The following is a 72,089-nucleotide window of genomic DNA, read 5'->3' as shown; positions in this document are numbered from 1 at the left end:
TTTCTTTCTCTTTCTTTCTTTCTTTCTTTCTTTCTTTCTTTCTTTCTTTCTTTCTTTCTTTCTTTCTTTCTTTTTCTTTCTTTCTCTTTCTTTCTTCTTTCTTTCTCTCTCTCTCGTTCTTTCTTTCTTCCTCTCTCTTCCTTTCCCTCCCTCCCTTCCTTCCTTCCTCCCTTCCATATAGTTGATTTACAGTATTATATTAGTTAAAGGGGTAATATGAAAAATTTGGAAATGATATATTCAAATTTTCAATATTTTTATAGATTATAGTCCATTTAAATTTATTATAAAATATTGGCTATATTCCTTGTGCTGTACAATATATTCTTGTGTATTATTCACTGTATACATAGTAGTCTGTAGCTCTCAATCCCTTACCCCTATTTTGCCCCTCCCCCCATCCTTCTTCCCACTGGTAACTGCTAAATTGTTCTCTATATCTGGGAGTTTGTTTCTGATTTTTTATACTCATTTTTATTTTTCAGATTCCACATAGAAGTGAAAACATACAGTATTTATCTTTCTCTGACTTATTTCACTAAGCATGACCTCCATCAGATAGACCCATCCATGTTTTTGCAAATGGAACAATTTTATTCTTTTTTATGGCTGAGTAGTATTCCACTGTGTGTGTGTGTGTGTCTCTGTGTGTTTGTGTATGTGTGTACTTCACATCTTCTTTATCCACTCATCTGTTGTGGTACACTTTTGTTGCTTCCATATCTTGGCTATTGTAAATAATGCTACAATGAACATTAGGGTGCATATTTCTTTTGAATTAGTGTTTTCATTTTCTTTGGATACATACTCAGGAGTGGAATTGCTGCATCATATGGTACAATAGTTCTGTGTTTAGTTTTTTCAGGAACCTCCATACTGTTTTCATACTGACTGAACCAATTTACATTTCCACCAACAATGGACTAGGGTTTTCTTTTGTCTACATTCTCATGAACATTTGTTATTTGTGGTCTTTTTGAAGGTAGCCATTCTGACAGATGTGAGGTGATACCTCATTTTGGTTTCTATTTGCATTTCTCTGATGATTAGTGATGTTGAGAATTTTTTCCTGTGCCTGTTTGCCATCTGTATGTCTTCTTTGGAAAAATATATATTCAGGTATTCTGCCCATTTTGTAGTTGGGTTGTTTGTCTGTTTGTTTGTCTTTTTAAATATTGAGTTGTATGAGCTATTTGTATATTTTGGATATTAACCCCTTACCGGACATATCATTTCCAAATATTTTCTCCCATTTGGTAGGTTGCCTTTTCATTTTGCTGATGATTTTCTTTTGCTGTGCAGATGCTTTTAGGTTTAATTAGGTCTTATTTGTTTATTTTTGCTTTTGTTTCCTTTGCTTGAGGAGACAGATCGAAATATTTATTGTCAAGATATATGTTGATCAGTATTCTGCGTATGTTTTGTTATAGGAATTTTATGGTTTCCAGTTTTACATTTAGGTTTTTAATCCATTTTGAGTTTACTTTTGTGTATGGTATGAGAAAATGTTCCAATTTCATTCCCTTACATGCAGCTGTCCAATTTTCCAAGCACCACTTACTGAAGAGACTCTTTTTTTCCCCTTGTAAAATTTTGCCTCCTTTGTCATAGATGAATTGACCATAAATGTGATGGTTTATTTCTGGGCTCTCTGTTCTTTTTCATTAACCTAAGTGTCTGTTTTTATGCCAGTACTACATTGTTTTGATTACTGTTGCTTTGTAGTGTATATATGTTGTGCTTTCAATTTCATTTATTCAAACTATTTTTTTATTTTTCTTGTGGCTTCCTTTTTTAATTGAGGTAAAACTCATAAACATAAAGCTTGCCATTTCATCCATTTAAAACTGTATAAACCATTGGCTCTTAGTTCAGTCACAATGTTGTACAATCATCACAACTATCTAATTGCAGAACATTTTCATTACCCTAGATCAATTAAGCAGTGAGTGCCCATTTCTTCCTCTCCATAGCCCTTGGAAACCATTAATCTGCTTTTTGTTTTCATGGATTTTCTCATTCTGGACATTTTGTATACATAGAATCATACAGTGCATGGCCTTTTATGCTGTCTTTTCTTCCTTAGCATAATGCTTCCAAGGTTCATCCATGCTGAAGTGTGTAATAGTATTTCATTCCTTTCTATGACTGAATAAGATTCTATTGTATGGATATACCACAATTTGGTTACTCATTGATCAGTTGACAAAAATTTGTATTTTTTACCTTTTGGCTACTGTGACTGTTTCTGCTATGAATTTTTTTGTGCAAGTTTGTTTGAACACCTGTTTTTAATTATTTGGGGTATATTTCTAGGAGTGGAATTTCTGGGTCCTATGATAATTCTATATTTAACTTTCTGAGGAACCACCACTGTTTTCTCACAGTTTTAGACCATTACATTTATTTATATCAGAAGTATATGAGGTTTCACATCACCCTATCTTTGCCAACACTTGTTAATTTCCCCTTTTAAAAATTATATGGCCATCTAAGTATGTGCAATGGTACCTCATTGTGATTTTTATATGCATTTCCATAAGGACCAATGATATTGATCATATTTTCATATTCTTGTTAGCCATTTGTGTATCTTGTTTGGAGAAATGTCCATTCAAGTTCTTTGTGTGTTTAAAAATTGGATTGTCTTCTTGTTGTGAGTGATAAGGTTTCTTTCTATATTCTTGACATAAAATGCTTATCAGATACATAGTTTGCAAATATTTTCTCTCATTCTGTGGGTTGATTTTCACTTTCTTGATAGTGTTCTTTGATGAACATAAATTTTTAACTTTGATATATTCTAATTTATCTTTTTCTTTTGTTGCTTGTGGGTTTTTTTTTGCCATAATTAATAAACCATTGCATAATCCAAGGCCACAAAGATTTTTTTCCTATTGTTTCTCTAAGAATTTTATAGTTTTAGATTATACTTTGGTCTTGAATCCATTTTGAGTTAATTTTTGTATATGGTGTGAGGCTGGAGTCTTAAATCATTCTTTCATGTTTGGATATCCAGTTGTCCCAGCACCATTTGCTGAGGATACTATTCATTCTCTAATGAATGGTCTTGACCACCTTGTAGAAGTTCAATTGACAATACATGTATGGGTTTTTTCTTGACTCTCAATTCTATTCCTTTAATCCATATGTATCTCTTTATGCCAATACTACAGTGTTTTACTATATCTTTTAGTAAGTTCAGAGAGTGAAAAGTGTGGTATTGTTTGGCTATTTGAGGTTTCTTTCAATGCCATACAAATTTTAGGACCAGCTTTTCTATATCTGTAAAAAAAGGCATTGGTATCTTGACAATGATTGCATTGAATCTGTGAATCACTTTGAAGAATGAGCTTAACTATATCAAATTTTTCAATCCATGAGCACAGGATGTGTTCATATTCATTTAGGCCTTTAATTTCTTTAAACATGTTTTACATTTTTGAGTGTAAAAGCCTTTCACCTTCTCGGTTAAGTTTATTCTTCAGTATTTTATTCTTTCTGATGCTACTGTAAATGATTTGTTTTCTCAGTTTTGTTTTCAGATAGTTCATCACTAATGCTTAGAAATATTGGGTCGGCCAAAAAGTTTGTTTTGATTTTTCCATAAGATCATACTGAAAAACCGAAATGAACTTTTTGGTCAACCCAATACAACTGGTTTTGTATGTTTATCTTGTATCCTGCAATTGCTGAACTTGTTTGTTAGCTCTAATATTTTCATTTTGGTGCATGAATTCTTTAGGGTTTTCTATATGTAAGATCATTCACCTGCAAATATAGATAGTTTTACTTCTTCCTGTTCAATTTGGATGACTTTTATTTCTTCTTTTAAAGCTAATTTTCAGGGTAAACACCTGTAGTAAAATGTTGAATAGAAATGTTTAGAGTGAACATCCTTGTATTTTTCTTACTTTTTGAGAAAATTCTTCTAGTGGGGGTAATTGTTTGTTGGTCTAGTGACTTTTCTAAACTATTTTTGCAAAGATTGGAGGTTGAGGGAAGTACAATAAAGAAGGAAAAAATGATAGGATTTGAAAAGGAAGAATTAAACTGTGTATTTGCAAAATTTATGATTTTATATGTAGAAAAATCACTACTAAACTCATGGTGAATGTAGCTATATTGTTCTATAAAAGGTCAAACATAAAAATAAATTTATAAAAATTTATAAAAATAAATATATTCTCTTCATCAAGAATAAAAATGTTGAAAAATTAAATTGAAAAACACTATTCACACTAGATAAAAATGAAAATACATAGGAATAAATCTACTAGATTATGTACAAGAGCTCTACCTTGAAATTTTATACTACCTAATTTCAAGACTTAATTTATACACATACAGTATCCAAGAGAGTGTGATATGAACATAAGGTAAGCATATGGAAACATGGAACAGAACACAGAGTCCAGAAATAGGTCAGAACATATATGGTTAATCGATTTTCCCCAAAGCAACTATGGAGAAAGGAAATTCTTTTCAAGGAAAGATGCTGTGATAAGTGGATATTCGTATGGATAGTAACAAACCCGAGATTGTAATTCAAATCACATAAAATTTAATTTGAGGTGAATTATACACCTAAAGATAAGAGGAAAGCACATAAGTCTTCTAGAAGAAACCTGGAGTCTATGTTCGAAGACTTGGGATTGACAAATGTTTCATAGTTAACATCAGTTCATTTTAAAAGTTTAATATCAAAAGCTAAGGGGGAGAACTCGAGGTATGGGAGGGGACGGGGGGTGAAGGGGAAACTGAGACAAAGCGAGAGAGTAGCACAGGCATATATATACTACCAACTGTAAAATAGTCAGTGGGAAGTTGTTGTATAACAAAGGGAGTCCAACTCAAGGATGGAAGATGCCTTAGAGGACTGGGGCGGGGAGGGTGGGGCAGACTCGAGGTGGGGGGAGTCAAGGAAGGGAGGGAATATGGGGATATGTGTATAAAAACAGATGATTGAAACTGGTGTACCCCCCCCCAAAAAAAAAAAAAGCTAAGGGGGGTTGGGGTGGGATGAATTGGGAGATTGGGATTGCCATACATACATTACTAATAAGAAAAAAAATCAAATTGTACCCTTTAAATATATGCAGTTTATTTTATGTCCATTATATCTCAATGAAAGTTCTTAACAAAAAAAAGTGGTTGCCACTTTGAGGTGGAAATTGAATAGCAAGGCATATGAAGAAACTTTCTAGGGTGATGAAAATATTTTATGCCTTGCTTAGGATCTTGGTTACGTTGGTATATACAATATCATAACTCATCAAAATGAGCACATAGGATTTGTGCATTTTATTGAATTTAAATTATACAACCATAAAAACATGGTTTAAAAGTAAATGTTTAAAAATTCTTGTCTTGAAAAAATTTCTAGACTTGATGTTACATTTTTCTTCTAGAGGTCTCAATTCTGCCTAAAGGTAGTACAAATTTCATTATATTGAATCTATGTAAAAGAAAACAGCAACCACCGCAGCAAAACTTTGTTAATTGTTAACACACATGTATCAGTGGTCTTTTTCCCACTCTTTGTTTCTTCTCTCCCTTTTCCAGAACAATTGATTATGATAGCTAGAAGCAAGCAACTTGACCTGTTAGTAAACTGGGAAAAGTTTTTTTTTTTTTTTCATTTTAATATACCACAGACAACCCTGTGGCAAAACATTTTTATTACAATCAATGCTAACACTATTTGGATTTTGAAATAAAATTCCTTTCATCCTTGACAAAAAAAAAAAAAAAAATCAAAAGCCAAACTTCAGGTATTTTAGAAGAAGATGTAGGTGAATAGCTTTGTGACCTTAAGGTATGTGAATTTTTTAAAAGGAAACACAAAAGACTCTTTTCATAAAAAAAAGTATATAAGCACCAATATTTAAATTATGAACTGCTATAACAAGAAGAACCTAAAAATAGTGAAAAGACAAGCCTCAACTAAAAAATATTTGCAAAACATTTAAATGACAAAGAATTATTGGTTAGACTACCTAACAAACTTCTACAAATTGAAAATAAAATGAAAAATGGTCCAAAGACATGAGCAGGCATTTCAGAGAAAAGAAAGCTGTGGCGAATAAACACTTGAGGTGATATCAACTCATAGATATTTATGGAAATGCCAATCAAATACACAATGAGGTAACATTCTATCTTCATGTAATTTGCAAAAATTAAGAAGCTTAAGATTATACCATGTGATGTAGAGGACATGAACAAATAGGTGTCTTTTACATTGCTGCTGGAAGCATATATTGATACAACCTTTGGAAACAAATTTGGCGTTATCTAGTAATCCTAAACATTCACATAATCTCCATTCTTAGGTTCACCCCCCAGATATATATACCCAAGAAATAGTTGGCACCTGTACACCTGGAACTGTGTGCTAGTCCTTACAGTAGACTGTGCAGTAATATAAAGTGTGAAACTGCCCAGAAATCTGTGAACCAACATCAGCTCTGAAGCACCATCAGGAGCATTGCCTGAGACCCCAAATGCCCCGCAAGATACAGCAGCTGCAGAATTCAACACTGGTGATTTGGGCTTTCTCAGCTATCTTTCTGTAACTGATTTCTAGTTTAATTCCATTGTAGTCCGAGAGCGGACGTTATATAATTTCTACTGCTTAAAATTTGTTAAGGTGTGTATTATGGCCCAGAATGTGGTCTATCTTGGTGAATGTTCCATGTGAGCTTGGAAGAGTGTGTATTCTGCTGTTGCTGGATGAAGTAGTCTATAGATGTCAATTATATCCAGTTGATTGATGCTGTTGTTGAGTTTAGCTATGTCCTAACTGATTTTTATGCCTGCTGGATTTGTCCATTTCTAATAGTGGGTTTTTGAAGTCTCTAACTATAATTACCTTACTAAGTTGTTCCATTTTTTTTTATTGTCTGATTTGATTATGAGAGTATAATGTGAATGCAAGCAGAGCTATTTTTCTGTTTTATTAACTATTATATCCATAGCTTACAGCATAGAACCTGGCACAAAATATATGCTCAATTTAAAAAAAATGAATGAAACAGACATGTGGACACAGGAGAGGAAAGGAAGGTTGGGACAAATTGGGATATTGGAGTTGACATACATACACTGGCGTGTATAGAACAGATAACCAGTGAGAACATGCTGTAAAGCACAGGATGCTCAGCTCAATGCTCTGTGAAGACCTAGATGGGTAGGATGGGGGTGGGTGGGAGGAAAGTTCAAGAGGGAGGTGATATAGGTACACATATAGCTGATTCAGTTCATTGTACAGCAAAAACTAACACAACATTTTAAGGCAATTATACTCCAATTAAAAAAAAAAAAGACCGTCCCTCTGCATTTCCCTCCTCTGACACATGCTTTAAAATGGCAATGAAGCAATGATACGTTAAGAAAATGTTAACAGTTGCCTAACTTATTTTTTGTTTGGACAGAAGAAGAGGATGAATAAGAAAATGAAAATTAAAAAAAATAACGAATGATTGGATAAATAGTTATGACAACTACATTGGAAATAAAATTTTCATGTATTCAACCGCACACTTACAGAGAAAAAAGTTGAGTATTAGGTAAAAGGAAAAAAAGTCTTGCTATGGCAAAGTGGAGAAAGTGGCAAACTCATTTTCACTGAAATAAAATGACAGGGTTTATATTTTATTTTCAGCTGGCAATATTTCCATAATGGGTCTGTGGCTGCGTTTTTCTTCTTGTTACAGCTTCCTTGCCCTAGTTATGGGATGTGATTGGTTTAACACTTTTTTTTTTTAAAACATAATAGATGTCCTTTTAAAATTTGGCAGAAAACCCCATTGAATTTAATTAGGCAACAATCAGTTTTGGACCCATTCCAGTTGCAGGGCTCCATGATTAACATCTTGAGAAGGTATAAAATCTTCGTGATCTTTGCTTGTATTAAGTAGAAGATGCTGCCCTCTTAAGAACTAATATAATTGTTTCAGGAGACGCTTTATTAGGCTTAAATCATGCCGTAAAAAAGACACAGGAATGCCATCTCCAAATCTCAAGTAAAATTATTTGGCCATACCAAAACAATAGAATGAGACTGGTTAAACATCTGAATGGTAGTTATTCTTTATTGTTATTACTAGAAAAGAATTCATGAGATAAAAATTTCCCTGGAAAAATGGCTACTTGTTATCTTCATGTGTATACATAGGATGACATAGGATGTATATATATTTTGCATTTCTAACAAATTTTCCTAATGGGAATTTTTTAGTTTTTTTGCTGCCCCATGATTCCTTTGAAATAGAGCTACAATGCAAGTAATAATTTTTTGAAATATTTGGAAGACTCTGTGGAGAAAATGGACATAGTCACATGAAATCAAATATACCCTCAAAGAGTTATGCAGCTTTTTGAGCTCAGTGGGGAAAGAAGATGGAAGAATGATTTCCAGCTCTTTATGAGTGAGATGAAAGTCCTCCTTCAGGTTGTTAGCAAGTTTCCAAAAGGTAAGACTTTAACAGTTGAGAGTGCAACATGCATGGGCATAACATCTGAGCATAACTTTGCATAACAAAGGAAATTATACAAGTTCTTATAATGTTAGTATTTCTTTTCATGAAAATATTTTGATCTATTTTAATGGAAATAATGGAATAAAGATATTTTTCTCACCATGTTTTGCATTTCAGAGGGATATAAACTTGTGATACATGCTGATGTACTTAAATTGAAGATTCTGATATTTTGCCAAAAAAAAAAATGAGGATTGATTATCCATGTTGGCCCAAGAATTGTGTTGCATATGTTCATTTACGTAGCTTACTAGATACAAAAACTCAGCAAGTATCTATGTTATTCTCATTGGACAAATATGCAAATTATGACCCAGAGTGGTGACTTCTACTTATTGAAGGTATTACAGCTAGATTCAGAAAAGAATATTTTACTGGTTTTGAAATATCTTTCACAATAAAAATTGTATATATTTTCTAAAAGAAGGATTTTATAGACATTTGAGTAACATATACTAATAATAAGGTTTATGTAAAACCCAGTTTCATAAGGATTTTGGCTTTCATGTCATATAAACTAAGTCTCTTGAATAGGAAGAGACATTTATAATCAGATGTAATAGTTAATTTGCTAAATGGAAACCTTTTCAAGGGATGTTCAATATCATTGAGAAATAAATGGAACAAGATTAGAAAGTGGCTGGTTAGGACTTATGTGATATTTGTCGTGAATAGATTAAAAAATTAAATGAAGTCAGGACCCATCTTATAACATCAAGAGGTATCCTTATCTGGAAAAGCAGGGGAGTGATGATGAAAGATGCTTCCACAGTCATCTCCACCATTTCTGTTCTCTGATGGTATCACTCCCAGAATAGACCCTAACCCTTAATGAATTAGTATTCACTCTGAGATGGCTGGGAGTCTATGTTATCTGAAAAATGTGATGCAATGTTAAGTATTTGATAAATATTTGTCAATTGAATAAATAAGTAAAGATTAAACTTACAATGTACTGTTCTACAATATTTCCTATTATTTTAGAGGTAAAATGCTTTACATCCTTGAAATTAGCATCTACAAAAAAATGAATGGAACTAAAGAGATGGAAAAGCACATTGCATATTTGAGAGCTAATATAAAGCCTTGAGCAGAGTGAACTTGGAGAATTGTAAGATAAGAGTTTGGAGAGACAGCCAGTTTGCAAGTCATGTAGGGTCTCTCAGGCCAATGTATACCAGGGAATTGCATTTTATTGAGTGTGATAGAAATCTACTGTAGAGGTTTACAACAGGGGATTGATATAATCTGAATAAGATTTAAAGAAGATTACTTGGGCTATGTTATGAAAATAGATTGTTGAAGGCCAGAACAAAACCAGAGAGAACTTGCAGGAAGCTACTGCAATAGACAAGGGAGGTCATGGGGTGGACGGTTAATGACCAAATTTGCAATAAATTTTAAAAGAAGAATCAGTAGGATTTCTTAAAAATTTAAATAAATAATGTGAGAGGGATAAAGAAGTAAAGGATACTGCCAACTATAAATTCTGAACAATAATGTGTAAGGTGGTACCATTTAATTAGATAGGGAATACCTAGGAAGGAATAAGTTTATTCTGGAAAATTAAATATTTAGTTTTATAAATACAAAGTTGATATTTATTTGGAGCTGTCAATTAGATAGTTGGATATACAATTTTGAGAATTAAGGGAGAGACTGGGACTAAAGGCACACAATTCTAGCCTGCTTTAGCATTTATAGTTTACAAAAAAGAAGAAGATCCAAACAAAGACACTAACTAAGAAGGAGGTTTTAGTGTGTAGCTAGGATATCTGGGATAGTGATTGTTATAGGTTCTGTTATATGTCTGATGACACAATTATTGCTCCATTGTGTCCTCTTAAAATTGACATGTTGATGTCCTAATCCCAAAAACTTCAGAATGTGATCTTGTTTGGAGATAGGTTCTTACAAAGCTAACTGAGTTAAAATAAGATCACTAGGGTGAACCTTAGTCCAATATGACTGGTTTTCTTATTAAAAGGGGAAATTAGATACATACATACTTCTATGGAGAACATCACGTGACCTTAAGTCCAGTCTTCTTTAAGCCAAGGTTAAAGGTATGGAACAACTCCTTCTCTCACAGTCTTTAGAAGCAACTAACACTGTCCACACCTTGATTTAGAATTTCTAGCATCCAGAATGGTGTGATGATAAAGTTCCATTGTTTAATCCACCCAATTTGTGCTACTTTGCTATAGAAGCTCTAGTAAACTAATAAAGATTTTGATACTGAGAAATGGGGCTTTGCTGTAATAAATACCAAAAAATGTGCAAGTGGCTTTGGGATTGGGTCATGGGTAGATGTTGAAAGCGTTTTGGGGTTCCTGATAGAAAAAGGCTAGACTGCCTTTAAGAGACTGTTGGTAGAAATATGAGCAATAAAAGGTGATCTTGGTGAGGTCCCAGAAGAGAAGAAGGGCTGTAGAGAAAACATTATCTATCTATCTATCTATCTATCTATCTATCTATCTATCTATCTATCTATCTATCTATCAATCATCTATCTATCTATCTATCTATCATCAATATATCTATCATCTATATATCTATCTACAATCTATCTATCATCTATCTATCTATCTACAATCTATCTATCATCTATCTATCTATCTATCTACAATCTATCTATATATCTATCTACAATCTATCATCTATCTATCTATCTACAATCTATCTATCATCTATCTATCTACAATCTATCTATCTACAATCTATCTATCTATCTATCTATCTATCTATCTATCTAATCTATCATCTATCTATCACCTATATCATCTATCTATCTATTCAGGAAGAGAATGTGTCTAGAACTATGATATTAAGGTTGAGGTCTCAAATGGAATGAGGACATCTTACTGGAAACCAGAATAAAGGCAATTATTGTTCTAAATAAGCACACCTAGCAGCTAATACAGTCAACTTCGGTCTATAGCCTCACATTCACATTTTTTCTACTGACTTTGAATGTGTAGATTATCTTCAGTGAATCCTCACTATTACATTTTTGTGACTTTAAACATAGTGCAGTTTTTCATGTCAGTCTCTTATTAGCCTCTTCTGTTTTCTCACGTCTCCTTAAAATTAGGTAAAGCATTGCTTCCTCTGGGAAGCATTCCCTGATCTCAATTTGATTTAGATGTTCCTTAGCATAAATAATGGTACTTATTAAACTGGTCTTAAATTGTATAATCCCATCAATATATATCAAATCACTGAGCCTCTAGAAACAATCTTATTCAGCATGGTAATCCCAATTTGTATGGCAGGTTGTGTGATACAAATAGTTGCTCCACAGGCATTTCCATTGCATGAATAAAGAAAATATTAAGCTTATAATACTTTGAAATATTTTCCCTTGCTTTATAGGTAAACTATTTCATTTCTAATATCTGAAATCAGTACCTATAAAAGAATAGATGGAATCAAGGAACAATGTGACTTACTTTGTCCTTTTGAGCCTCACTCAGAATCCAAAGGAGCAGAAAGTCCTTTCTGTCATGTTTTTGCTCTTCTACGTGTTGACCCTGGTGGGCAACATGCTCATCGTTGTGACTGTGAGTGTCAGTAAGACCCTGAACTCACCGATGTACTTTTTTCTTGCTAGCTTATCATTTATGGATGCCATTTATTCCTCAGCCATTTCCCCAAAGTTGATTTCAGACATGTTCTTTGGGAAAAATACCATTTCCTTCCAATCCTGTATGACCCAGCTCTTTACAGGGCATTTTTTTGGTGGGTCAGAGGTCTTCCTTCTGTTGGTGATGGCCTATGACCGCTACGTGGCCATCTGCAAGCCCTTGCATTATCTGGTTATCATGAGGCAAAGGGTGTGTGTCGTGCTGCTGCTGGTGTCCTGGGTTGGAGGTTTTCTGCACTCAGTAATTCAACTTAGCACTATTTATGGGCTCCCATTCTGCGGTCCCAACGTCATTGATCACTTTATCTGTGATATGTACCCCCTATTGAAACTCATCTGTACCGATAATTATGTCATTGGCATCTTAGTGCTGGCCAATGGAGGACTAATCTGCTCTATTGTGTTTCTGCTCTTACTCATCTCTTATGTTGTCACCTTGCATTCCCTAGAGAACCTGAGTCAGGAAGGGAGGCGGAAAGCCCTCCAGACCTGTGGTTCCCACATCACTGTGGTCGTCTTCTTCTTTGTTCCGTGTATTTTCATGTATGTTAGACCTGTGAAGACCTTCCCCATTGACAAATCATTGAGTGTGTTTTATACAGTCATAACCCCCATGCTGAACCCATTAATTTACACTCTGAGAAACTCGGAGATGAAGAATGCCATGAAGAACCTCTGGAGAAGAAGCATTGTATCTCATAGTAAATAAGTTTGACATTCACGTTGAAGAGGGTCATATGACTTTAGGGCTCATCTCCTTTGAAACCAAAAGTCTCTTAAAACTTGTTAAACTGTCCCTTTCATTTAAATCATTTATTACAATTAAATAATTAACTGTATGATGGTTAGTAATATATTTCTCTTTGTAATGCCAACTCCATATGTAGTGTCTTATTTATCACTTCACCTAGAAAGGTGTAACACAATATAAAGAGGGAGTTGATAAAAATATAAAATACATTTTTATAGTTTCAATGATTTTTAATCAATGTATGCATTTATCTTTAAATTTTTTTGAGACCTAGTCTTTTTTTCAGTTAGATTCTTGTCATTTTGTATATTCTTTTTATTTTACTACTGAAAATATTTAATTGTATACATAATTTCAGTTGCATTACATGTGAAATATTTAGTGTGTGATACTTCTTTTTAAAATAAAAAGAAAGCCCAATGACAATAAATATAAAAATAGAAACTATATGAAATGGTGTAAATGGAAAATAACTCTCCTTTCAAAATATTTCTAAACAACATAAGAAGAAAAGAAAGATAAATCTGACCACAGTAAGAACCTCTGTTCAACAAAATCACCTGAAAGAAAGCAAAAAGGCAAATTACAAACTGAGTTGATATTCATACGCAGTGTTCATATACAGTTGGGATGATGTGTCCCTTGAAAGCTTAGTAAAACATCCTGTAAATCCAAACCAAAGCAAACCTCGTTTCCATCCCTTTTTAGTGTTCTTCCCCAGAGAAGTCACAAAAGTCACTTCCTTAAGATTCTTCAAGTATTAATATTTGCAAATATAAGTATATTTATATACATGCATATGTATATATGTTTGCATGTAAACGTTAACATTTTACTGTTCAACATCCTGAGAATCTTTCCATACCAGTCTCTACAGATCAAACTCATTCTCAGTTATTCTTATAATGTGTGATATTCCTGAACTAATGTATTCAACACTTAGCATGTCACTTCCAGTCTTTTTCTATGATATACAATTCTGCAATAAATATATACCTTCCTGAGTATGTGTTCTTAGAAATGTTAGTTCCTAGAAGTAGAACTTTGAGTCACAGGGAATATGCATTTAAATGTTGATATCCATAGTCACTGTCAAAATGCCGTTCATAAAGTTGTACCTATACTTCTGCCTACAGGCTTTGAGAATATGTCTCTGTCCACCTCGACAACTAGTGAACAGTTTTTGGTATATGACAATATGAGTCATTAAAGAAGTTATAATTCATTTGTACTTTAATTGAAATTCTCTAAATATAATTGATTTAAGCCTCTTTTCACATGTTTATAGTTGTATGTATTTATCTTTGAACAGTCTATTAATATTTTTTCCTATTTTCTTTATTTCTACTCTTTTACATACTGATTTTTATGAGCAATTATATACTAAGAAAATAGTCTTCTGAAATCATTGTTTATGTACTTAATTTTCTGGCCTTTGATTTGATTTTCACTTTCACTTGCTATACAGAATTCTTTTTTGGCTACGTAGATTTTTTTTATTTACCTAGCCAGGTTTATGAATGTTTTATTTGGTTTTTATATCATCCTTAAAAATTTTACTCATTTCCCCCTAAACATAATAGTTTTCTACATTTTTTTAGAAGTTAATATTTTTAGCACTTTTTTTGTTTCATATTTTATGTGATACTTTTTGATCCATCAGGTATTTATATTGATACATAAGGAGTTAAACAGGGATTGTGTTTTATTATTTTCTAAATGAACTTTTTTTTGGTAGTTGCATAATTGTCTTTCACCACTGATTTGAAATCCTAACTTTACCGTATTCCAAAGTTCCACAGATATTTGGATGCATTTCAGGACTCTGTTCTGTTACACTGAGCTCTTCAGCCATGTACCATTTCATGCAGGATATAACTGCAATTCCTCTGTAACACATTTTGAAATCCAGGTAGCCTAGTACCCCCTCATGACTCTTCCTTTTCAGAAATATGTTTGTTCTTGCAAGCTTATCTTGGCAAATTAAATTCGTAATAAGCCAGGCTAGTCACAAAAACTTCGGTTAGTTTCCATGTATTTTGACTTAGGAAGATTAATTTAGGAAGGGTTTATATCTTTAGAGATCTGAGAATTCTTATCCATGAAGAAGGTAGGTGTTTTCATTTAGTCTTTTCTATGCTTTCATAGTGTTTTACATATTGTTTTGTGTTATTTATCCCTTATAGACAGCTGCTATTCTTCCTCCCTGACCCCTTAAATGTTAGCTGACATGCTTGCTATAAGAAAAACCATCTCTTTTATGAAGTGCATGACTTAAAACTTTGTTAACCATTTTTTGGTGCTGCTGAGATCATTCCTTTGACGGGTATGGCCTATGACCGCTACGTACCCATCTGTACTACCTTACCATCATAAGCTGACACAGGTGTGGCCATCTCTGGGAGTCACCTGGGCTAGAAGATTCATTTGTGCAACACTTTAGATCTTCACAGGCTGGCTGCCATTTTTTGGCCCCAGTGACATAGATGACACCATGTTTGACATGACGTCTGTTGAAAGTCATCTACATGAACACTCATACATTTGGTCTTGTTGTTGCTGCCAACAAATGGTTCTTCTGCCTGTTAAACTTTCTTCTTTTGATGGTCTCCTATATTGTGATCCTATACACTTTGAAATCTCATGGCTTGGATGGTAGGTGCAAAGTCTCTCAATCACTCTGGTTATTTTATTCTTTGTGCCCTGTACATTTGTGTATCTGCCTCAAATTATTACCTTTTTCTGTCAGTTAAGCCGTGACTACATTTTATACGGTGCTAACGCCTATGTTAAATTCTTTATTGTACACACTCAGAAATGCAGAGGTAAAAATTGCTATGAAGAAGTTCTGAGTCAAAGGATGATTCAATGGGGAAATAATGAAAACAACATAAAATAACTGTATCCCTTAAATGGTGAAGAGTTAAAGAAGATAATTTCTATTTTGGGGGGCGAGGGAACACTATTTGTCAAAAGTATATTGATGTTGGCATTAGGCTATCTGAAGAGAGGCCATGATAGGAAATCATCATTATAAAAAATCCCATTTAGATGTATTTATCACCCATTTGTTGGTCAAATGTTGACCAACTATCAGAACAAGTTTGGTTTCTTGTTAAAATGCAGTTGTTTACTACCTATGAAATTGTAAAGCAAAAATAAAGGGTTTTGGGGAAATAGGAATTTTAGGGTGTTTTTTTCTCCAATTTCCTTTTCTATACTTTCTAATATTCTGGCAGATCTTATCAAATTCTCTTTTTTTCTATTTATCCCTCCAAAAGATAAGGTCTATTTTTGCAGTATTGTTTGTATAAAAACATTGTTGTTATAATTCTAACTAGTCATTCATTTTAAGAATCTCATTTTTACAGTTTTGCTTCGTTGTTTGGGATTTTGTGTATCATATATGTCATGTACATTTTTGAGGAATAGGTGATAAGGTTTAGTATACTTTAATGGCAAAGAGCATAGTGTTTGAGGAAGATAATTTTGAGTTCAAATCTTAGCTTTGCCACTTATAATGGAAACTTTGGCAAAAAACGACATCCTTAAATTTTAGTAGATGGGAATGATGGAGATATTTTCAAGATCAAATAAAGAGTCTGTATAAGATTTTAGACAACCAAAAGCTCATAAATGTTAGTTATTGTGAACATTTTATTATTGGAATCTTTTAAATTGTAATAGAACTACTCACCTGCCCTAGAGTGTTTAGCTTTAGAAAGGTGTATGTATAATTTCTTTGTGCCTGCTGAGAGGAAAAACACTCTGAAAGCTAACTGGCCTTGTAAGCATTCTTGGTACTGGAATGGTCTCCTATCTCCTTGGCCTTACATGGAAGTCTCTTCCTTGTCCTTTGCTGTACATTGGCTCTGTATTTCCACAAACTTGGAAGGGATTCAGGTGTGGTTCTGATTCCCCTGACAACATCCATTTGAGGGGTCAAAACTTTATTTACTGTGAACTTGAGGTTAACATGGCATGCAAGCAAAATGAATAAAGCCTTAAAACACAGAAAGTTCTTTGTTAAGAAGTGTATAGGGTGTATGTTTTGTGCAGTATCACGTAACTAGAACCTAGAAGAAAGCTTGGCCCAGAATAAACACTTAATAAATACTTACTGAATGAGTGACCTGCATCTCTACTTAACCCTCTTAAAAGTAATTGATTTTGTAAAAAAAAACAAAAAAATGCACTTGTTAACTGGAATGCTACTGAAATGGAAGACATTCTATCAATGGTGATAAATTGAAATGGAGAATTTTTGGTCTGTTTGGTATAAGTGAAGGTGCTCATCTGAAGACACTGAATCATATCTATCTCATTTAAGTAGAGAGGATTTGGTGTTTGCAATCAAATGGCTGAAAGAAGCTTTGGAACGATTTGAGTCACAGATTCTAATCTGAGGTATGATAAACTCGCAGAAGCACACCTGGATGGAACAGGGATGGATGTTCAAGGAGGTGCTGTCCTGTTGACACCAATCACGCCACCACTGGCTAAACTGCAAAGGTGCCACCACCCTCCTGACCTCAGAACCACTCTGATTCCCAGAATTACTTCACCTCAGATACCTAATATCCACTCGAGGACTTGCACAAATACTCCTGGTTGTCAGAACCCTAATCACATGTTTCCACCCAGTTTGCAGGGGGATGGGGAAATGCAGTTCTTTGAATTTTAGGTCAGGAAGGTGGAGTCACACTTTGGAAACTAACAGCTTATGCAGGTTGCTTTGAAGAGATTCTTGGATGGTCACCCTCTTGATGTGCACTGCAGTTGGGAAGAGAATCTCATAAAATGGGTTTCATTTATCTCGTGGATAGTTGTTCATTCCCAGAAAATTTCAGAATGTCCATATCTCTACCTTAAATACAGGAAGACAAGCAGAAATAAAGGACCTCAAGGAATCTGGAGAGAAAATTTATGGATAGCATAGAGAGCTATTCATATATTTATTTCTACTGAATACATGCTGTGTCATAATTGTGTTTAGTGCTGGCATAGAAACACGATGGATAGAATAGTCCTTCACCTCCTGACACTAGCATAGTGTAGCATAGGATTTGGCAGCACATCTTGGGAGCTCTTCTACCTTACTTTTGAGATATTTGTGAGACGTATGTTCTCTTTAAAGATGTTTTCCTTACTTTACTCACTCTAATCTTAAAAGAAACATTAAGTGAAGTCTAAATTCCCTACCAAGATCTATACTGCTCTGCAGGGTTTGTGTCTTGTCCATCTCTTCAACCTCAGTTTGTTCTATCCTCTCTCTTTCCTATTTCCCTTCAGGTATAATGACCTTTCAGCGTCCTGAATTGCCAAGCTCTTTTCAACGTTGGCGCTTAACACATGTGAGAGTGCTGCACGTGGGAGCTGTGTTTTAATCTGTTGGAGCACAGCTGAAATAGTACCTTTTATAAAGACCTTTTTTGACTACCTTATTATCCACAAGAGACTCCCTCTTTTCCGTCACAGTACCCTGTGTTTTATTAGCATGATCACAGATTATAATTACCTTATTAAGTATTCACTTTTTAAATGACTGCCTCTATTATAAGATCAATGCAGGCAGTACATTCATCCTGATTTTTTTTCTAACTACGGTATTCTCCAGCTCACAGCATAGAGACGGACACAAAGTAGGCCCTCAATAAAATGTTTTAAAAATAGCAAGTTGTATAAATGATGTTATTACATCTAAATTGGGGATATAATTTTAACATACCCAGCCTCACACTTACAGGCGGAAAAAATTGAGTATTAGATAAAAAGATAGAAAATCTTCTGCTGGTTCTTGGGGAAAAAAATACCATATTCTTCCAATCCTGTATGACCCAGGTCTTTACAGAGCACTTTTTGGTGGATCAGAGGTCTTCCTTCTGTTGGTGATGGCCCACGACCGCTACGTGGACCTCTGTAAGCCCTTGTTTATTTGGTTGTCATGAAGCAATGGGTGTGTGTTGCGCTGCTTGATGGTGTCCTGGGTTGGAGGTTTTCTGCACTCAGTTATTCAACTTAGTACTGTTTTGGGGCTCCCATTCTGTGGCCCCAATGTCATTGGTCATTTTTTCTGTGACGTATCCCTTATTGAAACTGGTCTGTACTGACACCTATGTCACTGGCATCTTAGTGGTGGCCAGTGGAGGACTGATCTGCTCTATTGTGTTTCTGCTCTTACTCATCTCCAATGGAGTCATCTTGCACTCTGTGAAGAACCTGAGTCAGGAAGGGAGGCGGAAAGCCCTCCAGACCTGTGGTTCTCACATCACTATGGTAGTCTGCTTCTTTTTCCCCGGTATTTTCATGGGACACCTGCTAAGACCCTCCCCACTGACAAATCATTGAGTGTGTGAAACACGGTCATAAACCCCATGCTGAACCCATTCATCTACGCTCTGAGAAATTCAGAGATGACAAATGCTATGAATTAGCTCTGGGGAAGCAACATCATATCTTGTAGAAAATAAATGCCTCATCCACCATGAAGGGAGTCATTTGACATCGGGGCCACTTCCTTGGAATGCAGAAGCCTCCTTAAATCTGATGCTGGTTCCTTTTTCTTCCAAGAATTTATGATAATTATAATTAAAGAATACAATTGTACAACTGTGCTATTAATAACAGTGTCTCTCCGTGGTAGAATGTTAGCTCTATAATGTCTCATCATGTCAGCGAGAAAGGAGTAATGCTCATATTGAAGGAGTCAATAATATGTAACAGATTAGTGAAGAAATTTTTATGTAGTTACACTGATTTTGATTCCATTTATGTATTTATCTTTGGTACTTTTTTTCAGAGGCAGTATTTATTTTTAGTTAGATTCTTGTCTTTTAAATTAATCTTTCTATTATGCTATTTAAAATATTTAATGCTATATAGAATGTTTATACAATTTCACTTGCATTATAGACAAAATTATTCACATAATTCTAATTTGTGAAATAGATAATAATAAATAGTAAAAATGCAAGCCACACAAAACGGGAAAAGGGTAGAATAAATTTCCTATTTATCTCTCAGTGTATTTTCCAGTCCACTTCTCCAGATGCAGTCACTTAATCTGTTTCTTAAGATCCATGAAGTAATAATCTATGTAAATACAGTTGTATTTAAATATAAGTATTTTTTTTGAATATGTAAACTTTTTTGTTTGTTTTTCGCATGCATCATCTGTAAGGTATTTACATAGCAGGCCATTTAGATCTAATTCTTAGTTTTTCTCATACTATATAATATACCCTTAAAAATATGTACTAAAATGAATGTATTCATTCCTCTTCATGTTGTTCCTAAATTTTTTGTATAACAAGTAATTTTGCAATAAATATATGTTTATGAATATATGCAAGTGTGAGTTCCTAGAAGTGGGAATTTGATATGTGTGTTTGAGTCATTTGTCAGCTAATACATGCATTTAAAATGTTGATGTTGATAGTTACTGCCATCCTTGAAGCTGTGCTAACAGCTGCACTCCTGCCCACAGTCTGCGAGGATGCTTTCATCCACATTATCAACAACCAGTACCCGATACATACTGGTGGCATATGACAATCTGATTAAAATTACATTTATTTTAATTTTGATATGATTTAGATTGGGCATCTTTTTTCTTTTTCTTTTTAAAGCTCTTTATTGGAATATAATTGCTTTACAATGTTGTGCCAGTTTTTTGCTGTACGACAAAATGAATCAGCTGTAGTTATACATACATCCCCATATCCCCTCCCTCCTGCGACTCCCTCCCACCCTCCCTGTCCTGGCCCTCTAAGGCATCACCCATCATCGAGTTGATCTCCTTTTGTTATACAGCAACTTCCCACTAGCTATCTATTTTACAGTTGGTAGTGTATATGTGTCGAAGCTACTCTCTCACTTTGTCCCAGCTTCCCTTCTGCTCCCCCTGCCCCGCCCTGTTCTCAAGTCCCATCTCTGCATCTGCATCTTTATTCTTGCCCTGTCATTGGATTCCTCAGTACCATTTTTTAGATTCCATATATATGAATTAGCATACAGTATTTATTTTTCTCTTTCTGGCTTACTTTGATCTGCATGGCAGACTCTAGGTCCATCCACCTCACTACAAATAACTCAATTTCATTCCTTTTTATGGCTGAGTAATATTCCATTGTATATATGTGCCACATCTTCTTTAACCATTCATTTGATGATGAGCATTTAGGTTGCTTCCATCTCCTGACTACTGTAAATAGTGCTGCAATGAACATTATGGTACATGTTTCTTTTGGGATTATAGTTTTCTCTGGGTATGTGCCCAGGAGTGGGATTCCTGGATCATATGGTAGTTCTATTTGTAGTTTTTTAAGGAACCTCCAAACTGTTTTCCATAGTAGCTGTACCAACTTACATTCCCACCAACAGTGCAGGAGAGTTCCCTTTTCTCCACACCCTCTCCAGCATTTACTGTTTCTAGATTTTTTGATGATGACCATTCTGACTGGTGTGAGGTGATACCTCATTGTGGCTTTGACTTGCATTTCTCTGATGATTAGTGATATTGAGCATCTTTTCATGTGCCTATTGGCCATCTGTATGTCTTCTTTGGAGAACTGTCTATTTAGGTCTTCTGCCCATTTGTGGATTGGGTTATTTGCTTTTTTGGTATTAATCTGCATGAGCTGCTTGTATATTTTGGAGATTAATCCTTTGTTGCTTCCTTGGCGAGTATTTTCTCCCATTCTGAGGGTTGTCTTCTTGTTTATGGTTTCTTTGCTGTGCAAAAGCTTTTAAGTTTCATGAGGTCCCATTTGTTTATTCTTGATTTTATTTCCATTAACCTAGGAGGTGGGTCAAAAAGGATCTTGCTGTGATGTATGTCACAGAGTGTTCTGCCTATGTTTTCCTCTAGGAGTTTTATAGTGTCTGGCCTTACATGTAGGTCTTTAATCCATTTTGAGTTTATTTTTGTGTACAGTGTTAGGAAGTGTTCTTTTTTCTTGTTTGATATGATTTATATCACTTTTTCTGAGAACTGTCTATGAGTGTCTTTTATCCATCTCACTCAGTTGTTGATCTTTTCCATATTGATTTTTAAGAAATAATTATATACTAAAGAAATGAGCCCTTTACAATTGTAGATGTAAACAATATTTTTTCTGGCTTGTTATATGTTTTTAACTTTTTATATAATGTTAAATGTTTTGGTATGTAATTTTTAAAAATTTTATATTTAATGTTTTTTGTTTTTTGTATCTTTCTGGAAAAGAATTTACCCACTTCACTCTTACCACAATATTCTTCAACTGTTTTTTAGCATTTAACTTTTAAAGCAATTTTGCTGTCTTGTATTTTGTATTAAAACTTTTTACTCGTCTAGAATTTATTTTGATATTGGAGTTAAGTAAGAATTGAAGTTTAGTTGTTTTTCTAAATTTTAGCTGTTTTATTATAGTTGCATTATCATCTTTTTGCTATTAGTTTGAAATCTAGGCTATTGACTACTAACGTCTCAGTATATTTGGAACCAATTTAGGTCTCTATTCTGTTTCATTGATCTCCTTATTCATGTGCAGATTGACACACAAGATAATTGTTTTGACATATAGCACATTTTGATATGTTGTGTGGCTAACAGTCCCTCATTAAAATTCTTTTTCAGCATTATATATATTCCTAGTGTTGTATATTTCTATTTCAAAATGATTAAAAATAAAATAAGTTTAAATTTAAATACAATAAATGCTATAAGTTTAACATCAAAATAAATTTACAATTAAGTTGAAATGAGTTTAAAGCAGTCTAGTCACAAAACAATGCGTCCTGGAGCTGGTGTTATTCTGCTGGTTGGCAGGGTCAGGCCAGGGTGTCCTGGGGTGGTGCTGGCTTGTTTGTGGGTGGACTGGGATGAACAGGGCTGGAAGCAGGGCCAAGGTTGTCCAGGGCTGGTGGGGGGGGGGGGTTTGGCCTAGTGAGTCCCAGAGCTGGTGCTTACCCACTAGTGGGTGAGACAAAGACCTGAGACAGTCCTAACCCATTGGTGGTGGAGCCAGGTCCCAGGGTCTGAGGCTGTGGGACCAGGGGCCCCAGAGCTTGTGTTGTCTCATGGATAGGTGGTCCAGGTCCTAGAGAGTTCTGGGCTGGTGCTTTCCCACTGCTGAGTAGGTTGAATCCCGACATGGCTGGCTGTAGAGCCTTGGTGTTTGCATGGCTGGTGTCCACCCACTGGTGTTTGGGGCCATGGCCCAGTGGGTCCTGAGGCTAGGGCTGGCCCACTGCTGGGTAGAGCCATGTCTTAGAGTCTCTGGTTTTGGGGCCTGTGGGTCCTGGAGCTGATGTGTGCACCCAGGTGGGTGGGTCCAAGGATCAAGTAATCCCAGGTTCAGTGGCTACCTTCTGTGGGTGGGGCTGGTCCGAGGATTAATGCTGGCCCACTGGTGAGTGGAATCTGGTCCGAAGGGCAGCTAAGGGCTCAATGGTTCCTACATTAGTTTGCTTGCTGGTGACCTGGGGCTTCCCAGGACTGGTGCTGACTGGCTGGTGGGTGGGGCTGGTGGTTAGTGCTGGGGCCACCACTAAAATGCTAGAGGGAGCATTCCCAAGTGGTGCTTGCTAGCACCAGTGTCCTTTCTTGAGATAAAAATAACTCCCCAAAATGGAGACTGCCAGCATCTACATCCCTAGGGTAAGTCCCAATTGCAACTTACCTCTCCAAGATCAACAAGTGGGTTTGACCCAGGCCTTTTCACATTTCTGCTTCTGACTTGGGTCTCAGAGCATGTGTGATTTTGTGTATGCTCTTTAAGTGAGAAATCTCTATTTCCCACAGCCTTCTGGTCTCCTGAAAGTAAGTCCACTGGCCTTCAAAGCTAAGGTGTTTTGGGGGCTCTTCTTCCCGGTGGAGGAATCCTGGACTGGGGCACTTGATGTGGCACTCGGTCCTCCAGGGCTCCTCAGCAAGAAAATCTCCAATTGTCATTATTCTCCCATTTGTGGGTTGCTTATTTTAGGGGTTGGGATTTAACCATTCCATGTCTCTACCCCTTGTTCCTGTCTTGTTGTGGTTCCTTCTTTATATTTTTAGTTGTAGAGGATGGTCTCTGCTTGTTTTCAGATTGTTCTCTGTGGTTGCTTTGTAACCAGTTGTAATTAGGGTTGCCCATGGGAAGAGGTGAGCTCAGGGTCTTCCTACTCCATCATCTTAGCCACTCCCTCCATAGGTCTGTTTTTATGCCAAGACCACACTGTTTTGATTACCACAGCTTTATAACATTTTAGAATCAGGGAATATAAGACTCCCAACTTTGTTCTTTTTCAAGATTGTTTTGGTTATTTGGAGTCCTCTGAGATTTCATATAAATATTAGGGTGAATTTTTCTTTTTCTGAAAAAATTGGGGGGATTTTAACAGGAATTGCATTGAATCTGCAAGTCACTTTAGGTAGTATTCACATTTCAATAACACTAAATATTCCAGCCAATAAATGTTTTCCATTTATGTGTGTCTTCTGCAATATCTTTCAGCAATGTTTTGTAGTTTTCAGTGTACAAGACTTTCTTTCCTTGGTTAAGTTTATTCTTAAATATTTTATTCTTTCTGATGCTCTTGTAAATGGAACTGTTTTCTTAACTTGATCTTTGGGTCGTTCATTGATGGTATAAAAATTAAACACCATTTCATGATAAAATCTTCTCAGCAAATTGTGTATAGAAGGAAAGTACCTCAACGTAAAAATGACCATGTATGACAGATCCACAGCTCACATCATACTCAACACTGGAAGGTTTAAGCTTTCCCATCAAAATCAGGTACAAGACAAGCATGAACACTCTCACCACTCATTTTAAACAAATTACTACTATAAAAATTCCCATGAAATTTGTTGAGTTTTCTAAGTATAAATCCTATCATCTCTGAAGTGAGATGATTTTACTTAATTGATTTTACTGACTGTAACAGTGCTCCCAACTGCAGCCTCTTCCTATCCTTTCGGTCTCAGCTTGAACATCACCCTTTAGGCAAGGCCTTCTCTGATTATATCCACAGTAGAATTATCCCTGTTATTTTCTGTCACAGTCCCCTATTTGTTGTCTTCTAAGCACTGCCTAAGACTACAACTACTTTATTAAATTGTCTCCTTCTTTATATCTGACTCTAATTACATAAAATTCATGAAGGGAAATTTTATTACATGATTTTCCCCCTGTTTTATTAATTTTTGTGACCTGACATATAGCATAGTTCCTGGCATAAAAAAGATACTCTAAAGTTTAAAAAATAACTGGTAATTAGAAAAATAGTTATTACATTGAAACAGATGATAAATTTTTATATAACTTAGCAAATGTCAAAACAGGATAAAATGAGTATGAGTGAAATGGAAAGAAAAATGTGTTATGGCAAGGGGAGAAATACACAATAAATTAATCTTCACTGGAATGAAATAACTGGGCTATTTTATTCTTGACTGGCAATAGTCTCATAATGGCCCTAAAGTTATTTTTTTCCTCTGTGTTACACCTTTCTGACCATAATTATGTGATTTGGGCCAGTGGTATCTTTACATATGGATATACTTTTTTTTAAGAACTTTTATTGAGATACAGTTAACAGACATAAACAGCATATATTTAGAGTGTACAATTTGGTATCCCAAGCTCCCAATTCATTCACCCCCAACCCTCCCCACTTTCCACACTTGGTGTCCATATGTTTGTTCTCTACACCTGTGTCTCTATTTCTGCCTTGCATTTCCTCTTTCATAGTTGTTAGCATTTGCCTTATGTATTGAGGTGTTCCTATATTGGGTGCATAGATATTTATAATTGTTATCTCCTCTTCTTGGATAGATCCCTTGATCTTTATGTAATGTCCTTTCTTGTCTCTTGTAACATATTTTATCTTAAGGTCTATTTTATCTGATATGAGTATTGCTACTCCAGCTTTCCTTTGATTTCCATTTGCATGGAATATCTTTTTCCATCCCCTCACTTTCAGTCTGTATGTGTCCCTAGGTCTGAAGTGGGTCTCTTGTAGACAGCATATATATGGGTCTTGTTTTTGTATCCATTCAGCCAGTCTGTGTCTTTTGGTTGGTGCATTTAGTCCATTTACATTCACGGTAATTATCGATATGTATGTTCCTATTACCATTTTCTTAATTGTTTTGTTGTTGTTTTTGTAGGTCCTTTTGTTCTCTTATGTTTCTTGCTTAGAGAAGTTCCTTTAGCATTTGTTGTAGGGCTGGTTTGGTGGTGCTGAATTCTCTTAGCTCTTGCTTGTCTGTAAAGGTTTTGATTCCTCTGTTGAATCTGAATGAGATCCTTGCTAAGTAGAGTATCCTTGGTTGTAGGTTCTTCCCTTTCATCACTTGAAATATATAATGCCACTCCCTTCTGGCTTGCAGATTTTCCAGTGAGAAATCAGCTGTTAACCTTATGGGAGTTCCCTTGAATGTTACTTGTCGTTTTTCCCTTGTTGCTTTTAATAACTTTTCTCTGTCTTTAATTTTTGTCAGTTTGACTACTATATGTCTCTGCACTTCCTGGACTTGGGCAGCTATTTCCTTTCCCATGTTAGGGAAGTTTTCAACTATAATCTCTTCCAGTATTTTATCAGGTCCTTTCTCTCTCTCTTCTCCTTCTGGGACCTGTATAATGCGAATGTTGGTGTGTTTAACATTGTCCCAGAGGTCTCTTAGACTGCCTTAAGTTCTTTTCATTCTTTTTTCTTTATTCTTTTCTGCATCAGTGATTATCACCATTTTGTCTTCCAGGTCACTTATTCACCCTTCTGCCTCAGTGACTCTGCTTTTGGTTCCTTCTAGTGTATTTTTCATTTCAGTTATTGTGTTGCATATCTCTGTTTGTTTGTTCTTTAATTCTTCTAGGTCTTTGGTAAACTTTTCTTGCGGCTTTTCGATCTTTGCATCCAGTCTTTTTTCAAAGTCCTGGATCATCTTCACCATCACTATTCTGAATTCTTTTTCTGTAAGGGTGCCTATCTCCTCTTCATTTAGTTGTTTTTCTGGGGTTTTATCCTGTCCCTTCATCTAGTACAAAGTCCTCTGCTTTTTCATTTTCTCTATCTTCCTGTGGCTGTGGTTTTCAGTTCCACAAGATGAAATACTGCTGATACTGCTTGATTCTGCTGTCTGCCGTCTTGTGGAGGAAGCTATCTAGGAGGCTCCTGGGTGTTTCCTGATGGGAGGGACTGATGGTGGGTTGGGCTGGGTGGGCAGAGCTCAGTAAAACTTTTATCTGCTTGTCTGCTAATGGGTGGGGTTGTGTTCACACCTTGTTGGTTGTTTGGCCTGAGGCACTTAGCACTGGAGCTTACAAGCTCTTTGGTGGGGCTAATGGTGGACTCTGGGAGGGTTCATGCAAATGAGCACTTCCCAGGCCCCTGCTGCCAGTGCTCCTGTCTCCTTGGTGGGCCACAGCTGCCCCCCGCCTCTGCAGGCAACCCTCCAACACCAGCAGGTAAGTCTGGTTCAGTCTCCTATGGGGTCACTGCTCCTTCCCCCTGGGTCCTGGTGAGCACACTTTTTTGTGTGCCCTCCAAGAGTGGAGTCTCTGTTTCCCCCAGTCCTGTGGAGGTCCTGCAATCAAATCCTGCTGGCTTTCAAAGTCTGATTCTCTGGGGATTCCTCCTCCCTTTGCTGGACTCCCAGGTTGGGAAGCCTGATGTGGGGCTCAGAACCCTCACTTTAGTGGGTGGACTTCTCCAGTATAACTGTTCTCCAGTTTGTGAGTCACCCGCCCAGAATTTATGGGATTTGATTTTAACATGATTGCACCCCTCCTACCATCTCATTGCAGCTTCTCCTTTGTCTCTGGATGTGGGGTGTCTTTTTTGGTGAGTTCCAGTGTCTTTCTGTTGATGATTGTTCAGCAGTTATTTGTAATTCCAGTGCTCTTGGAAGAGGGAGTGAGCGCACGTCCTACTCTGCCATCTTGATCCAAATGTCTGGATATACTTTAAAAACTTTACATATGGATATACTTTTAAAAATCCAGTGAATTTTATTAAGCAAGAAGAATTTTGTATTATTGCGAATTGTGTGTGTGTGTCTGGGTGTGTGTGTGGGGAGGTGGGTGGGTGTTGTGTATTCTTTAGAGTTTTTTCTATTATACATAAGATCATGGCAGTTGTTAGTATAGATAGTTTTACTTCTTCCTTTCCAATTTGGATGCCTTTTATTACTTTTCTAACCTACTTTTCCTGACATTAACCTTCAGTAAATTATTAAATAGAAGTGGTGAAAGTGAATATGTTCTGATTTTAGGAATCTTGGCTATGGGAGAAACAGTACTATATATTTTAGCCTTCTAGAGTCCCTTGTCCTAGCCTTCCAATGTATTGTCACCAATCTGGTCATGTAACTGTCTGTAAAAGGCTGTCCCACAATTTTATCAAGCCAGGTTTCTATTAAGTTCTTTTGTCTATAATTTGCAAATATTTCTTGAACTCTATCTCTCCATGTTAGATGGGGTTCCCTAGCTGCAGATCCTGAGAAGGGATTTTTATGGAAGTGATTTATAAGGAGAAGGATTAGAATGAAGTGATGATCGTAGGAGAAGAAAGGTTATGATCTAAAATAGATTCTGGCTTCAGCCTATAGCCATGGAAACTCTACAGTATAATGTGTACTACAGAACTTGTTCCACTTTGTGACTAGGAGACTGACCAGTGCTATAATTTTCTCTTCTCTTCTGTGAGTCTTACAATGGATCTTAAGACCTGAGAAGGCAGGACCTGGATCTGTTTTTATTCATCACTAAAGATCCAGCAACTATCAATGTGCCTGATTCATCACTTGGACTCAAAACTATTTATTGATTAATGGATGAAAGATGGAGGAATAATGGAAAACATTTATCCTGAGATTACTTTGTATATAGATGTAGCCACATTAAAAAATTTTTTTAATAATAAAATGTTACCAAAAGGTAAACTGATTAACAGTGAAATATAATGTGAATAGCTCATATATAAGATAAAGAAATCTTGCTGTGACAGGGAAAACATCAAGGTAAACTATTTGCTCATAGGCTGATAATCTAAGTTTTCATTTCTTTCTCATTCTCTCAAAGGATTACAAATAAATTGTGATTTTCCTAAACAGTTCAACTAGAATTCTCCTCAGAATTTGAATCAAATAAGGATAGGAAAAAAACACCCTAGACTAAAGTAATTTTTTTGTCTATATTTTATTGAAATTTTACTTTATACTTTTCTTTATTTATTCAAGATTAATTATTAGCCAGAATTTATGCAACCATGAAGAAACTATTATTATGTAGCAGGCAAGTCCTTTATGGAGTATGACTACATATTGAATAGATAGACATTTCTGATGTCAAGATTTTATTTTATTTGTATCATCACTTTTTTTGATGGTTTTCAGCCTAAGTTGGTGACATGAACAATACTAAGCACTCTACAGCCTATAAGGAAATCTCGAAAATCATGCAATCATCATGCAACTGCTACAGAAGTTCAGTGGACATTTGGCTTTATAACAATAAAATGCTTACATACCATCATGTTGCAGTCAACATATCACCATCAACTATGATATATACATAAAATGCATAGAGTTATTAATGAAAAACTATTGCATGTTGAGTCACAGTAACAAACTTCTGTATACAGTCTGTCCAGCACAGTCCCTGTCTCAATAAAAGGTACCTGGTAATTATCTTACCTTTCTGTCATCATTTCTTGGCAGTGTGTCAGAGCAGTTATTTGTCCTGTGAAATAGCTTTGCTACTACACAGTTTCTTTATGGCATTTTCCATCTGGGCATTTCTCAAAGTATAGATTAAGGGATTTAACATGGGAGTTATCATAGTGTAGAATACGGCAACTGCTTTATCAATAGGTAAAGTAGCTGCTGGTCTCATGTACACAAATATGCAGGGCACAAAGTATAAGACCACCACTGTGATGTGGGAGACACAGGTGGAGAGGGCTTTTCGTCTTGCCTCCAAGCTGTAGGTCCTTAGGGAACGTAAAATGACCACGTAGGAGACCAGCAGGAGAAGGAAGTTTAACAGACAGATGAAGCCACTGTTGGCAGCAATGAAGAGTCCTAGAGTGTGGGTATCAGTGCAGGCGAGATCAAGCAACGGGTTCAGGTCACACATAAAGTGATCTATGACATTAGGACCACAGAAAGGTAAACAGAAGATGAAGAGGATCTGTATGAATCCATGAAGAAATCCTCCTGCCCATGACACTCCCACTAGCAGCCAGCACACCTGCCAGTTCATGATGGTTGTGTAGTGCAAGGGCTTGCAGATGGCCACATAGCGGTCATAGGCCATCACAGTAAGCAGGATGACCTCAGCACCTCCGAAGAAATGTTCCCCAAAGATTTGGGCCATACACCCATTAAATAGAATGGTCTTCTTTTCATGGAGTGAATCTACTATCAGTTTTGGGGTACACACAGAGGAGTAGCAGGCATCAATAAAGGAGAGATAGGCCAGGAAAAAGTACATGGGAGACCCCAGTGATGAGCTGGCCATGATGGTGCCCATGATGAGCACATTTCCCACCACAGTGGTGATGTAGACAACAAGAAACACAGCAAATACGATTATCTGCATCTTTGGGTTCTCTGTGAGCCCCAGGAGAACAAACTCTGTCACGTTGTTCCTCTTCTCCATGTGTTTCATGTAACGGTTTACTTCATTATCTAAAAGAAACCATAATTTTAATTTATGCAACCTTAAATTTATTAAACTTCTCCAATCTAATAAGTAATAAATACCCAGACTCAATTGAGTATGAATTCTTGTGAGTTGGGTTTTTATTTTTTTTCGGATGAATAAAAGATTCTGAGTTCTTTTTTTTTTATTCTATTTATTTATTTATTTATTTTTTATTTTTGGGGGTACACCAAGTTCAATCAACTGTTTTTATACACATATCCCCGTATTCCCTCCCTTCCTTGACTCCCCCTCCCTCGAGTCCCCCCCACTCTCCCCGCCCCAGTCCTCTAAGGCATCTTCCATCCTCGAGTTGGACTCCCTTTGTTATACAGCAGCTCCACACTGACTATCTATTTTACAGTTGGTAGTATATATATGTCTGTGCTACTCTCTCGCTTCGTCTCAGCTTCCCCTTCACCCCCCTGCCCCCTCCCATACCTTGAGTTCTCCAGTCCATTCTCTGTATCTGCGTCCTTGTTCTTGTCACTGAGTTCATCAGTACCATTTTTAGATTCCGTATATGTGAGTTAGCATACAATATTTGTCTTTCTCTTTCTGACTTACTTCACTCTGTATGACAGATTGTAGTTCTATCCACCTCATTACATATAGCTCCATCTCATCCCTTTTTATAGCTGAGTAATATTCCATTGTATATATATGCCACATCTTCTGTATCCATTCATTTGTTGATGGGCATTTAGGTTGCTTCCATGTCCTGGCTATTGTAAATAGTGCTGCAATAAACATGATGGTACAAGTTTCTTTTGGGATTATGGTTTTCTTTGGGTATATGCCCAGGAGTGGGATTACTGGATCATATGGTAGTTCTATGTGTAGTTTTTTAAGGAACCTCCAAATTGTTTTCCATAGTGGCTGTACCAACTTACCGTCTTACCAACAGTGCAGGAGAGTTCCCTTTTCTCCACACCCTCTCCAACATTTGTTGTTTCTAGATTTTGTGATGATGGCCATTCTGACGGGTGTGAGGTGATACCTCATTGTGGCTTTGACTTGCATTTCTCTGATGATGAGTGATGTTGAGCATCTTTTCATGTGTTTGTTGGCCATCTGTATGTCTTCTTTGGAGAAATGTCTATTTAGGTCTTCTGCCCATTTGTGGATTGGGTTATTTGCTTTTTTGGTATTAAGCTTCACGAGCTGTTTGTATATTTTGGAGGTTAATCCTTTGTCCGTTGTTTCATAGGCAATTATTTTTTCCCATTCTGAGGGTTGCCTTTTAGTCTTGTTTATGGTTTCTTTCTCTGTGCAAAAGCTTTTAAGTTTCATGAGGTCCCATTTGTTTATTCTTGATTTTATTTCCATGATTCTAGGAGGTGGGTCAAAAAGGATCTTGCTTTGATGTATGTCATAGAGTGTTCTGCCTATGTGTGATTAGTATTTTATCATATATTTTGTAGATGTGGAAACAATCTCAGAGACTAATGTTAATAGTTGTAATAATAATGCTAGTATTAGCCACAACCGCACACCTAGTGTGCTTTAATTGTCTGTGCAGACATTTGGTATTTAATCCTCAGTACAAACTTACGAGACGGTTACTACCATCATTTCTATACTGATTTTACACATTAGGAAATAGAAGCAGAGAGAACGTAAATTTTCTGTTCAAGACCAAGCAGCTAAAAATTTAGGGCAGCTAATATTAATTCATCTTGTACTTCTTTATTTTTTGCTCCAAATTCTTAAATTATGACCTATATTGTTATATTATAATAAACAATGTTGAACTAGTAATCTCCTTTTGAAATGACCATAATAATTATAATTACTTTAATACTACCTCAGAGGAAGTATATGTTGAGAAATTTCATCAGCTCACACACACACACACACACACATACACACACACACATGTAAGTGCATACACAGTGTCACCTTTGAACTCCCAAATTGTAAATAAATCATGATATTGCATTCATTGAATGGCCCTTTCATCTTGACCTCTTCCTCATACCTAAATTTTCCTTTTTTGCTATCACTCCAAAGAATGGGACCCCAGATTTCTCAGCAAAATGTTGAAAAATATCTTTCGTAGATGTTAAATACATTGATTTGAGAATCAGAAAGACCAGAATAGAATCCTATTTCTTCCAATCGCAGCTTCTTTCATCTGAGGTACATTCTTTGGCATCTCACATTCCTGTTTCTCAGCTGTAAAGTGAGAATGATAATACCCACCTCACAGATCCTTACGGTGATCAGCTGAGGGAATATGCAGTGAACACAAGCACCACACTGCCCTGGGCACAAAAGGACTTTGTTATTTTTCTATGACTGTATATGCACCTGTGGGATGGCAAGAGCTAACAACTGACACAGTAACACAGAGAAATATTTGACCGTGCAATAAGCTCCGGAAGAATCATCACCAGTTCTTTCCTCAAAGAAATAGTGGAGACTCCTCTTGCCCACAGCAGTTTTTCCCAGGAAGGGTCTCCGTGTTTGTGCTTTAATGAAACAGCGGATGATTCATGGCACTAATGTTTGTCATTTCCTCTTTTGTGTGCGTGAAGTGTGTTTACATTTTGTGTGAATCCTCATTATTCGTTTTGGTTTCTTGAGGAGCTGTCTCATGGCAAAGCATGAGGCCTAGTGTCAGAGAACAGGGTCCCACAGCTTACTTCTTCTCTGTGGGCCTCAAAATTTTCAACTGTCAAATTAGGTTAACGATAATTACGAGTATCTTTTGGAAATTGAAATAGGATGAAATAGTTTCTTACTATATTTGAAAAGTGTAGAAAACGAATGAGTTCTAAATATGGAACGTAATCTAAAGTGAGTGTCAGCAGTATTGCAAGACTTACCTCCGCTCTTAGATGACCTTAGTGATGCTTGGGGGTGTCCACAAGCAGTTCCATCTTCAAACTGATGTCTTACAATAAGTAACTTCCAGTACGAAAGATGTCACCCTTGAGAAGAGCTTATTAACTTTCAAATGAACAGAATTTGTTAAAGACTTGTATACATTGAACCTGTACAGCTTTTTTGGTATACCAGTTACATCTCGATAAATCTGTTTAAAAAAGAAAGTGTTCTTACACGTCTGAATCATTCCACCCAGCCTAAAGTTAGATGGTCTTCACAGAAAACCTGTTTGAAATCTGTCTTCTGGTTTTGAATTTAGAATGGGTTCACTTGAAAGACTATGGAGAAATGATTTTAAATACATGTCTCTGGTCCTACAGCACGAGAGGCAGACAGTGTGGAGGAAGCACATTCAAATGGTTCACTCTGCCTGTGATGAAGCTTGCTCTGGAGCAGTGAACAGCAGCACAAATCATGTCCACCTGCCCTGGTGTAGATACTCAAAGAGGCTTTCGTAAGTTTCAAAGACCTTGTCTTATAGCTGCTCTTTTCTCTCCTAGGAATTAATTATCTCCTTTGAAGGAAAGGCTTGATCTAGAAGCAGGCATCCTGGACAGATGTGTGGAGAAACTCATTCTTGAGTGAGGAATAGTATTTTCTACATGTAGAACCTAAACATGTGAGAGTCGCCTTTCTCTAATCCTGGATTCTTAAGAAAACTGAATGTCATGTGAATGATAAGGTGGAGAAATTCTTGTGTGTGGACCTCTGATTCAGTTTCCCTGTTGACTTGTATCACAGAAAATTTTTATTTTCTTACCAATATTAAATCTTTATTGGAAACCATTATTGGTTGCTTGAGATCTAGGTCAGTGAAGACCTAAAAACATGATAGCACCCTTTTGAAGGTTCTTGACTCTAAAAGCTGTTTTTCTTTCTCCCCACCCCCCAGATTTATTGAGATATCATGGACAAATAAAATTCGGTGCATTTAAGGTGTATAACTTGGTATTTTGATGTAAGTATTCTCTGTGAAATAATCGCCACGATCAAGCTATTAACATACTTATCACTCACGTTATTACCACTTTTTTGGGACAATAACACTTAAGATCTACCCTCTTAGCAAATTTCATGCGTACAATGCAGTACTGTTAACTATAATCACATTCCTGTACAATATGCTTCCAGAAATTTTTCATCCTGCATGACTGAAACGTTTTTCTCCCTGATCCACATCTCCCACTTCCTCCCTCCCCCAGTCTCCAGCACCACCATTCTACTCTCTGCTTCCACAGGTCTGACTATTTTAGATTCCACGTGTAAGTAAGATCGTGCAGTATTTCTCTTCTCCATCTGGCTTATTGTACTTAGCATCATATTCTCCAGGTTGATCCCATGTTGTCACAAACGATATTTCCTTTTTTAAAAAAGACTATGTAATATCCCATTATGCATGTGCACCATGTTATCCATCCATCCATCAGTAGACATACGTTTCCACATCCTCGCTATTGTAAATAATGCTGTATGGACACAAGAGCAGAAATCTTTTCAAGATAACTGATTTTAAGTCCTTGTATATATACACTGAAGTGGGAGTGATGACTCAAAAGTAGTTTTTATTTTTAGCTTTTCAAGAAAACTGTATTCTGTTTTCCACCATATCAATTTACATTCCCACCCAGAACGCACAAGGGTTCCCTTTTCTCCACATCCTTACCAATACTTGTTATTTTTTGTCTTTTTGACAGTTATCATACTTGCAGATGTGATATCTCTCACCATGCTTTTGATCTGCATTTTCCTGATGACCAGTGATGTTTAACACATTTTCATATACCTGTTGGCTATTGTAAGTCTTCTTTTGAGAAAAGCCTGTTCAGCTCCTTTGCCATTTTAAAATTAGGTTGTTTGTGTTTTTGCTTTTGAGTTATGTAAGTTCCTTATATATTTTGGATATTAATCTATTATCAAATATATGGTTTCCAAATATATTCTCACATTGATTGGTTGCCTTTTCATTCCTGATCGTTTCCTTTGCTGTGCAGATTCTTTTTTATTTAATGCAATACCACTTGCCTATTTTTGCTTTTGGTGTCATATTTAAAAAAATCATTACCCACACCAAAGTCAAGATTTTCCCCTATGTTTTCTATAAATAGTTTTATGGATCTAATTTTCTTCTTCTGCATGTGAATATCCAGAGTACCCAAGCCACTTGCTGAAGAGACCATCCTTTCCCCACTGTGTGTAATCGGCACCCTTGTGAAGGTTCCATTGCCTGTATACATGTGGGTGGGTTTATGTCTGGGTTCTCCATCCTGTTCCATTGGTCTATATATGTCTGTACTTTTGCTATTACCCAGGGTTTTGATTACAGTAGCTCTGTAATATATTTGGAAATCAGGAATTGGATGGGCTACAATTCTATTCTTCTTGCTCAAGATTGCTTTGGCTATTTGAATTCTTCTGTTCTTCCGTATGAATTTTTATACAAGAGGTGTTTTTCTCTTTTCTCAGAGGGCTGTTTAAGTAGCCAGAAAACTTAGAAGGCTCCAGGTTTGATTTTCTTTTGCACTTGTGAGCTTTTCAGTATGAAATACTAGACGGCATTAAAAACGTGAGGATGTATCTAACACACAAGAGGGGAGCGCCAGTTGCTCCACGTCCTTGTCACTTGGAATTGCCGGTTGTTTTCCTTTGAGTCATTCTGGGAAGTGTGTCACGGCACTTTACTGCGGTTTTAATTTTTGCCTCCTTGCTGCTAATGATGCTGAGCATTTTGTTTTTCATGCTCTTATTGACCGTTTACATATCTTCTTTTGTGATATTGCTGTTCAGGTCCTGTGCACATTTAAAAATAGGGATTTAAAAATTGTATGTCAAAACCAGGCAAAGATGTCACAAAAAAAGAAAATTACAGGCCAATACAACTGATGAATATAGATGCAAAAGTCCTCAACAAAATACTAGCTAAGAGAATCCAACAGCACATTAAAAAGATCATACACCACGATCTAGTGGGGTTTACCCCTGGAATGCAAGGATTCTTCAATATATGCAAATCAATCAATGTGATACATCATATTAACAAATTGAAGGATAAAAACCACATGATCACCTCAATAGACGTAGAAAAAGCTTTTGACAAAATTCAACATCCATTTATGATAAAAACTCTCCAGAAAATGGGCATAGAAGGAAATTACCTCAACATAATAAAAGCCATATATGACAAACCAAAAGCCAACATCGTTCTAAATGGTGAAAAACTGAAAGAATTCCCTCTAAGTCCATCTATATTGCTACAAATGGCATTATTTCATTCTTTCTTATGGCTGAGTAATAGTCCATTGTATATATGTACCACATCTTCCTTATCCATTCATCTGTCAATAGACATTTAGGTTGTTTCCATGTTCGGCTATTTTAAACAGTGCTGCAGTGAACACTGGGGTACCTGTATCTTTTCAAATTATGTAGCATTGACATCTCAATATTCCAAATCATTAATGTTTTTTTATTAATATGTGTCTTCCATAATATCTTGCAGCAACATTTTGCAGTTTTCAACATAGAAGACTTTTGCCTCCTTGCATAAGTTTATTCTTAAGTATTTTATTCTTCAGGATGCTGTTGTAAATGGAATTTTCTTAATTTGATCTTTGGGCTATTAACAAGTAGTATAGCAATTCAATGTTCTTTCAGGAAAAAAAAAACCAACAAACTCTCAACAAATTGAGTATGGAAGAATTGTACCCAGACAAAATAAAGTCTGTATCTGACAGATCCACAGCTCACATCACACTCAACATTAAAAAGTCAAAAACTTTCCCACTAAAATCAGGAATAGGTCAAGACCACACACTCACCACTTTTTTTTTTTTTTTGGGGGGGTACACCAGGTTCAATCAACTGTCTCTATACACATATCCCCATATTCACCACTTTTTTAAAAACATAGTATTACAGAAAAAATTCCTTTGTACTTTTTAGAGTTTTATACTTGTACATAATACCATTTCTGAATTGGGATTTTATCTAATTAATTGAATTTTACTTAATTTTACTTTAACAGTGCTTCCCATGGCAGCCACTTCCTATTCATTGGATCTCAGCTTAAACATGATCTTTTAGAAAAGGCCTTCTCTGATTACATTATCCATGGTAGAATTTTCCTCTTATTTCTGTCACATTACTCTATTGTGTCTTAAAAGCAGTGAATATGACTACACTTTCTTTACTGAATTCTCTCTGTTATTGTTTGACTTTATCATAAGAATGTGAGATCCATGTAGGAAGGAATTTTACATGATGTCTCCCCCTGTTTTATTAATTGCTGAGTCCTCATAGTACAGTTCCTGGCATTAAATAGGTAACTTAAATTTAAAAAAAATAGATAATTAGTTATTACATCTAAATGGTGATAAAATCATTACGTATATATAAAACCAAACTTCAAGACAGAATACATATCGTGTTAAATAAAAGGAAAGAAAAATTGCTGTTGCAAGTTGGGAAATATGTGTCTAATTAGTCTAACTGGAAAAAAATGATGGGGTTGATATTTTATTCTTGAGTTGCAATACCTTAATAATGGTTCTAAAGCTGTTTTCTCCATGTTACAGTATCTGATCCTAATTACGTGATGTGACCTAATGGTATCTTTACATGTACAAGCACTTTTAAAATTTTGTGGAAAATCCCAGTGAATTTAATTAAGCAAAAAGCAGCCTTGGACACATTCCAGTTCTCAGACTCAGTGATAAATGGGGTCAGAAGGGATAAAACGTCCAGTGATCTTTGCCGGTATCAGGAAAAAGGTGGTATCCTTTTAAGAACGGATACAAACTTTTCAGGAGGTCCTTTGCTAGGCTTAAAGCATTGCAAGAAACAAGCACAAGAATGTCTCTCAAAATCTCAAGTCAACTAGTCTGGCAATGCACCATGATAGAATGGGAAGTATTAAACAATTGAATAGTATTTTCTATTTTGAAGATAGTAGGAAAAAAGGTTACTAGAGACAATTTTCCTGGAAATGGCTAGTTTCTATCTTCCTATATAAACATAGGATTTGCTTACCTTTCTGGTAAATGATTCCAACCTGGTAAATTGTGTGTGTGTGTGTGTGTGTGTGTGTGTGTATGTATGTGTTTGTGTGTGTAGGAAGTGTGGAATTTCCTTTAAAAATTTACAGTGCAAATAAAAACAACCTTTTGAATAATCAGAACACTCCATGGACAAAATGGAAAGACCATCGAATGAAATTAAATACATCCTCAAGTAATACAGCAGCCTTTGCCCTGTGTGGTCAAATTGGGTGAAGGGAGAATTTCAGGTCCCGATGAGTGAGTTACAACGTCTTCCTTCAGATTGTGAACAAGCCGCCAGACGGTGAGACTAACAGGAAGTAGTGGGAAGCAGGCGTCACCATTGTGTGAATTTATTATGTGAGAAACTAAATTACTCTGAAATAAATCAAACAGATTCAATTCTAGTTTTATCACCTAGAAATCTGTGACATTGGGAAAATTAATTATATATTCTGACCCTTGGTTTCTTCAACTATGAAATGGGGACTATATTTCTTGTCACCGTAAATTTACACGTGACATATTGAATGTGGGGGCATGATTGGAGTCTGCTGTAGGCGTTTTAAGAAGTGTAGTGATATAGTCAGAACAAGATTTAAAGAGGCTCTTCTGGGCTGCTTCAAAAGAATACGTTTTTGTAGGCCAGAATAAAAGTGGAAAGACACGGGTGGGCTGCTGTTTCAGTGCACCAGGAAGCAACTGTGGGGATGGGGGGGGGGGGGGTTTGGGAATGATCAGATTTGTGATATATTTTGAAAGGAAGAAATCAGGGTTTGTTAAAGGTATCAATACATAGTGTGAGAACAATAAGGGAGTGAAGAACACAGGGAGGTTTTTTGAGCAATCACATGAAAGGTGGGACCATTTAATGAGATGGGGAACACCTTTTGTTTTGTGGAAACTTTAAAATTTATTTTTATGTATACTTAATTGATATCCAATTGTAGATGTCCAAAATTGGAGAGGTTGCCTACACAAGGTTGGAAATAAGTGGGGAGGTTGGTGCTTGAGACACAGAATTAAAATGTTTCAGCATTTACTGGTCAGGAAACAGAGGAGTACCCACCCAAAGACCCTAAGGATTCTGAGTGAGGTTTAAGACAATTCAGGACAGTGACCTTCTATTCATAGGTTTATCTTCTCACACTGAATGTGGAAATTAGCTTCTTCTTCCATTTCAGCTCTTGTTTATAAATTTTCAGAAAAAGCAACTGACATTCATACTTGCAGGAGGGCTTAAGTTCTGACCTTTGTAGATTTTCTGGGTAATATCATGTGGGTATCTGCTCTCTGTGAGGACCCTGGGGCTTAATAAAGCTTCTGCACCAGCTGAAAGATTTTCCACATTTGTCAAATCTGTAGGGTCTCTCTCCAGTATAAATGACCTCATGTCGGTGAGGATTTGCCATAAAACTAAAAGTTTTCCACATTGTGTACATTCCAAGAATTCCTCCTTGTATGGAATCTTTGCTACTGAATGAGATCTACATTCCCACCAAAGGGCTCTCCACAGTCACTGCATTTATGAGTGTTCTGTTTATTGTGAATTGATTGGAGACTCATAAGCTTAAGGCTCAAGTACTGGACCTTTGTGGTGGTGTACCTTAAGTTATTCCCTTCCAACCTTCCTTTGTTCTTTCATTTTTTCCTTTACAACTCAACTGAAGTGTTGCTTCCTCAGGGAAGCCTGCTCTGATTTCAGTTTGATTGACATATTCCTGTATTGTGACTCTTAGCTTGTGTGAATATCTTATAATGGCACTTATTACATGGGTCTGGAATTGTCTGATCTTGTCACATAGCCTATCACTGAGGGAGGGGAACTATGCCTGACTCAACGTGGTGATCACAGTGTCTACGGCATTGGACACAGACAGATGGTCCATATATATTATTTTAATTGAATGGATAAAAAAGATGAAATGCATAATGCAGTTCAAAGCTTCCCCCCTGTTTTGTAGGTAAACTGCTTCTAACGTGAACTCAGCTCCTGCGGAGACGCCATGGAACCAAGGAACAATGAGACTTACTTTGTCCTCCTGGGCCTCACACAGAATCCAAAGGAGCAGGAAGTCCTTTTTGTTATGTTCTTGCTCTGCTACATTTTGACTGTAGTGGGGAACCTGCTTATTGCTGTGGCTGTAATAGGCAGTAAGACCCTGCACTCACCGATGTACTTTTTTCTTGCCAGCCTATCATTTATAGACCTAATGTATTCCTCTTCTGTTTCACCCAGATTGATTTCAGACTTATTCTTTGGGGAAAGTACCATATCTTTTGAATTTTGCATGATCCAGCTCTTTACTGAGCACCTTTTTGGTGGGTCAGAGGTCTTCCTTCTGTTGGTGATGGCCTATGACCGCTACGTGGCCATCTGCAAGCCCTTGCATTATCTGGTTATCATGAGGCAAAGGGTGTGTATCGTGCTGCTGGTGGTGTCCTGGGTTGGAGGTTTTCTGCACTCAGTAATTCAACTTAGCACTATTTATTGGCTCCCATTCTGTGGGCCCAATGTCATTGATCATTTTCTCTGTGAAATGTTCCCCTTATTGGAACTCGTCTGTACTGACACCTATGTCATTGGCATCTTAGTGGTGGCCAATACGGGACTGATCTGCACTATTGTGTTCCTGCTCTTACTCATCTCCTATGTGGTCATCTTGCACTCTCTGAAGAACCTGAGTCAGAAAGGGAGGCGGAAAGCCCTCCAGACCTGTGGTTCCCACGTCACTGTGGTCGTCTGCTTTTTTGTTCCCTGCATTTTCACGTATGTGAGACCTGCTAAGACGTTCCCCACTGACAAACTGTTGAGTGTGTTTTATGCAGTCATAACCCCTATGCTGAACCCACTAATCTACAGTCTAAGAAATTCTGAGTTGACTAATGCTATGAAGAAGCTCTGGAGAAAAAAATGTCATATCAAGTAGTAAATAAGTTCACTATCTATTATGAAGAAAGCAATTTACTATTAGGACCAATCATCTTGAAATGTAAAAGTTTCCATAAATGTGACGCGAACTTTCTTTTTCTCTAATGGATTTATGATAATTACAGTTAAACTGAACTCTATGTTTGTGCTGTTATTAAGTTTCTTTGCTATAATGTAAACTTTATAATGTGTTTTATCACTGCAGCTAGAAAGAGGAAATGCATTTAAACTAGGGAGTCGATAAATAATATGTAATTAATTAGTCAGTGAAATTTTTATAGATTTGCACTAATTTTTACTTAATTTCTATTTTATTTTTAAGTTCTTTATTGAAATATAATTGTTTTACAACGTTGTGCCAGTTTTTGCTGTACAACAAAGTCAATCAGCTGTATCTATACATATATCCCCATATCCCTTCCCTCCCATGACTCCCTCCCACCCTCCCTGTCCAGGCCCTCTAAGGCATCACCCATCCTTGAGTTCATCTTCCTTTGTTATACAGCAATTTCCCACTAGCTAGCTATTTTACAGTTGGTGGTGTATATATGTCTATGCTACTCCCTCACTTCATCCCAGCTTCCCCTTCACCCCCCGCCCCCCCAACCCCATGTCCTCCAGTCCATTCTCTGCAACTAAATCCTTATTCTTGCCCTGTCACTGGGTTCATCAGTATCAATTTTTTTTTTTTTAGATTCCCTATATATGAGTTAGCATACAGTATTTTTTTTTCTCTTTCTGGCTTACTTCACTCTGTATGACAGACTCTAGGTCTATCCACCTCATTACATATAGCTCCATTTCATTCCTTTTTATGGCTGAGTAATATTCCATTGTATGTATGTGTCACATCTTCTTTATCCATTCATCTGTTGATGGACATTTAGGTTGCTTCCATGTCCTGGCTATTGTAAATAGTACTGCAATGAACATTAGGGGACATGTTTCTTTTTGGATTATGGTTTTCTCTGGGTATATGCCCAGGAGTGGGATTACTGGATCATATGGTAGTTCTATTTGTAGTTTTTTAAGGAACCTCCAAACTGTTTTCCATAGTGGTTGTACCAACTTGCATTCCACCAACAGTGCAGGAGGGTTTCCTTTTCTCCACACCCTCTCCAACATTGATTGTTTCTAGATTTTTTTGATGAAGGCCATTCTGACCGGTGTGAGGTGATACCTCATTGTGGCTTTGACTTGCATTTCTCTGATGATGAGTGATGTTGAGCATCTTTCCATGTGTTTGTTGGCCATCTGCATGTCTTCTTTGGAGAAATGTCTATTTAGGTCTTCTGCCCATTTGTGGATTGGGTTATTTGCTTTTTTGGTATTAAGCTGCATGAGCTGCTTGTATATTTTGGATATTAATCCTCTGTCCATTGCTTCATTGGCAAATATTTTCTCCCATTCTGAGGGTTGTCTTCTAGTCTTGTTTATAGTTTCTTTCTCTGTGCAAAAGCTTTTAAGTTTCATTAGGTCCCATTTGTTTATTTTTATTTTATTTCCATTTTCCTAGGAGGTGGGTCAAGAAGGATCTTGCTTTGATGTATGTCATAGGGTGTTCTGCCTATTTTTCCTCTAGGAGTTTTATAGTGTCTGGCCTTGCATTTAGGTCTTTAATCCATTTTGAGTTTATTTTTGTGTCTGGTATTAGGATATCTTCTAATTTAATTCTTTTACATGTAGCTGTCCAGTTTTCCCAGCACCACTTTTAATTCTTAATTGATCTTAATTTTATTCTTTGGTTTTATCTTCACTGATTTTGTTATAAATGTTAAAAGATTTAATGCTATATAGATTATTTTTTGTTCAATTTCACTTGCATTACATGTAACATTTTTAGTGTAACATGTAATTTTTAAAGAAAATATTAAAAGTATAGTGGATAATAATACATATAAAATAGGATTTTTGCAAAATTCAGTGATGTAGAATAAACCTCCTACCCATCCCAAACCAGAGCTTCACAGTTCTTCCAGATGCAGTCACTCTACTCTGTTTGGAAAATTCTTTAACAGTCTTTGCAAAAATAAATATATTTTCATATATGTGTTTGCAACTACGTCTTTATGTAGAAATGTTGCATTTTATTTCCCAACTCTTAAAGATCTTTACATACCAGTCTATATAGACCTGGCTTATCCTGTTTCCTCACACTGCTCAACTGTGATATAAAGATACACTAACATTGGTGTATCCAGTCCTCTTCATCTTTTCTTCAGTATTTTTCTAGGAGAAATAATTCTGCCATGAAATCTTTTTGAAATTTTCGAAGTGTGAGTTCCTGGAAGTGGAATGTTGAGTCAATTGGCATATGTATTTGAAATGTTGATGTTTATAGTTATTGCCAAAATGCCATTTATGACCTTGACCGAACTTACTACTCCCCTCAGTTTGGAAATTACCTTCTTGACCACATTCTGAAGAACAAGCTCTTGGCAAACATTTACGTTATATGAAATTCCGATTCCATTTGCATACCTTAATTACAAATAAATAACTAAGTTGAATTTGGGCATCTGTTTGCATGTGTAAATGATTTGTATTCCTTTTCATGAGTTGCCTGTTAATGAATTTACATTTTATTTGATTGCTTATCTTTATACTGAATTTTTATGACAATTATACGCTAAAGAAATTATCCCTTTTTCCTTGTATGAGTTATTATTTTTCTAGCTTGTGATTTGTTTTTCTTATTTGTATACTCTGTAGAATTTCTTTTTGGCCATGAAGAAATATTTTTGCATTCACATGATTAAATCTATCACTACTTTATGGCTTTTGTGTCTTGCTAAGAAAGAATTTCTCTATTCCAACATTACCAAAACATTCCTCCACATTTTCCCAACATTTAATTTTTTAAGTCTTTTTGTTGTTTTATATTTTATATTTAAAATTTTAAACCATTTACATTTCATATGATGTGAGGAGTTAAGTAGGGACTGTATTTTAATTATTGTGCTTTCGTGCCATTTTTGTAGATGTGTAATTATTTCACCCCACGGCTTTGATGTTCTAACAATGCATTCTAAAATATGGCGTGTTTGGATCCAATTTGGTCTGCTGTTATCCTCCTTCATTCTCTTTATTCATGTGCCATTTAACACAGGATATAATCACATTGATTTAAAATATACTTTGATACCTCATAAGCCTAGGACCTCTTCATTAGTACTCTTTATCACAACTATATTCATTCTTACGTATTTATATTTTAAAATTAAATTTCAATAAGCTAGTCTGGTGAAAACTACATTCAGTTGGTATTTTGAGTAAGAGTTGATTGAGAAAGAATTTGTACCTTCAGAGAACTGAGAAATCTTATCCCCAAACTGGGTAGGTCTTTCCACTTAACAAGTCTTCTTTTATGTTCATAAGGTCTAGTATGTTTCTCGAATGTAACTTTTTTTGATTTTTTTGGTTGCCACTATTTTAAACTGGTGGCATATTCCAAGTATTTGTACTTTCAATATAGGAAATGTTCGGGTTTGCTTTTTTTTTTCTTTTTTCTTCCCCCCCCCCCCTTTTAAATAACATCCAGTCTTCACAGTACATCATTCATTCTTTTTATCTAAGTTCTACAAGTTTTGACAAATACATAAGTTGTGTAGTTACCATCACAATCAATATGCAGAATGTTTCATCACCAAAAGTATTTCCCCGTGTGCCTTCGTAATTACTTCCTGCCTTCAGCTCTAGGTCCTGGAAGATACTGATCAATTTCCATTCTTACCATTTTATCTTTTCCAGAATGTCACATAAATTGAATCACACAGTATGTACTCTTTTCTTCTCAGCTTTATCGGGTCATAATCAACAAATTAAAGTTGCATATATTTCAGATGTAGAATGTGATGATTTTATGTGCATACACACTGTGAAGTGATTGCTACAGTCAAGTTAATTAACACATCCATCACCTCATTCAATGACCTTTTTGTTTTGTAGGACCGTTTGAAATCTACTGTCTTAGCAAAGTTCAAGTGTATAATACAGGGACTTCCCTGGCGGTCCAGTGGTTAAGACTGCCTGCTCTCAATGCAGGGGGCATGGGTTCAATTCCTCATCGGGGGACTAAGATCTCACATGCTGCATGGTGCAGCCAAAAACAAACAAACAAACAACAAACAAACAGCAAAAGCAAAAACAAACCAAGTATACAATACAGTTTTATAAACCATAGCCAACATGCTGTATATTAGACCCTCAGAGCTTATTCATCTTATAAGTGGAAGTTTGTATCCTTTGAGCAGTATCTCCTCATTTATCACATACCCCCAGACCCTGGCAATTTACATTCTACTCTCTGCTGCTATAAGTTTGATTTTTTTCTTTTTTTTAGATTCTACAGGTAAGTGAGATAACATAGTTTTTGTCTCTCCATACCTGGTTTATCTAACTTAATATCCTCCAGGTTCATCCATGTCCAAAAGGCATAATTTCTCTTTTTTATGGCTGAATAATAGTCCATTGCTTACAAATGCACCATTTCTTTGTCCATTCCTGTGTTGACTGAACTTTGATTGTTTTGGTACCTTGGTTATTGTGAGTAATCCTTCAATTAACATCAGAGTGTATATATCTCCTCCAGATACTGATATCATTTCCTTTGGGTAAGTATCCAGAAGTGGAATTGTTGGATCATTTGTTAGTATTATTTTTAATTATTTTAGAAACCCACCATACTGTTTTCCACAGTGGTTGCATCAATTTATTGTATATTCCCCCCAACAGTGTACAAGGGTTCCAAGTTTTCTACATCCTCATCAATATTCCTCTTTTATAAGACATTGATTTTATCCACAAGGGCTCTACCTTCATGATCTAATCACCTCTCTGAGGCTCCACTTCCTAAAACTATCACATTGAACATGAGGCTTTCGACATGAATTTGGGGGAACACAAACATTTAACCATAGAAGGGTCCATTTTCATTCTTTGCATATGGCTATCCAGTTTTCCCAACATAATGTAGAGACTTTTCCTTTCCTCACAGTGTATTTTTGGCTCCCTTTCCAGTGATCAGTTGATCATATACGCACACCTTTATTTCTAATCTCATTATTCGGTTCCATTGGTGTAGGTATCTGTTTTCATACTGGTACCATGCTGTTTTTTTTTTTTTTAATAAATTTACTTTTTTATTTTATTTATTTATTGGCTGCGTTGGGTCTTCGTTGCTGCACATGGGCTTTCTCTAGTTGTGGAGAGTGGGGGCTACTCTTCGTTGTGGTTCGCGGGCTCTTCATTGTGGTGGCTTCTCTTGTTGTGGAGCACGGGCTCCAGGCACGTGGGCTTCAATAGTTGTGGCACATGGGCTCAATAGTTGTGGCTCACTGGCTCTAGAGTGCTGGCTCAGTAGTTGTGGTGCATGGGCTTAGTTGCTCCACAGCATGTGGGATCTTCCCACAGCAGGGCTTGAACCTGTGTCTCCTGCATTGGCAGGCAGATTCTTAACCTTTGCGCCACCTAGGAAGTCCCCATGCTGTTTTGATATCTATTTATTTGTAATATATTTAGAAATCAGGATGGGCAACCTCTCAAGCTTTATTCTTCTTTCTTAAAATTGTTTTGGTTATTTGAGGTCTTATGTGATTCTGTATCAATTTTATGTTTGTTTCTTTCCATTTTTTTGAAAAATACCAATGGAATTTTGATAGGGATTGTTTTAACCTGCAGATTTTTTACATAGTGTAGGCATTTTACCAATATTTATTTTTCCTTTTGTAAACATGGAATATCTTTCCATTTATTTGTCTTTAATTTCTCTCATAAATGTCATATAATTTTCATACTAAAATCCTTCCCCTCTGTGGTTAAACTTATTCCTAAGTATCTTATTCTTTCTGATGCTGTTGTGAATGAGATTATTTACTTAAATTGTTTTGTGGATAGTTTGTTGTTAGCATATACAGATGGAACTGATTTTTTGTATGTTGATTTTGCATCCTGCAACTTTGTTGAATTTATTCTAAAAATTTTGGTGCTTTTTTTCATGTCTTCTATATGTTAGATTATGTCCAATATGTATTCTTTTAAATCTAGCTTCTTGACCTTAGTATCCTGCCTTTGAGATTTATATATACGATTGTATTTATCAATAGTCTATTCATTTTGTTGCTGGGTAGTATTCCATTTTATGGATGTATCACAGTTTGTTTGTCCCTTTCTCCACTAAGTGATATTTTAGTTGTTTCCAGCTATTTGAATTTATGAATAAAACTGCTATAAATATTCATGTATAAATTTTTGTAAAAATAAAAAAACTTGAATATAATATAATTAATTTCAAGACACTAGATGTCAGAAACAATTGACGGTGATCACAGAAAGATGGGAAGCAAACAATTTGGGCTGTAGGATTTTTCTGGTTTATTGTTTTTAAAAAGTTTCCATGTTGTGGTACGGAAAGGCATACCTCAAAAGATCTTGGGAGGGACTTCCTCGGTGGCGCAGTGGTTGGGAGTCCGCCTGCCAATGCAGGGGACACGGGTTCGAGCCCTGCTCCAGGAAGATCCCACATGCCGCGGAGCGACTAAGCCCGTGTGCCGCAACTACTGAAGCCCACGCAACTAGAGCCTGTGCTCCACAATGAGAAGCCACCGCAATGAGGAGCCTGGGCACCACAATGAAGAGTAGCTTCTGCTCACCACAACTAGAGAAAACCCGTGTGCAGCAACAAAGACCCAACATAGCCAATAAAAAATAAGTAAATAAATAAATTAAAAAAAAAAAAGATCTTGGGAGACTCCTGAGTTGAGGAGATGAAGATTAGTTTAGTCCTTCCCAGGTTCTTTTTTTCTCTCCATAAAAATATTCTCATTGCCTTACCCTGCGGGAACAGGTACATGGCTTGCTAAGGTTTCAGTCCTCAGATTACCATTCTCTACTGATTCTGAATAAATTCATCTTTGCTGAAGAATTATCTGGCATTCTATTCATTTCAGGTCAACAGACTTCAGTAGTTTTCTGCCCAGTGGCATTCAGAACCCAGGAATGCATGTTAGCTTGGAACAGTAATCTCCAGCATGATTATTTCTCTTTGCCCAGAGTGCAATAATGCTTTTAAGTTGTCTCACATCCCTCAGAGAAAGGTTAGCATGAACATTTACACTATCTGTGGTGATATCACGAAGGTCTTATTTAAGGATACCTGATGACTCTATCATTCAAAAGGCTCTGCTTTGGAAAATTAGCACATCTGGTCATTGGAATAGGGGCCAGATTTTCCTACATTGAACTCTGGTGATTCCGTTCAAACTGCTGTTCACAAACCTAGATTATAACCTGTCACCATCAACACTGTCATCATAAACATCATATAATCTGGCTTGGCTTCCCATAGAAAATACATCAGAGGATTGTAACTGGGTTCCTTCAACAGAAGATATTTATTTTCTTACAGATCTGGAGGCTGCAAGTCCAAGATCAAGATGACAGCAGGCAGGTTGGTTTCTGGAGGCCTCTCTTGCCAGCTTGCAGATGGCCACCTTCTTACTCTGTCCTCACGTGGACTTTCCTTTGCACACGTGCCAGAGCAAGCTGTGTTGTCCCTTCCACTTCTTATAAGGACCCTGGTTCTATCAGATTGGGGCCCACCCCCATGTTCTTAAGGAGTACCAGCTATTCCTGTCCCTACTGCTCAAGGTTTTCAAGCCCAGGTGCCGGATATTTGAGTGAATAAACTTCTTAGATGATTTTGGCCTCAGCCAATTTCTAACGGCAACCTCATGAGAGATGCAGAGCTGGAAGTACTCATCCGAACTGATCAAACTCCTGACCCCTCTGAAATCGACGGATATAAAGTACATGTTAGTATTTTAAACTGCTAAATTATGCGGTTACTTTTAATACTGCAGTAGTATCTGAAACACTGCAGTAGTTTAGACACTATGGTACTGTCTCATGAATACATATAGTAATTGAACAGAAGAGAAATCTAAGAAATAGAATAGAAAATACATAGATTTTTATATAAGAAAGTAGTGGTGTTGCGTGTTAGTGGGAAACAGAATAATTATTCAAAACGTACTGGGAAAATTTATTTATCCTTATTTCTACTTCACACTGTACCTGAAAATATATATTCTATGTGGGTTAAATATGTAAATTTGCAAATAAATCATTTTAAAATGCTTAAAGATAATTATCTTTATAAACTTGGGGCAGGAGGGACTTTGACAAGTACATTCAGAGATGTTTCATTCTGAATCCAGTTTCCATGTCCCTATGTCATAGCATAAGCAATCAATCCTTGATCCCAACCATGTTCACTGCAGTATCCAGGTGTGAGCTCCTCCCATTCACATAATTTGGAAGTATTAATTCACTATATTAAACTTCTTTCTGATTAGAAGTTCTAGAGTGCTTTTTATTTCTTTCACCAAAGAATAAATGGAACTTTATAGCTGGCATTTTCTCACTATGTGCTAAATATTGGGGGAGTTGGGATTGTTAAATATTTAAGTGAATCCAATTATAAATTCAGAAAATGTTGAAGACGTTTTAGAATTTAGTGTTCATGTTGTGGGTTGAATTCTAACAAGAAGCCTGTAATGCCAGAACCTTAACAAATGCTCTTTGTAACAGAGTTATCGATCCCCAAAACTCCTGCAGAGCAACGGTAAGCAGGGAAACAGCTTTGACGTATCATTTATATCAAGGTGATATAGACTGCAGAAAATCAGAAAGGCATTCATTATGTAAAACAAAATAATCTGTACCCAAAATGTTAAACATTCATCGCACTAAAAAAAAAAAAAAACAAAAAAAAAACTGTAGTCAGTTTAATTTAATGTTGGCCAACTCAGGTCTCTACTGGGATATGTGGGAGGCTTGTATCACTATAAACTGTAGTGCTTTTTACTGTGCATCCCACAGATTTTGGATCATGTTTTCATTTTCATTTCTCTGCAAGCATTTTTAGATTTCCTTTTTGATTTCGTCAGTGACTCATTGCTTTTGTAGTAGTGTTTTGTTTAGCCTCCACATGTTTGCCTTCTTTTTCCTGTAGTTGATTTCTAGTCTCATACACTGTGATCAGATAAGATACTTCATATGATCTCAATCTTCAAAATTGATTGAGGCTTTTTTTTTTCTGTCTCCTGGTGTGTGATCCAACCTGCAGAATATTCCAATAGCCCTTGAAAATAAAGTGTATGCTGCTTATTTTGGGTAGAATCTTCCATATACATCTATTAAATTATCTTATGTGTTCTCTAAGGCCAGCCTTTTTAATTGATTTTCTGTCAGAATCATCTGTCTATTAATGTAAATGGTGTGTTAAAGTCTCCTACTGTATTTATGTTATTGTCGACTTCTTCCTTTGTGTCTGCAAATATTTGCTTCACGTATAGGTGCTCCGTTGTTGGGTGTACATATATATATATATATATTTAAAATTGTTGTATCTTCGAATTGGATTGATCCCTTTATCGTAATGTAATGTCTTTCTTTGTCTCAGGGTACAGTCTTTGTTTTAAAGTCTATTTTGTGTGATGTAAGTATTTCTACCCTGGCTTTTCAACTTGTCATTTGCTTAGAATCCCTCTTTTTCAGCCCTTCATTTTGAGTCTGAATATATCTTTAGATCTGAAGTGTGTCTCTATATGTGAAATGAGGCATCATATATATGTGTTTTGTTTTTGTATGCATTCAGCCGTTCTGTCTTTGATTAGAGCATTTAGTCCATTTATACGTCATTACTTAAAGGTATGTACTCTTCATCATTTTATTAATTATTTTTGGCCGGCTTTGTGGTTCTTTTTCGTTCCTTTCGTCTTTTGCTCTTCCCTTGTGATTTGATTACTATCTTTAGAATTGTGTTTGAATCTTTTCTTTTTATGTGTGTGTATTTCAATAGATTTTTGGTTATCTTTTACTATAAGGTTTATATATGGCAATCAATCAATCAATCAATCAATCTCTATATATATTAAGTTTCACATCTCTTAAGTTGGAATGCATTTTTACAACCCTGAATTCTTACTCCCCCTCTCATACATTTACTGTTTTTTTACATCATATTTTACGTATTTTTGTTTTGTGTATCCCTTCAATACTAATTGTGAATATAGATGATTTTACTACTTTTGTCTGTTAGTCTTCCTAAGAGCTGTACATTGGTTGATTTACTACATTTACTGTATATTTGCGTTACCTAATGAAAATTTTCCTTTTTTCCTTTTGTAGTTTTCATCTTTCCTCTTGTAGCCTTTTCTTGTTTGTTTAAAATTTCCTTTATCATTTCATGAAAAGGTGGTTTCATGGTGCTAAACTCTTTGAGCTTTTGCTTCTCTGTAAAACGTTTGGCCACTCCTTCAACTCTAAATGAAAGCCTTCTTGGGTAATGTATTCTTGTGTGTAGGTTCTTCCCTCTAAATTTATTTTGTCACAAACTTCCAACCAGCTCAGTTTCTGCTAGAAAAAATGGTGATAGTCTTATGAGTGTTCCTTTGTAAGTAACTTATTGCTTTTTCTTTGCTGTCTTTAATATTGTCTCTTTGTTTTTAATTTTTGTCATTTTTTATTACAATGTATCTTCTTGTGGTCTGCTTTGGGTTGATCCTGCTTGGGACTCTCCGTGCGTCTAGGACCAGGTATCTGTTTCCTCTCCCAGGTGAGGTAAGCTTGCAATTACTATGTCTTCACATGTGTTCTCTCTCCTTTATCTCTCGTCCTCTGGGACCCCTGTAATATGAATTATCGTATACTTGATGCTGTCTCAGAGGTCTCTTAAACTGTCCCTGTTTCTTTTTCTTTTTCTTTTTTCTGTTCAGACTCAGTGATCTCCAGTTGTCTCCCGAGCTGTTGATTCCTTCCTTTGTGTCATCTTATCCGTCCCTGATTCCCTTTTGTGAACATTTTATTTCAGTTATTGCTTTCTTCATCCCTGTTTGGTTCTTTTTTATATTTAACTCCTTGTTAAAAACCTCCAGCTTCTCATGCTGCTAATTCAGGCTTCTCCCCAGTTCTCTGAGCATCTTCCTGAGCATGACCTTGCACACTCCACTGGGAAGGTTAGTTACTCCCACGTCATTTAGTTCTTCATCTGGGGTTCTATCTCCTTCCTCTGTACATATTCTTCTGTCGTCTCATTTTGTTAATTTGAGTACTTCTTTTTTAATTTCTGTGTATTTGGTAACTTGGTTACGCTTCCCCATCTTAGAGCGGTGGCCTCACATAGGAAATACCCTGCGGGGCCCCGCAGCCCAGTCCCCTCTGGTCACCAGCACTGCCTGCTCTGGGGCGCCCACCGTGTGAGCTGCATGGACCCTTCTGTTGTGCTGAGCTGACGGCTGCGGACACACTGGTGGACACGGCTGGCCCCGGTCCTGTGGGCGGACGGGCCCTGCCCTGTGCGGAGGGTGTTGGAGGGTGTGGGCGGCTGCGGGTTGGGGCCAGGCCCTGACGTGGATGGCTGTGCGGCCAGGGAGCCTACGTCGTGGCGTTAGGCTGCTGGCGGGTGGGGCGTGTTTACGACGTGGCTGTCTAAGGAGCACGGTGGGGTCCCAGGCCTGGTGCTGGCCCGCGGGTGGGCGGCGTCCAGCCCTGGCTGGCTAGCTGGGGGCCCCCGTGTGTTGCAGAGCTGGGGTCGTTCTGAGGGTGGGTGGAGCGGGGCCCGGGGGACCCGGGGTGCGCCCGACATGCGGGTCGATGGTCCGTGCTTTGGCACAGCTGGCTGCAGGGCCCCGGGGGTCCTGGGGTCGTGTGGACGACGGGGGGGTGGGGCGCAGGCCTCTCCCGTATCCGGGCTGGTAGCTTCCCAGGAATGGGAGAGGCTGGGTGCTGGGGCCGGTGCCTGTCCGCTGGCCACAGTGGCTGTGTCTCCGAGGGTGGCGTCTCGGGGTGCCAGAGCGCGTGCTGGGCTCCTGGTGGGCAGGGCTGGGGCTCCTGGTTTCCTGGGGCTGGTAGCTTCGGCTGGTGAATGGGCGGAGTCCTGACACGGCTGAGTGAAGGGCACTGGTGATCCTGTGGCTGGCGCTGACCAGTTGTGTTCAGGGCCTGGGGCTGGTGCCAGCCCACGGGTGGGTGGAGCTGGGTTCTTGGAGTCGCTGGGGCAGGGCCTGGGTCCTGAATCTGGAGTTGGACTGAATATATGTATGGTTGGGAGCAAAGGAATCCTGGGTCTGTTGCCCACTCCCTGGTGGGTGAGAGTGATCTCAGGTGGCTGGGGTTCCAGGACTTCCTACAGTAGCCAGCCTCCTGGTGGGTGGGTTTGTGTCCTTGCCCACCTAGCCTGATCTGGGGCTTCCTTAGTCTGCCACAGAAAGGCGGGTGGGCCGCGCTGGGCACCACCATGAAAAAATTGGAGGGAGGGTTCCAGAATAGAGCTCGCCAGCACCAGTGTCCTGTTGTAAGACAGCTTCCCAAATGGGTGTTCTCAGCGTCTATGTCCCCAGGATGAGTCCCAAGCACTTCCTGCCTCTCTGGGAGACCCTCTGAGATCAGCAAGTCAATCTGACCCAAGCTCCTTTCAGATGACTTCTTCTACCCTAGGTGTTGGAGCGTGTGTGATTTTGCATGTGCTGTTTCAGGTTGGAGCCTCTACTTCCCACAGCCGTCTTCTGGCTCTCCCAAAAGTAAGCCTCACTGGCCCTCAAAGCAAACATATTTTGGGGTTAATCTTCCAGATTCTGAACTCCTTGGCTTGGGAGCTCAGTGTGGGGCTTGGACCCCTTACTCCTTAGGGAGAAACTCAGCAATTGTAATTACCCTCCAGTTTGTGGGTCACCCCCTTGGGAGTTTGAGTCTCCATCATACTGTGTCTTCACTCTTCGTTCTTCCTACCTGTTCCTTGTGGTCCCTTCATTATCTATTCTGCTGTATAGGATCTTTTCTGCTAGTCTTCAGGTTGCTCTCATGAGTCGTTGCTCTGCAATAGCGGTAATTTGGGTGACCTCGTGGGGGGAGGTGAGCTCAGGGTCCTCTCCCTCTGCCATGTTGGCCACTCCCTCCCGTGTGTGTCTGTCTTTACGCCAGAAGCACGCTGCGGAGATCACCACGGTTTTGTAGTCATTTTAGAGTCAGGAATAGGACACACCCAGATTTGTTCGTTTTCAGAATTGTTTTGGCTATTTGGATTCCCTTGAAATTTCATAAAAATTTTAGCATGGCTTTTTCATTTCTGTAAAAACATTCTTGGGATTTTGATAAGGGATTGCATTGAATGTGTAGATCACTTTAAGTAGTATTGCTATCTCAATATTCCAACTCATGAATTTTTTTAATTAATGTGTGTCTTCTATAACATCTTTCAGCAGCATTTTGCAGTTTTCAGCATACAAGGCTTTTGCCTGCTTGTATAAGTTTATTCTTAAGTATTTTATTTTTCTGGATGCTATTGTAAATGGAATTTTCTTAATTTGATCTTTGGGCTGTTAATTGATAGTATAGCAATTCAATGTTCTTTCAGGATAAAAACCTCTCAACAAGTTGACTGCAGAAGGACTGCACCCAAACAAAATAAAGTCTGTATCTGACAGATCCACAGCTCACATCACACTCAACATGGACAGTTCAAAAACTTTCCCATTAAAATCAGAAACAGGACAAGAGTGCACACACGCACGACTTGTTTTTAGACGTAGTACTACAAAAAATTACTTTGAAATTTTATAGTGTTACACATGCAGATAATACCATCTCAGAACTGAGATTTTTATGTAAGTAATTGAATTTCACTTAATTTTACCATCCGCAATAGTGCTCCTGGTGGTAGCCACTCTCTACTCTTTGGCTCTCAGGTTAAACATCATCTTTTAAGGAAGGACTTCTCTGATTACATTCTTCATAGTAGAATTTTCCCCCTTATTTCTGTCACCTTACTCTATTTGTATCTTAAAAGCAGTGAATACAACCACACTTACTTTATTACATTTTCTCATATTTTTTGACTTTATCATAAGAATATAAGATCCATGCAGGAAGGAACTTCTACATGATTTCTCCTCCTGTTTTATTAATTGCTGTGTCCTCACTCATAGTGCAGTTCCTGGCGTTAAGTAGGTTACTTAAATTTAAAAAAATAATAATTAGATAAATAATTAGTTATTACATCTAAAAGGCGATAAAATCATTATATATATATATAAAACCAAACTTCAAGACAGAATGCATATCGTGTTAAATAAAAGGAAAGAAAAATTGCTGTTGCAAGTTGGGAAATATGTGTCTAATTAGTCTAACTGGAAAAAAATGATGGGGTTGATATTTTATTCTTGAGTTGCAATACCTTAATAATGGTTCTAAAGCTGTTTTCTCCATGTTACAGTATCTGATCCTAATTATGTGATGTGACCTAATGGTATCTTTACATGTACAAGCACTTTTAAACTTTTGTGGAAAATCCCAGTGAATTTAATTAAGCAAAAAGCAGCCTTGGACACATTCCAGTTCTCAGACTCAATGATAAATGGGGTCAGAAGGGATAAAACATCCAGTGATCTTTGCCAGTATCAGGAAAAAGGTGGTATCCTTTTAAGAACTGATACAAACTTTTCAGGAGGTCCTTTGCTAGGCTTAAAGCATTGTATTAAAAAAAAAAAAAAAGCACAAGAATGTCTCCCAAAATCTCAAGTCAACTAGTCTGACCCTGCAAAATGATATAATGAGGCAGACTAAACAATTGAATGGTATTTTCTATTTTGAAGTTTGTAGGAAAAGAAGTTACTAGAGACAATTTTCCTGGAAATGTCTAGTTTCTATCATCTTCCTATGTTAACATAGGTTTTGCTTATCTTTTTGGTAAATGATTCTAACATGGTAAGTTGTGTGTGTGTGTGTGTGTGTGTGTGTGCTTGCACAGCATGGAATTTCTTTTAAAAATTTACAGTGCAAATAAAAACAGTCTTCTGAATAATCAGAAAACTCCATGGAGAAAATGGACAGACAGTCGAATGAAATAAAATATTTCCTCAAGTAATACAGCAGCCTTTGCCCTCTGGTGTCACACTGGATGAAGGGAGAATTTCAGGTCCCGATGAACGAGTTACAACGTCTTCCTTCAGACTGTGAACAAGCCGCCAGACAGTGAGACTAGCAGGAAATAGTGAGAAGCAGGCGTCACCAGTGTGTGAATTTATTTCGTAAGAAATGAAATTACTCTGAAATAAATCAAACGTAGATTCAGTTCTAGTTTTGTCACTTAAAATATGTCACCTTGGGAAACTTGATTAGATGTTCTGACCTTTGGTTTCTTCAACTATGAAACGGGGATTACGTGTCTTGTTACTGTAAGTTTACATGTGACACACAGAATTGTGAGGGCATGATTGGAGTCCACTGTAGGAGTTTTAAGTAAGATTTAAAGAGGATCATATGGGCTACTTCAAAAGAATATGTTTTTGGAGGTCAGAATGAAAGGGGAAAGACATGGGTAGGAGGCTGTTGCAGTGTGCCAGGAAGAAAATGGGGAGGTATAGGGAATGATCAAATTTGTGATATATTTTGAAATTAAGGCAGCAGGATTTGCTAAAGGTATCAATAACTAATATGAAAGCAATATGGGAGTGGAGAACACCGTGAGGTTTTTTTGCCTGAGCAATTACATGAAAGGTGGGACAATGTAATGAGATAGGGAACACCTTTTGTATTGTGGAAATTTTAAAATTTATTTTTATATGTACTAAATTGATATCCAATGGTAGATGTCCACAGTTGGAGAGGCTGCCTACACAAGGTTGGAAACAAGCGGAGAGATAGGTGCTTGAGACACAAAATTAAAGTGCTTCAGCATTAATAGTGCAGGAAACAGAGGAGTACCCACCTAAAGACCTTAAGGATTCTCGATGAGATTTGACACAATTCAGGACAGTGATGTTCTATGAATGGAACTATTCATAGTTTTATCTACTCACAATGAATATGGGAATCATCTTAAATGGATCTTAAGAATTACACCTTTGTGACTTTTTAAATGCTGCACCTTTTTAAGGAATTCTCTTCTCATCTTCTCTTGTTCTTTCCTTTTTCCTTTAAAACTCACCTAAGGCATTGCTTCACTGATTTCACTTTGAGTGATATATTCCTACACTGTGAGTCTTAGCTTGTGTCAGTAGTCTTCTAATGGTACTTATTACCTGGGTCTGGAATTTCCTGATCCCTAGTCATATATCAGTCATATCCCTGAGGGTAGGGAATTATGCCTGATTCAACTTGTTAATCACAATATCTGTGACGCATTGGACACAATCGATACTCCACAATATTCTTTTTATTGAGTGGATGAAAAAGATGATGCTTATAATGCATTTAAGTGTTTTCCCCTTTTTTTGTAGGTAATCTGCTTCTAACATGTGAACTCAGCTCCTGTATAGACTAGATGGAACCAAGGAACAACGTAACTTACTTTGTCCTCCTGGGCCTCACACAGAATCCAAAGGAGCAGAAAGTCCTTTCTGTCATGTTCTTGCTCTTCTACGTGTTGACCCTGGTGGGCAACCTGCTCATTGTTGTGGCTGTAATAGGCAGTAAGACCCTGCACTCACCGATGTACTTTTTCCTTGCTAGCTTATCATTTATAGACCTAATGTATTCCTCTTCTATTTCGCCCAGATTGATTTCAGACTTGTTCTTTGGGGAAAGTACCATATCTTTTGAATTTTGCGTGATCCAGCTCTTTACTGAGCACCTTTTTGGTGGGTCAGAGGTCTTCCTTCTGTTGGTGATGGCCTACGACCGCTACGTGGCCATCTGCAAGCCCTTGCATTATCTGGTTATCATGAGGCAAAGGGTGTGTATCGTGCTGCTGGTGGTGTCCTGGGTTGGAGGTTTTCTGCACTCAGTAATTCAACTTAGCACTATTTATTGGCTCCCATTCTGTGGGCCCAATGTCATTGATCACTTTATGTGTGACATGTTCCCCTTATTGGAACTCGTCTGTACTGACACCTATGTCACTGGCATCTTAGTGGTGGCCAATGGAGGACTGATCTGCACTATTGTGTTTCTGCTCTTACTCATCTCCTATGTGGTCATCCTGCAGTCTCTGAAGAACCTGAGTCAGGAAGGGAGGCGGAAAGCCCTCCAGACCTGTGGCTCCCACATCACTGTGGTCGTCTGCTTCTTTGTTCCCTGTATTTTCGTGTATGCAAACCCTGCTAAGACGTTCTCCACTGACAAATCGTTGAGTGTGTTTTATGCAATCATAACTCCTATGCTGAACCCGCTAATCTACAGTCTAAGAAATTCTGAGTTGACTAATGCTATGAAAAAGTTCTGGATTAAAAAATATGTTAAGTGGTAAATCCAATATGAAGAAAGTAATTTAGTATTATGGCCAATCTTCTTGGAATGTAAAAGTCTTCGTAAACCCGAGGCACGCTTTCTTTTTCTCTAAAGGGTTTATGATGATTATAATTAAAGAATGGACTACATGTTTGTGCTATTAATGTTTCCCTGCTAGAATTTAAACTCTATAATGTCTGGTTTAAAACTGCACCTAGAAAGGTAGCATGCATTTACAATAGGGAGTCAATAAATTGTATGTGATGAATTAGCAAATGAAATTTTTATAGAGTTCCACTAGTTTTTATTCAATTTCTGCATTTACTTTTATTATTTTCTCGTTCTTAGTTTTATTCTTAGTCTTATCTTTTATCTAATTATTTTTATTATACTGGTTAAAATATTTAGTATTATATAGAGCTTATCTTCATTTAATAGCATTTATATTACATATGACATTTCAATGCAATATTTTACATTTTAAAATATGAAACATAAAATATAATTGATAACAGTAAATATTAAAAATAGAATTCATGCAAAATGAAATATGTAGAATCAAGCTGATGCAGTCATTCTGCTCTTAAGATTCTTCAATAATAATCTTTCAGAAGCAAGTATATTTTCAAATATCTATTTGTGATTATGTCTCTGTGAATAAATGTTGCACTTCACTCAGTCTTATGAAGATCTTTACATTCCAGTCTATGCAGACCTAACTCATTCTGTGTCCTCATGCTGCTTAACTTTTATATGAAGATGCATTAAAATTAATGTATCCAGTCCTCTTCATGTTTTCTCAGTCTTTTCTATGATGAGTAATTCTGCTATAAAGTCTATGAAATTTTTTAAGTATGAGTCCAAGAAGTGGAATTGTTGAGTCACTTGGGGTATGTTTTTAAAATGTTGATGTTCGTGCTTGTTGCTAAAATGCCATCCATAACCTTGAACTAAACTCACTACTCCCCTGGTTCTGGAAAATATGTGTTTGACAACGTTGTCTACAAACAGTGCTTGATAAACATTTTTGGTACATGACAGCCTGATTAATGATATTGTGTTTCATTTGTATGCTTTAATTACAAATAAATATTATTGGATTTGGGCATCTAGTCACATTTTTTAAATGATTTGTATTCCTTTTCATGACTTGGCTGTTAATGAATTTTACGTGTTTTATTTGACGGCTGATGTTTTCCATACTGATTTTATGATTTAATTATATGCTAAGGAAGTTATCCCATTTACCATGATGTGGAATTATTAATTTCCAGTGTATGATTTGATTTTTTTCCACACTGTGTTGAACATTTTGGTCATATAGAATTATTTTTACATTTGTATAATTAAATCTGTCAACATTTTATGTCTTTTATGTCTTGCTTAGAAAGAATTTCCCTATTACAATATTACCAAAATATTCTCCCACATTATTTCAACATTTAATTTTTTGTCTTTTTTTTTGCTTTATATTTTATGTTTAAATTTTTGAACCATCTACACTTTGATGTAAGGAGTTAAGTAGGGATTAAATTTTAATCATTTTTGAAAATGGCCATTTTTATAGATGTATAATTATTTTTCCTCATGACTTGATATCCCACCTTTGTATTCTAAAATATGTTATGTGTTTGGATAAAAATCAGACCTCTCTTAACTTCCAATGATCTCTTTATTTATGTACTATTTAACATGTGATGCGATTGTATTTAGTTTGAAATACACTTTGATACCTCATAAGCCTAGGACTGCTGCATTATTGTCCTTATCAGAACTATGTTTATTCTTGCATATTTATATTTTAAAATTAAATTTCAATGAGATAGCCTGGTAAAATCTGCATTTAGTTAGTATTTTCAATAATATTTGAAAGAGAAGGAATTTATATCTTTAGAGAGGTGAGAATTCTTATCCACAAACTGGGTAGGTATTTCCACTCAACAAGTCTTCTTTTATGTTCATATAGATCTAGTATGTTTCTTTGTAGATTTAGTCTTTTTGAGTTTTTTTTTTTTGCTACTAATGTAAATAGGATTTTATCATCTATTACATTTTCCAATTGTCTGTTTCAATGTATGAATTCTTTTTGTTTTCCATTTTTACATAAGATATAGTTGTCACAGTACATCATTTATCTTTTTTATTCAAAGTTCTGCAAGTACTGACAAATACATACAGTTGTGTCACCACCATATTAATCAATATGCAGAATGTTTTAATAAAGTATAATTTAAATCAATTAAAAAATATTTCCATGCCCCTTTGTATCACCCCTTTCCTTCACTCCAGGTCTGGGGAAACACTGATCCATTTTCATTCGTATACTTTTGTCTTTCCTAGAATGTCCTAGATTTTTTTCTCCAGCTTTATCGATATATAACTGAGAAATTATGGCTGTGTATGTGGTGTACAGTGTCACAATTTTATGTACATGTATACTGTGAAATTATTACCACAATCAAGCTAATTTATGCATCCATCACCTCATATGAATACCTAAGTATTTTATTCTTTCTGATGCCATTGTAAATGGGATCATTTACAGAATTAAAATTAAATTGTTTTTTGGATAGTTCATTGTTAGTATATGTAAATGCAACTGATTTTTGTATGTGTTTCTTTTTCCCTGAAACTTTCTTGATTTTTTTTATTAGCTCTAAAAATTTTTGGTGCAATTTTTGGATTTTCTAAATGTAAGGTCACGCTCAGTATCTCATCCTTTAAATTTCACCTCTTGCTCCCGGTATCACGCATTTGAAATTTATACAGATTGCTGTGTGTGTCAGTAGTTCATTTCATTGCTATGTAGTATTCCACACTGTGTTACAGTGTGTTTATCCCTTTCTCCATGAAGAGATTTTAATTGTTTCTAGTTATTTGAGATTATGGATGGAACTGCTATAAATACTCATGTGTGGGTTTTTGTAAAACCAAACAAAAAATAGGAAATAATCACTTTCCAGACACTCGATGTCAGAAACAATTGACAGTGATTACCGAGCAACGGAAAATAAAAAAGTTGAGCTCTAGGATTTTTTCTATTTATTACCTTTAAAATGTTCCCATGTTTGGTACAGCAAGGAATAACTCAGAAGATCCTGGTAGACTCCCTGAGCTGAGGAGGTGAAGTTGAGCAAGGCAGCTAAAACTCTGATGGAAGAATTCTGCAGATGATAGACCTGGAGGGGCAGAGAGATTCCGAGAGGCTGAGGGAGGGACTGCTGGGGATCTGGAGAGGAGCTCCCTCAGTTATCCATGGATTCGAGGAAACTGCCTGAGGCTGGGGGAGATTTACTTAGGTGGATTAGAGAGAAGAGTGCTCGGTGCTCACACTGAACCCTGAATAGTGGAAAAACCTCATGGTTCACAGGGTCATTGCGTTGGGTTGAATACTAGGAAGGCTGTGCCTCAAGAGTAGGAGACCACTTGCCCTGGACCAAGCGCTTCTCCAGACCTGCCTCATAAACCACAACAGCAAGAAAAAAGTCCAAAAGCAAAACATCCAGAAGAAGCAGCCTAAATATTGTGTTCAGAATTTTGGGACTGTGTTACTGTGAGATGCTGAGCTGATTATTTTTCTTGAGATGCCCTTGTTTCATTCCGGGATAAGGGCTATGCTGGTGCGTGAACTGAGCTGGGAAGTATAATACTTTCCTCCCATCTCGAAAAGTATTTATGTAGGATTGGCACTATTTTTTGTTTAATCATTATATAGAATTCATCAGTAAAGCTGTATAAGAATGGAATTTTGGGAAATGAAGGATTCTAAAGAATTACTTTTCTGGGGTATTAGATTACTCCAGTTTTTCATTATTTTTTTTATTGTTTTTATAAAGTTGTTATTTTCGTATGGTGTCCATGTTCTTTTAATTGGCAAGTATATTGTCATAAGTTTATTTATCATATCGTTTTATTATCTTTTTAAAATCTGTAGAATCTGCAGTGAAGACACTTTTCATTCTTGATTCTGATCATTTGTTTTCTCATATTTTTTGTTAATCTATTTTGCTAGGAGCTTATCAATTTCATCAAACTTTTGACGAACCAATTCCTGGATTCATATATTTTCTCTTTTTTTCAATGATTTCTGTCTTGTATTTACTATTTCCATTCTGCAATGTTCTCTATGCTTATTTTGCTTTTTATTTTCTAGTTTCTTGACACTGAAGCTTAGTTCATCTCAATATTTCTTGTTTTCTAATACTTGCATTTAAAGCTATAAATGTCTCTCTAACCACTCCTTTAGCTGCATCCAATTAACTTACATATGTGTATATATATATAAGATAGTATATAGTTTATATATATTTCATAAATATCTTTAATATATCATTTACACATGTATATCATTATATTTCTATTGAAAATTTATTTTTGAAAATATTCACAAGTAATTTTGATATGTTGCTTAATTGGTAAGTATCTGGAAAATGTTATATTTTTGTTATCAATTTCCAGTTGAATTACGTATATATGTGTGTGTATATATACATATATATTCTGTATGATTTAAGTCCTTTGACATGTACTGCAGCTTCTCTTGTGGCCTACGTGTTGCTTACTTTGGTGAGTGCTCCATGAGCAGCACTTTGAGATGAATAGAATAGTCCCACAAATGTTGCCTCTTTCTCCACTCTCACACTAACACACATTTTTATTAACTTGCTTGCCTGAAACTATGTGACCAACTATGCAAAAAATTTTATCTGCACCAGAAACAAGTTTTTTTTAAATAAATGAATAATTGTATTTATTTATTTATTGGCTGCATTGGGTCTTTGTTTCTGCGTGCACTTTCTCTAGTTGCAGGGAGCGGGGGCTACTCTTCCTGGCAGTGCGGGGGCTTCTCATTGCAGTGGCTTCTCTTGCTCCGGAGCACGGGCTCTAGGCACACGGGCTGCAGTAGTTGTGGCACATGGGCTCGTGGGCTGTAGAGCGCAGGCTCAGTAGTTGTGGCGCACAGGCTTAGTTGCTCCACTGCATGTGGGATCTTCCTGGAGCAGGGATCGAACCCGTGTCCCCTGCATTGGCAGGTGGATTCTTAACCACTGCACTACCAGGGAAGTCCCCAGAAACAAGTTTTAAATGGCTTGCTCTGAAATTAGCATTCATCATTTATGGAAATCAGATCAGATATCATCTGCAAAGACAAAACTTGAACTTAAACAGATTTGCCTATTTTGAAGGTCATGATGTAAACAAGACAGTTTTTACATCTTTCATTTCTGCCCAGACTGTACTTTTTGCTCTTGGTGGGTTGACCGCAAGTTATTCTTTTATGCTTTTCCCCCAGAGGACAGAGTTCTCTAAGTCTGGCTCTACCTGGTGATTATCCTGGTGAGATCTCTGGAGATAAAGAGTCTACCATTAAAATGATGATTATGGTCCCAGTGAATTCAATTAGACAAGAATCACTATCGGAGATACACCAACTGAATGACTCAATAATACGTGCTGCAGTTCTAAGGCAGATGAAATGTTTACGAGCCTTTGCCCTTACCTCCGAGAGTATTTGTCTGTACCAGTACTCACATGACTGGTTTTTTCATGAATTAAAATGATGGCCTCAAAGCATAATAATGTACATATATGAAATTATTCTCCATCTTTCAGGAAACCCAAAGCTCAACAATACTGTATGACGACAGGATAGTATAACTGATTGAAAATTTAAATGTTGTAAAGGCTGTTTCACTACTCCATATTTACTGGTATAAAATACTAACAGCAATGTTTTTACTTGAACAATTCATCCATAATTTACAGTTTTCTCTCCAATCAAAATGTTGGTTTAACACTTGTTTGTTAATAGGACAAATTCTGCCAGCAATGAATGTTTTCAGTCTCTATTCACAATAAAGATTCAAATTTCTTTAGGTACCAGGACATTCATATTCATTTTGAAAATTCCAGGAGTTTGAAAAGTAATATTTTTCTGAAAGACTGTGATTAATCAGATTTTCTAAAAGCACAAAAAGAGTTGGTCACATGGAAGCAGTTCAAGGTCCAGTGATGCTTCATGCACCTTACTCTCCGTGTCCCCAGAGACGGCATCATGCAGGAAAGACATGGGGGAGGGTACCAGAGCCCAGAACATGGACTGAACGGCTTTCTCCTTACAAAGGTAATCCAGGAAGTGTATTTAGACACAAGATTTGGAACAAAGCTTTACATTTTGCAAGAGTACATTGGTGGGGTGAGAATTCATTCTTTTTTAAAGTTCTCCTATCTGATTCTCATTATCAGCCAAGTTAGGATTCCTCTGTTATTACTAAAATACGTGGGGATCAATTCTATTCTGTAACACTCTTTGGATAGTTCATGTCAAAAGATCCAGAGTAATTTTACCTTCTTTAACATCACATATACCTGGAAACTGATTCCAAGTGCATCTATCTGGGGATATTTTAAAGGGCAGATATTTCTAAATCTCATGATAGGTTCAATTGATAATGTTCTCTAAGCATTGTTTGTTGATCTGTTAAAAATTAGAAGATGATGTAGCATCTGCAGAACTTGATTGAGTGGCTTTCATGAACCCAAGGTAATACTGTTGTAAGCAAGCTTTTACTTCAATTCCTATTTTTCTGTTCACAGGTGAGCTTCAGCATCCTGTCATATGTTTGCTGATCATTTAGATATATTTTTCTTTAATTGCTTGTTTATATTTTTAAATATTTCATTTATATTTTATTAGATAATTTCTTAGAGATCTTTGTCTATTTTTGATGTTAACTCTGTGTATATCTTATCAAATGTAAATCATTTCCACAAACTATTTTTGTCTATTGATGTTGTGGTCTTTTTTCCTAAACCTTTAAAAGCAATTGAAATTGTCAGAGATATCTATTTGGGATTTCAATGAGTGGTTAAGAATATTCTTCCACCCCCAGAGTGGAGAAAGTCATCTCCTTTATTAACTGGAGAGTAAATATGAAGTAAACCTTGCTTTACTATTTTTTTTGAGCCTTTACTTATTTTATTTTTGTATAAGGTGTTAGCTATGCGTACAATTTAATTGCTTCCAGATTGAAACCTGGTTGTGGCAACTCATTTAATAATGTGTCCTTTTCCCACATGTGTCTCTCATCACTTGCCTGCTCATTAGTCTGTAAGGTCATTGAGGTTTGGGACGATGCTTTAATCAGCCTTGTGTTATGATCTCTGAAAGTACTGAACATAATGAACCATACCGCCTACTGGTTGAATGAATAAACAAATTATCTTAATATTTCAGGGAGTCTCCAGTGATAATTACATTTGCAGGTAAATTTGTCCTGAGCTCTGAAATAAGACAAAGAGAAGACTTATGGAACAAAGGGACGATGTGACTGAGTTTGTCCTCGTGGGCTCGCTCAGAGCCTCCAGGGCAGAGAACATCATTCGTCGTGCTCTTGCTCTTCTGCATCGTGACGCTGCTGGGCAACCTGCTCAGCGTCCTGACTGTGGTGCTCAGCCCAGCCCTGGATGCCCCGTGTGCTCCTTGCTTGGCTTCTTATCGTTCATGGATGCTTTCTGTTCTACTACAGTCACCCCAAATATGATTACAGACCTACTCTATGAAAAGAAAACCATTTCCTTCTGAGCGTGCATGACCCAGCTTTGTATGGAGCACTTATTTGGTGGTGCTGAGATTTTACTCCTGGTGGTCATGGCCTACGACCGCTACGTGGCCATCTGCAAACCCTTGCATTATGTGACAAGCATGAATCGGCGAGTGTGTGTTCTGCTGATGCTGCTGGCCTGGGCTGGTGGGTTTTTACATGCAGTCATTCAATTTCTCTTTGTTTACAACCTTCCCTTCTGTGGCCCCAATGTCATTGACCACTTCATCTGTGACATGTACCCCTTGTTAAAACTTGCCTGCACTGACACCCACCTTATTGGCCTCACTGTGGTAGCCAATGATGGGGCAATCTGTGTGGTCCTCTTCACGCTCTTACTCCCCTCCTATGGGGTGATTCTGCACTCCCTGAAGCATCTTAGTCAGGGAAGGAGGCGCCAAGCCTTATCCACCTGCGGCTCCCACATCACCGTGGTGGTCCTCTTCTTCGTGCCCTGTGCTTTTATGTACGTGAGACCTCCTTCCGCCTTACCCATTGATAAATACTTGGCCGTGTTTTACACCATTATGTTGAACCCTCTAATCTATACTCTGAGAAATGGTAAGATGAAAAATGCCATGAAAAGGCTCTGGGTCAGAAAAAGAAAATGAGGCAGTGGGGAAAGGTATCACCTAATTTCAATGAAGAATTGCTCTTCCCAGGAAAGCCTTGTGTGGTTACTTAACTGTAGTAAATGTCCCCTCAGGTTTAATAAATTGGGCATGATTAAAATCTTTTATTACATGAATACTTGCAATGATTAATATGTACTTTTAAGATTTTCATAATTTCCTAGTTCAAAATACATATTTTGTTTGAAACATATTTTGAAGATTTCCACAATTTCTTATAAAATATATATATACATATATACACATATATATATATACACATATGTATATATTTTGGTGTAAAATATCTCTGCTGAGACTGCAGATTTATGTTTTATGTGATGAGTTAAGCTATAGTTAATACTGTAAATTTATTTTAGTGGAAGACTTTCTCATGTTTCTGTCTTAAATATTGTAATCTTTCCAGAATTAATAAGGTTCACTACAGATTTTGGAAAAATGATATAAAAAATAAGACATAAAATTTTTTCTTTCATGTAGCTATTTATTAATATCATTTTTAAAGACTTTCTGATATGAATGAACACTTTACAATAGACCCTGGAAACGAGAGAACTTGAGGCAGAAGTTTGTGAAAAGAGATTTCTGAAGAACTATTTGGTCACAGTCTTGATAAAGGTTATAAAAAGCATTGGGAGTTTTTTTTTTTTTTTAAACAGACAATAAACTGCGTATATTTAGAGTGTACAATTTGGTATTTTTTTTCTTATTAGTAATGTATATATGGCAATCCCAGTCTCCCAGTTCATTCCCCTCCAACTCTCCCTGCTTTCCCCATTTGGTGTCCATATGTTTGTTCTCTACAACTGGGTCTCTAATTCTGCCTTGCAAATCGGTTGATTTGTATCATTTTTCTATATTCTGCATATATGTGTTAATATACGATATTTGTTTTTCTCTTTCTGACTCACTTCACTCTGTATGACAGTCTCTAGGCCCATCCATGTCTCTACAAATGTCCCAGTTTCATTGCTTTTTACAGCTGAGTAATATTCCATTGTATATATGTACCACATCTTCTTTATCCATTCATCCGTTGATGGACATTTAGGTTGCTTCCATGTCCTGGCTATTGTAAATAGTGCTGCAATGAATATTGGAGTGAATGTGTCTTTTTGAATGATGGTGTTCTCTGGGTATATGCCCAGCAGTGGGATTGCGGGGTCATATGGTAGTTCTATTTTTAGTTTTTCAAGGAACCTCCATCCTGTTCTCCATAGTGGCTGTATCCATTTACATTCCCACCAGCAGTGCAAGAGCGTTCCCTTTTCTCCACACCCTCTCCAGCATTTACTGTTTGTAGATTTTCTGATGCCCATTCTAATCAGTGTGAGGTGATACCTCAGTGTCGTTTTGATGTGCATTTCTCTAATAATTAGTGATGTTGAGCAGCTTTTCATATGCCCCTTGGCCTTCCCTATGTCTTCTTTGGAGAAATGCCTAGTTAGGTCTTCTGCCCATTTTTTGATTGAGTTGTTTGTTTTTTTTTGATATTGAGCTGCATGAAAGGACATAAAAATTTAACTCACTCTTCCCCACACAAAGACAGCCCACATTAATATTTGAGCATATATCTTATTTTTGTCTCTGTAAGTTACTTTACATGTATTATTTTTTATATTGCTTAGTAGGTTAACATTGAAGGAGAAAGCTATTTTAGACGTGTAGCTTTAATCATAAGGAGGATAAATATATAAAAATAATCTGAATGAACAAGGTGTATATGCAGAAAAATAACTGAATCATACTTATTTTCCCAACTGGCCAATCATATTATGTCCTCAAGTGGCTCAGCTTTGTTTGGTGTTTTAGTTTCATAAAGATGATCCTTTCACCTTCCCAGATAGTTTAGAATATCTGCTAAAACCTCTGCTGCTTTTCAATATCTCCATCTCCTTTTTTGTTTATAGTGTTTCATAGCCTTCTCTAGAGACCCAGCCTCTGACTCTCAGGTGCAAATTTAGCATAATCCATAATCTATAATCCATTAGCTTCAAATATGTGCTGCAAAACTTGACACCAGATATTTTCTGTGATATCAATATTAAGGAAGATATTGACAATATATGCCATTGTTATCTCTCCTATTAACGAATACAGATTGCTAGGTAATTAAGAGTCCAGAATATACTGCTTTATTTGGCAGAGACATCATTCATAAAATCCTCTCTCTCTGAATCTGACTTGAAACTAAATATTAGCTGAGTCTAATATCATCAGAGGCATGTGGTCAAATGTATTTATTATTCTACCTCCCTTGCTTAGTCTGGATTCATGAGGAGCTAACGCTATGGGGTGATGGGTGCTTTCCCCTGGTCAATCACACTGTATTAAAAATCTTATGTTCTGATTTTTATTTCTGTTGGTATTATATGGAGATTTCTTATATTATCTCAAAGTCTTCCCAAACATGATTGTATTCACCAAATAATATAAAACATTTTAATTGATCAGAATTTAGGTGACTAATTCCTCCCATTTTGGTTGCTAATATAGGCTGAAAGTTTCTTTCTTCTCCCAATTCATAAGTTAAATCCTTTACAATACTTGGCATTTGGTTGTGGGCCCCTTAGGAAGTGACTAGGGCATGAAGGTGGAGCCCTCATGAATGGGATTAACGTCCTTAACGCTTCAGAGAGCTCACCTGATCCTTCTGGCATGTGAGGACACAGCAAAAGATGGTGTCTGTGAGCTAGGGAGGGGACCTCACCACACACGGAGTCTGCCAGTGCCCTAATCTTGGACTTCTGAGCTCCAGAACTGTGAGAAACAAATGCTTGTTGTTTAAGCCACCCAGTCCATGGTGTTTTGTAATAGCAGCCCAAGTGGTCAAAGATAGAAATTTAGTTAATCTTCCAATTTGTATAGTTATTTCAAATGATGAGATAAAAATATTTGCTCATTGTCTATGTTCATTGGTCTATGTGCTCCCTGAAGTCAGGGAAGGTACTTAACTGTCTTTGTGTTCTCTGTTCCTTACACAATATTTGGAACATAGAATCCATTCCATAAAGTTTGCTACTTATTTGAGTTCTTGATCTATTGTAGTGAGTATTTACTAATAAATTTTGATTCATTCATCCTATTTAAACATGTATATCTGCTACAAATATTTACTGTTCTTTAAGCTTTGCTACAAAGGTTTATCATGTTATTAATGCTATAATAGTGGATATTTTTATATAAAGATATTATTTATATATTGTGTCACTTTTTGATTTCTTTTATCACATCACTCTTGGAAAATTCCATTTCCTTCCACTGGTTTTATAAAATGCAACCTCTTGTTTTTTAAAAATAACTTTTCAAAACACTTTATTATTAAACCTATCAATAATTTATTTTTGTTTGTGATGAGAGAATATCTAGGCCTATTTCCCTAATAGGTGAAATTAGTAATTGTTAATTTCAATTAATTTGAAAATTTTCTATTTAATATGACATGTTTTCCACCATCTAGAAGATTCAATTCTGATGTACTTTCTCCTCCTCTTTGTCCTCCTCCCTCACCTCCCCCCGCCTCCTCTAAACTTTAAGGTCGTTTTGCAAAGTTTGAAAGCATCCCATAAAGATACATTTAAGAGGTCATGATTCTGTATATTTATCTTCAGGAAAACGACATGCTTTAACGTCTTGTTTTCCCATCCAGAAAAATACACACATTGTGAAAGACATTGACATCTCGATAAAAATTTGCTATCATCTCCATAAAGTGTACATAAATATTGCCTTTTGGTTTTCTTATTTAAAAATAGGACTCTCTCATTTACATTTGACTCACTTTTTTAGTGAGCTGGTCAGAAAGGGCTTAATGTCTTATTCCAGCATGAGTTACAGCACAACCCCAAAGCCACAGGCCTGTGTCTGTATCCAAACATTCATAGCCTGTATACAAAAGTACACAAAATATGTGTGCAACCACACACTCAGATCTGTACCCAACCTCCTGTGAATCTGTATGACCACATGTACGTACATATTCAGTGATATAAAGGTCTGTTTCCAATTGCATGTATGTGTGTGTATGTGAACACACATGGGTCTGTATCTGAAAGCACACGGGTCAGCATCAGACTGCTGATACGAATGCATTTGTATATGTACCTGTGTGTGTATGTGTACATGTATATGTAAGTGTATAGGCACATGTACATGTATATGTAAGTGTATGTGTATATATTTGATGTGATCACACACAGGCCTGTATCCTTCCAAATGTGGGGCTGTATCTTACCATACACTGTCTGTATCTGACCGTGTATAAGTTTAGGCAGAACTTGAATAAACAATTGTGCTGTTCTGTGTGGCATGGACTAAGGTCATTCTCTACTGTTCAGCTGATTGCTGGGTTTTAATGAGGGTCCAAGATGAATTCACTTATATGAATGGTGCCTTGGCAAGGATGGGTAGAAGACCGGCTCCTCTGGGTGTCTTTCTGTCTCCATGTAGATACAGGGCTACGTAGGCAGTGTCTGTCCAGTGAGGTTGTCAGACTTGTAAAATGACAGCCCAGGGCTCCCAGAGGGAGGAGGCAAAAGCTATCAGTTCATTTAAGTCTCATCCCATCGCGACATCACCCTAAGTCCAGGATCTCAGGTTCTTAATCTAGACTGATCATCATATCAGAAGAAACAATCAACAGAATGAAAAGTAACCTATGGTATGGCGGAAAACATTTGCAAAGCATTTATCTCATAAGGAGTTAATATCTAAAATATGTAAGGAATTTTTACAACTCAGTAGCACAAAACCAGATAACCAAATTTAAAAATGGACAAAGAACTTGAATAGATATTTGTCCAAAGAAGATATAGGCCAATAGGAATGTGAGAAGGTGCTCAAGGGCTCAATGTCATTAATCGTCAGGAAAATGCAAATCATAGCAAAAATGAGATATCATGTCATACCTGTTAGGATGGCTATGTGAGATATATAGGAGATAAATGTTTGCGAGGATGTAGAAAAAAGGGAATCCTACTATGCTGTTGGTGGGAATATAAATTTTTTAAACGACTAAGGAAAATATTATGGAGGTTTCTTGAAAAATTAAAACTAAATCTACCACATAATTCAGCAGTCCCGCTTCTGTGTATGTATCCAAGGGTATGAAATCAGGAAACTGAAGAGGTATTTATACTCCCATGTTTACCAAATC

The 72,089-nt window shown here is 36.7% G+C and overlaps 5 protein-coding genes and 2 pseudogenes across 5 annotated transcripts; 5 read left to right on the top strand and 2 right to left on the bottom strand.

Moving 5' to 3' along the window:
* The first annotated feature begins 11,968 nt into the window (after positions 1-11,968).
* On the top strand, positions 11,969-12,898 carry LOC130861749 (olfactory receptor 4A47-like). The gene has a single exon (XM_057750918.1). The coding sequence runs from the start codon at positions 11,969-11,971 to the stop codon at positions 12,896-12,898; it is 930 nt and encodes a 309-aa protein (XP_057606901.1).
* Positions 12,899-14,037: 1,139 nt separating this feature from the next.
* LOC130860202 (olfactory receptor 4C12-like) lies at positions 14,038-15,792 on the top strand (annotated as a pseudogene).
* A 13,851-nt stretch (positions 15,793-29,643) lies between these two features.
* Positions 29,644-30,582, bottom strand: LOC130861374 (olfactory receptor 4C46-like). The gene has a single exon (XM_057750202.1). It carries the CDS (start codon positions 30,580-30,582, stop codon positions 29,644-29,646), a length of 939 nt encoding a protein of 312 aa, XP_057606185.1.
* A 9,964-nt stretch (positions 30,583-40,546) lies between these two features.
* On the top strand, positions 40,547-41,470 carry LOC130860201 (olfactory receptor 4A47-like). The gene has a single exon (XM_057748068.1). It carries the CDS (start codon positions 40,547-40,549, stop codon positions 41,468-41,470), a length of 924 nt encoding a protein of 307 aa, XP_057604051.1.
* An 11,492-nt stretch (positions 41,471-52,962) lies between these two features.
* On the bottom strand, positions 52,963-53,772 carry LOC130860200 (basic proline-rich protein-like). Its single transcript, XM_057748066.1, has one exon. It carries the CDS (start codon positions 53,770-53,772, stop codon positions 52,963-52,965), a length of 810 nt encoding a protein of 269 aa, XP_057604049.1.
* Positions 53,773-57,793: 4,021 nt separating this feature from the next.
* On the top strand, positions 57,794-58,717 carry LOC130860199 (olfactory receptor 4A47-like). Its single transcript, XM_057748065.1, has one exon. It carries the CDS (start codon positions 57,794-57,796, stop codon positions 58,715-58,717), a length of 924 nt encoding a protein of 307 aa, XP_057604048.1.
* A 7,290-nt stretch (positions 58,718-66,007) lies between these two features.
* Positions 66,008-66,913, top strand: LOC130860198 (olfactory receptor 4A15-like; annotated as a pseudogene).
* The last annotated feature ends 5,176 nt before the right edge of the window (positions 66,914-72,089 follow it).

Source organism: Hippopotamus amphibius, chromosome 9 (assembly GCF_030028045.1).
Source record: "Hippopotamus amphibius kiboko isolate mHipAmp2 chromosome 9, mHipAmp2.hap2, whole genome shotgun sequence".
Taxonomy (NCBI): Eukaryota; Metazoa; Chordata; class Mammalia; order Artiodactyla; family Hippopotamidae; genus Hippopotamus; species Hippopotamus amphibius.
Note: the sequence above shows the minus strand (reverse complement) of the source record. Positions and strands in the feature narration are given on the sequence as shown.

What these genes read in the sequence shown, in the direction of transcription:
- LOC130861749 (XM_057750918.1), top strand. Translation starts at nt 11,969, where the DNA reads ATGGAATCAAGGAACAATGTGACTTACTTTGTCCTTTTGAGCCTCACT.
- LOC130860201 (XM_057748068.1), top strand. Translation starts at nt 40,547, where the DNA reads ATGGAACCAAGGAACAATGAGACTTACTTTGTCCTCCTGGGCCTCACA.
- LOC130860200 (XM_057748066.1), bottom strand. Translation starts at nt 53,772, where the DNA reads ATGGTGGTGCCCAGCGCGGCCCACCCGCCTTTCTGTGGCAGACTAAGG.
- LOC130861374 (XM_057750202.1), bottom strand. Translation starts at nt 30,582, where the DNA reads ATGAAACACATGGAGAAGAGGAACAACGTGACAGAGTTTGTTCTCCTG.
- LOC130860199 (XM_057748065.1), top strand. Translation starts at nt 57,794, where the DNA reads ATGGAACCAAGGAACAACGTAACTTACTTTGTCCTCCTGGGCCTCACA.